We start from the raw sequence: 52,281 nt of genomic DNA on the forward strand, positions 1-52,281 counted from the left end.
ACAAATTACAAATAATAATGGTGAGTTGGAAGTTCAGGTTCGAGACATGCAGATAAATTTACAGGATGAAACTGAGAGACTTGCCAGAAATGCAAAGACAAATGTAGAGACACTGCAGCATCTACAGACTGTTGAGCAAGAATACAAAGCTGCCAAAGAATCAGTTCGACAAAAGAAAACCGAACACAAGAAAAACATACGAGAAAGAAGAAAATTCAAAGAGAAACTCTATAAAGAATTTGTCAGCCTCTCTTTCCAAATGAATTTACCTTGTTGAATCTTTTCAAATTGTAACAAATGTTAAACCGCTTTCCAACCATCAAAATATTTCGTTAATTAAAATTGTAACATTAGAATACAACTGTAACCAGGAATTTATTTAATCAATAATTAGGTACTAATGAAATAAATTAGCCTGCAAAATACTAGTTAAAATGTAAGTGTGCCACCGGGTTTATATGTAGGTTTTCGTATTATCGCAATTTGTCCTTTACACAATAGTAAACGAAGAAGTGATTGAAAATGTTAAAATTATTCTTTTTAATTTCAATATTTAATCAACCATTTCATGAAAACACGATTGAAGTTGTGCAACTGTAAATTGAAAATTAACTGCATTATCATGCATTAATACCATTTATGTATGTAAACCAATGTATTTATTTTTTACTTTGTTGAACTACTTCCCCTTAACATCCTTCTCCCACAAATGTTTGCCAGTTTAACTTAAGGTTAAAAGGAATTACAGCTGGTTTACATACGTTACTGTTATCAATTTGTAATTTCTAATTTGTAATCTAATCTAATCTAATAAATACATTATTTTTAAATATATATATTATGATTTATTTATGTATGTTAAATAAACTTAAATAGTGTATTATAAAATTAGTTATTTGAACTTGCCAGAATTGGGTTAAGGTTTATTTGTCTGTCAGCAGATGGAGCTATTTAATGTAAACAGATTAATCTTTCAATTCATTTGAATTCTGACAACTTGTTGAAATTTTACTTAAATTGTAATTTTATAATTGTTTATTCAGTTTTAGTTCATTTCAATTACTGTTTTTTCATTATATTGGTGTTTGAAATTAATAAACCAATGGATACCAATAACGTTTCCGTCAAACATACTCCAGATTGTATATCTTGTGAGTCAATAGTGAAAGAAGCTGATTTCTCTGCTGCCTCTTTCGAACTCAATGATGAAAATTGCTCAAAACAGCTAACTAGCTTTGAAATGGAAGCAACGAGATTAAACTTAGAATCTGTTACAATCGCTGATGATTTGTATATTGAAAAAGACTTGGGACCTAAAGTGAGTGAAACAATGGATGACAACAACAAAGTTTCTGTGAAATGTACTTTAGATATAGCTTGTGAACAAAAAGTTAAAGAAGCTGATATCTCTGCTTTCTCTTTTGGAGTTAATGCTGAAACTTGCTCAAAACAATTAATGAGCTGTGAAAATGAAGCGAAGCCAATAAACTTTGGATCTGTCAGTTATGTTTTCGAGTTGGAAAAAGAGCTGCGAGACGCCAAGCAAATGTATTACAACGAGCTCTGCGATTTTATGAGAACAACTCAACGTTACGCTCAAAAGGAGAAGCAAAAGTGTGAAATTAGAAAAGATATCTATGGTTCTTTTGATAAAATTATTAATGGCCTGAAATCACAAGTTGAAGTCTGCAAGGATATTATTCCCTTGGCTCAAACAATTTATGATACCTTGGTCGCGCTTAATAATAATCAAATAAAACATTATAGTGATTGTGTAATTATTTTCGCTGAGTTTGTAAACGGGTTCGTGGAAGTAAATGGTTTTGGTGGAGCTCATGGAGTAATTGATAAAGTTGAAATAAACGATCATAAATCAGCAAACGATATTGCCAAGGATTGCTTACAAACTCTGGCACTTTTGAAGGAAAGAAAGTTCAATGATCCATTTTCAGAGAAAATAGCTGCAAATTTGCGAATTGAAGATGAGACTGGCCTGCTTTTACAGCAAATTAAGGATAAAAATGCCGAGAGTAAAGTCGAGGAAGAGCGAATAGAAGTGGAAATCAATAATCGAGAGCAAAATATCAAGCAGTTAGAAATGGAAATTGAAAAGATGAAACAACAGACAATTGCTATTGAAGGAGATGAAAAGGCAAAGCTGGTTAAATTGATTTATTCAAATATGGAGAAAACAACTTCATATATTGCTATGGGTAAGAAAATTGATGAATTCAAGAAGAAACTTGGAAAGCTGCCTGCAATAGAAAAAACTCATGATGAAGTGAAAAAAAGATTGGAAACATCTGAAGAAAAGCTTGTTTATTTGAAAAACGAAATCGAAAACCTAAAATTTTTATGCAAATCAAAGAAAGCTCACATCGCAAAATATGAACGAGAAAAGGCAGTTTTAATGGTAGCAATTACGCTCATAAATTGTTGCTTATTCGTAAATGTCTTGCACCTTATATGTTATCATTCTTCGATAGTGTGACTATGGAAATTCATAAAATCTCCGATGATAATCAACAAACCAATCTAATTACCAGTTATAGGAATGATCATAACAATGTTGTATTACAGTCAGTTTATAAGAAGCGAATGGAATTTTTTTCAAAAATGCTCCATTCATTCAATATGGTTATGTATTTCGATCCGGTAAGAATTTTGTACAATCCTTCATATAAGACATTTTACTAATACATTAATTTAATTTCTGTAGGAGTTAATTGGAATTATTTCATCTCGAAGTAGCCCTACAATATTTGTTCAAGATTGCGTGCTTGCAAGAAGTGCCATGAGAATTGTAAGTAGCTAACTCTATTTATTAATCAAGCTAAATTTAGTATTTTAATCAAATATAAATATAATGTACGTTTCTTTTAGATCCCTACAGCCAGTTGTACTAAAAGAAGATACGACCTAAAAGACCAATTTATAAATTCAAGTGATGAAGCCTACGTCGTCTACGAAGTCGACGATTCTAAACAGGAAAATATTTCTCTTTCATTGGTTACGGCTGGTTCCGCTGAAACAGTCGAACATTTAGTTTATAGCAATGTTGAACCAATTACTAGTGCAACTTCCCGAGAAGATAAGAACTCTATAGAGGACTTTCCATTGGGCTCGGTTACTAATATTATTGAATTAGATAAGCAGGTTTTGATTCAGAATGAATCTATTATCAGTTTCGATGAAGAAACAAATAAAGAACCGGATCAATATTTTGTAACTGATCACGAGCCACAAACAGATGCAGGACGTTATTCCGAATTAAATTTCTATAAATATAAAATAGAAAATCTCAATGAGGTTAGTAATATTGTTATATCATTCAATCTTTATGCATATATAAGTAAACGTAAATTAATTTGATCTTTAATAGTTTATTTTTGAACAGATCATCTTTGAAATAGTTAAAGAAAAGTTTGGGTTTAGATTTGGTAACCAACAAATTGACTTCACTGAAAGTGAGAAAATCGAAGAAACTGATAATGATGAACAGATAAATCCAATTGAATTTATTGAAAAACATAAAAAGATGAATTATAATGAGAAATCACATGCGTCAGGAATCAAATTTCAAATTAACAAGGTACGTACAAGCAAGTAATGCATGTTTGAATTTGCTATAATGCGTAAATTGTTTTTTCATTTAGGAAAAATATTGCCTTTTCAAAAATAACAGCCGCTATATATATTACATTATTCATATGGAATCCGGATTTACTTTTTCTTATAAAGAAAAATTTGAATATTGCAATAGTTGGATTGATTCAATAAAACCAGATGGTGGAATCAAAACCTTGTATAGCTGTAAATTACATGAAGGAAAATGTACTTACGTATCTAAAGGCTCGCAAGAAAAAGCAAACATTGCTTCTCACATCGAAAGTCATTTTTTCATATTAGTTTGCGGTGTATGTAATGCAACCATCAAATGGCGAACTGCTTTATCTGATCATTTTAAACTTCATTAAATACTATCTTGTAAATTTATAATTACTTTTTTTGGTAGCTTAAAGTTCAGTAGTATGAGCTGTTTAAAGACAATAAACTTCTTTTTTCTCTATCAAATATCCAACAATTTATAATCCTTATATTTATAATTGATAATTATTGTGATGATTTATGATTAATAATGTATTGTTTATCTAGTATTTATGTATTAACATTGTTGGTCAATTCATTCTCAATGAGATAGTAGCAGGAAAACAAAATATCAATATTTTGCATTGAACTTTTGATATTGGTTAACCAAACATTGGGAGGTTTAATTGGCATTCAACCAATTGATGTTTTCAGAACTTTGTCAGTCGTTCAAAACAACTTTCTCAAAACAACTAACGAGCTTTGAAATTGAAGCAAAGAGATTAAACTTAGAATCTGTTATAATCTCTGATGATTTGGATATTGAAACAGGCTCAAAAGAATATAGTTTTTTTTGCTTATTTTTTCCAATCCGGCTGATTTATCTTGTACCATACATTACTTCATAAACATACGAAAAATCATACATTATTATAATACTAGCTAAATATTTACATTAATAAATAGATTCATTAATAATGTATTATTTATGTATTAACTTTGTTTGTCAATTCATTCACAATGAGATAGTAGTAAGAGACGCAAATAAGAGATGGTCTGATCTTGAACATTGTTACGAATTGGCGATGAATTCTGCTAGTATATTGAAACTAGATGCAAATAATAATAGCATATGCCTTTACAGAACAAGTTAAATATGATTTTGTTAAAATTGGCCAATTAGAATCTGCTTCATTAAATTCTTGTGTAGCATTGTCGGTGTTTGTTTAGATTCTGATGTATTAACGAAATTAACCTCAAAAATTCATGCAAAGAATTAAAAAAGAGAGATATTTCTTTGGTAGATGATTCTGATAGCTCGTTAACTGATTATTCTGGTAAGTGGCTATACAATGGTAATTTGTCTATTATCTCCAGGGGTCGATTCAACTATAAACGAAAACGTTTTTTGAATTCAATTAAAAAGACAAATAATGCTTGTGCTGGTAATGCTACTCTCATAACTAACTGTATTGCGACAATAACACAAATCGGAAAAGCATCTATTTATATGGCCTGCCCTGAAAATTGTAGAAAAAAATTGGTTCCATTAGATGATGGTTTTCATAAATGTGAAAAATGTAACAAACAATTCGTAAAAGGAGATTACAAAATTATCATAAATTTTTGTATTTCCGATGTTACTGATTCAGTTTGGGTAACAGCATTTAGTGAAGTAGCTGTAAAGCTTATCGGGATCAAAGTCGTTGATATCGAAAAGCTTGCCGATGATGACGAGAAGAAACTTGGTGAAATTTTAGATACAATGCTATTTAAGAAATTTAATTTTCGAATCAAAAGCAATCTTGATAATTATAATGAAGATAAGCTTAGATGTAATGTGTTAGCAGTTTCTACCATAAATACGATTAATTACACTAATAAGCTTTTGGAGGATATCAATAAGTTGATTACAAATTAAAACTTGATTAAAGCGCCAATTTTGAATCATTTTGTTTGTTAAATTATTACTGCTTGATTTAATTTAAATAAAGTCCCTTTACTTTGCTGATGATGTGATCTTCATTGTAATTTATTGGAAGTTGCTTCATTGTAGCACCATGGCAATTCAATTTTTCTTAACTATCTGACAAGGTATCTAACGCCTTCTTATTTAGTGATTTATTTAACAGTGGTGATTTATTTTGGATATATTTAAATCTCATCTAAGTGCTAAGTCTTTAATCATACATTTGTTTTTTCCAAGTGCTGTTTTTATTGTTTCAAGCAATTAGGATTTGCAAGTAGTTCACTACACTTGGGACTAATGGTTTGTTACTTTGTTAATTTTACTACTTAATTAATCCTATTTGAAATATATTTGTTAGCATACATTAATTACAATAGTTAAGTACAGTAATGTATACTTATGATATACATCAATATATTAGGGTGGTGGATAATCTCATGAAAAATTGTTCGAAAATGTGGTGGATGAAAGTGGTGGACAATCTTGTTGAGAAAAGTCTCTTTAAAAAGTGTGGATGTTTGATTTGGTTGATTTGTTGGATATGTTTCATTGAGTGGTGGACAATATAGCTGACGATACAGTGAAAAACGGTAAAAAAGTGTTAAAAAATCCGATCCCGTTCAATCTAATCAATAGGTGCACAAAAAATGTGCTGCCATCTGTTGTTTGCGCAGATGCTGCCATCTATCGGCATTAAAATTTATGAAAATTTGGGAGTGGGCCAATGTTGACCAAAACTATACAGCAAAGCCTTGGCGGGTTATAAGCCTATTCTCAAGATTTCAAGAAAATCTTGATTATTAAAATTGAGTTATGGCGACACACAGATTTTTGATTTCACATTATAGTCTTCGCTTCGCTCAGACAACAAACTACACTTATTAAAGCACTTGATATAAAAAGTAACAAAAGACGGTCCAAGTCAATAGGTCTAGTCGTAAAAAGGAGAACAAAAAAATCTAAAAAAATTACGCATCTATTTGATCATCTAGATGATACAGTTTACTTACCATATTGGTATTCGTAGTTGTATTTAGAGATTCAGATTTGGTTTGTAGTATATAGCTGGATATGGAGTATTTAAGATAAACATGCACAGAATGAAACTGTTGTTATATTAACTGCAGCTTTTGCAGGTTCTTTTTTATGAATCCAGAAATAACAACAAAACAGTTAATAATCTAATTGATGACAAATAGCTGATTAATTAGTTACAATTGAAGATAATAATGATTTTTGAAACATAATTTTTAAGAAGATTCGTCTATCGGTCAACTATTAAAGAAAAAAACGAAGACAATGAAAGATTTCAAGTTGACAAGAAGAAGAAGTAAGAGACATTAAAACTGTAAAAGCTGGAAATGGTTTTCGGGTCTTGATCTAGATTCGTGTTTGGTGTAGATTCAAACTGGTTTCAACCTCTCCCAGCTCAGCGCTTCATCATCATTCTTCTTTAAGTAAAATGGAAAGAAATTTTCACACAAATGAAGGTTCGAAGTGCTAATCACTCTCAATCTACCTACAGATGGATAACTTTAAATAGCTTGTTTATCTTCATTTTTTACTTATCCTCATCATCTTACACTCATTTTCTTGTTATACTTGCACTATCATCTTGATAAGACCACAACAGCTAATATTAATATCTATCTCAACTATCCAATAAGCATCATAAAAAACACTATTCAAACGATTTTATTCATAATCAATGAAAGAAATTACTAGTTACATCGATTTTTGGTTTAATTTAAGTAAATCAGAGTCAGTTTATTAAAACTAATTGAAAATCTGAAACGATCTAAGTTAACCACGATTCGGCCAGTAGATACGAGGTCTTATTGTACGAAACATTTCATCATACGAGAATGAGCAATACGAATTAAAATATTGTCCAATATTCAAATCTGCATGAATCTCCCTCTCTCGCATAAAAATGGCATCATGAAGTTCGTTGGTAAAAAAAACAATGCCGTTGAGACTTGGACGAGGCTGATCTCTTAGATAAGATTCAATATCTGAATTGGTTATTTTAGCTTGTTTATCCAAAAAACCTTTGTTACTTATATGATGGCAAAATGAAAGGCTGCATTCAGTTTCATCAATCAAATCTAGATGAACTAATCTATATTCAACATAGAGTTCATCCAGAGTAAATTGCATCTTCATTTTTGTATTGAGAGAAAAACAATCTCCATCTCTGAAGTATTTATCTTTCAAATCTTGCGTCGTAAACAACACGGAAGATTCAGTTCTGTCTTGAGCTTCAGGGTACCTGATAAATAAGAAAAAGTTACATGTAAATGCTGTACAAAATTATATATTAATTGAAATTACGAGTTGCGCATATTACAATATGCTAAGTGACCAACAACATGGACATAAGAGTTATCAGGGTAAACATTGTTTCCAGGTGGCTTGATAAATCCAAGGTCCTTAGATTTTTTTAATGATATTCCAGTGAATTCTGCCAGCTATGGAGCATAAAACGTATTGAATATTAAAGAGAGAGGCGATATTTTTATTTAAATTTAGCATTTACCTGTCTGAACATTTCTTTCTCTATATCACGAAATTCCTTTGACCAGTCTATAATAATATCTCGGTAAGCATCCGATACTTGGACTCTTATTGTCGCTAGAAAAAAAAGTTGTTCAATAAAAAAGTTTATCAAAAATTAAAACTTACTTTTATCGCAATCCTTATTATTATTCATTTTAAAAAAGTTGAGATATAAAGAAGCGAAGAGCACAAGGTATATCTAAATTGAAGTAAACAACAAAGAGAAGTGGACAAAGGTTGACCTTACTTTGGGTTACTGAAAGCTTAAACTGACCAAACCAGAAATGTTACCTTGTAAACTGGAACTTAAAGGTGTGACCAAAACAAGTATGAAAAAATTGCATTTAAAATCTTTATTTTATACTTTTAGACACTTTTTTTAGTTTTTTAGACAATTTTGGGAATTTAGCTTCGATGAAATGATTGATTATGATACTCCAGCAATTATCGGTCATGTTTTGAACACAACTGGATTTGGTGAGTATGCTTTAACTTATAAATTACCATTCAAGTTTTTAATCAACTCGATCCTAAATCAACTCTATTGTCATTTTTATAGCAAGCCTGGGATGGATTGGTCATTCTCAAGGAACTCTCATGATGTTTGGATTGCTAGCCGATCAACCACATTACTCTTTGATGGTTAAACCTTTCATCGCCATGGCCCCAGTCTGCTTTGTGGACAATATAATGTTATCATTAAGGATAGCTTCTCGTGTTCCTTTTGTCCTTTAGGGTTTACGTAGATCCGTTGGTGAATTGAATGAAAACACTCTTATCTTAAAGTTGACCGAGCAAGTTGCTTGTGGTCGATGGGAACCCAAAGTCTGTGAAACTTATTTACCCTTTAATGGGTTATAATTTGGAAGAGTTGAATTCAAGTCGAGTTGATGTTTACCGAGCTCATGGATATGCTGTTTCATCCTTTTGGAATCTGGTTCATTTTGGTCAAAATATTGTGGCTGGTGATTTCAAAAGATTTGATTATGGAACCAGTGAAAATATTAGTAGATATAATGGCCCTAGTCCACCCAAATTCCCTCTCACACAAATTAATTCAACACAAATTGCACTAATTTACTCTAAAAGTGACCAGTTAGGTGATAACAAAGATGTAGCACGTCTTATAGACACAATCAAAGGTGAGATCGATTGAAGTTAATTTCTGTCTATTAAATACACTCTTTTACTTCAATTTACAGTGCCTTTGCTGAGAGACTATTTCGTACCATTACCTTCATGGAATCATTTGGATTTTATTTACGGCAAAGATATTTACACTTATGTTCATCAAGAAACTTGAAAATTTTACAATCAACTTATTAAAGATTTAGGTTAAAATAGATATAAACCAAAATTTTAAACATTAATATGACATATAATGTATTTTAAATACATCGATTCAACAATCAATATTAAAGCAACACCAGTTACCAGGTGACAAAATAACATTCCTGTCAGTTTAATAATGATTTGTTATTTTTTATTGCATTTGAAAATTGTTTTACATGACAGAGGTACATTGAATTAAATCTGTGGCCAACAAAATTTACTGAAAATGAAACCATCTTATATCTATCTTGTTATACTATTTTTACATCGTAAGTTAATTTTTTCAAAATCACTTGTTCATTTATCAAATTTCATCAAAGGATAAATCAAAATAAGAAATTTATTTTCATTCGTTTAATTTTCTGTAAATATAACAGCCTTCGAATGAATTGTGATGATTATGAAGTGGATTTAGATTCTACTAACAATTTAGACGAGTCAGATAAATCAGACAATGATGAATTCAATGGACCGAGTAATGTTACCATTTTATGGAAAGAGTTTGGGTTCCGAATGGTGTGTGATACTGACGAATGGCGAGAACAATTTGATGCAATTAAATCACAAATGATTGAATGTCTTCAAGTTAAGGATACAAGCTGAGCCACGCTCATGACTGATCGTAAATTTCTTTTCACTGAATACAATAAATCCAATCCACATCTAAAGACTAAAATTATTGATGAAAATCCATAGTCAATGAGAAAAAATAAAATAAAATTTGGTTCAACAGTTGAGGCAACATATTTTTTACCTAACTCTTTACTCGAAAAATGATTTTACTTATCCTTCTAATTCAACAATAAACCAGCAATCAACCTAAACCAAAAATTTTTCCCCCAAAGTCAATGGTAAAAGATACGGATTCTGCATTTTTTCCCCTACCCTGTTTAAACGCTAATTTCTCAGGTACCTGAATTCCGATGAAGTTCAGACTATTTTTCGTGGATGTAGTTTAATCATGACTTTCAGGCTGGGAAAAAATTTTCTTTAGAATCCTTTTAGTTTGGCCACAATCTTTACACAAAAATTTCATGTTTTGACTTTATATATGGTATAGATTGTTTATGAAGCTGAAGACGAACAAGAATTTGATAAACATCGAAAACTTGTTGCTTTTTCTGGTAAACCATCAGAGAGTCCATATTGTTGGTAAGTTATTCCAGATAAATTATTTTGTTTAGACCAAGATTCATAACAAGATTTGGATTTCTCTTTCAATATTTTTATTTACTTGGCTGTAGGCTAGCTAAAAATTGGATTAAATGCTCGAGGTTCATGGTTGGTTTAGAATGCATTAACCCAATCCTAAATCTCTGAACGCTAATAGTCAAAACTCTTATATCAAGAAATTGACTTCAGCTTACAACTCCGATTACTTTTCAAACGATCCATATGATTGGAGAAACATGATTGCGTCTTACAACGTGCTCTGAAATGATTAAATTGCAAGCAAAAGGTAATATCTTTGAAACTTTGGGTAAGTTCACAATTTATCAATTCACTTCCAGTTTCTCAAGATTGCTCTGTTTTTTAACTTCCAGGAGCTTGGCTTTAGAGTCCCACAGGGAAATTTCAAACCATTATCCGATTCGCATCCAATTTAAGATTAAGTCGAGATTTGATTTGGCTCCTGATATCATCGTTTAGCCCAGTCTCAAGCATTTACCGGAATACATTTAAAGATTTCGCTATATTCACCTTATCCGTAGTTAGTTAAACTTTAAGCAAAAAATATTAATTTACAGAAGTTATTTATTACTATTGTTTACTTTTTTCATAAACCTTCTTTAAAACTATTTCTTTTAACTTATCCTTTGGTGGAACTGGTTTGATCATTCCTCTACGAAGCAATATCTTTATAGCTTTTACGGTACCAGCAATAGAAACAGCATATCTTGCTGGAGTGGCTAACTTATATATTACAATCGCAATTGCTAGAGTTCCCATTTTATCTGATTCCAAAGCTTTTGCTATAGTCTCAGGAACACCAAAGTCACTGAGTTTAGAAACAAAAGGTTTCACATATCCACTGATGATTATGCAGTTTATTATGACACCAGAAAAAATCAGGACATAAGAGAAAGATAAAATAAAAAGTTAGAATCTTCGAAAGATTTGATTTTTGATGTTTAAACAACTTACTTGGCAGCGATGAGGTAAAATGTACCTAACCATAGAGCTGAAGTAATGCCAACAACCGGATCTTTTTATATCTCTGTATAAGAGTTAGTTGCTTCATTTCAGCTTCAAAGGTTTCCCAATATCGGATATGCTCTGGCTCGGTTAAACCATTTTTAGGTGTTTTTTCACAATAGAATCTAATTGAGTTCCTAGATTGAAAGAGGTTTGGTTGTCTGGTCAACTTGTTGACATGAAAAAGCTTGGAATCCCGGACCAATTTAACACGATTTCCAAGACTAGGTATAAAAAGCCATCTCCGAGGTAAAGCGTGTGAGTTTCTCAGTGAACAATTTGAAAAAGAGATAACTCTTCTGGACAGGAAACCAGTCAATGGACACAGACGGGTAACTTGAGCCATTAAACATGTAAATTACCCAGAGTAAATTTGCGGTAAGGAGTATGGGTAAAAATTCTGACTTTCGAGTTAAGAGTTCGAACTTTATAAGTTTGTAAGCCCATAAAAACTGAGTCCATTAGGGACATTAAAAATTTTCTCCGATCGACAGTTTTCGAGAAAATCGAGGTCAAAGTGCAAACTTCGATTGCATTTTTTTCAATTATGGGACAAGATTTTTTCATGAAACTTATTTTTCTGAGATATCTTTCGATGACTAAACAGAAAATGTAATTATTTTGGAAAACAAAATTCTCTGTTTCTGTGCAATAGTTCACTACGATATCACTTCGATTTTCCTTTAAATGTCCGCCATTCTGTAACCATAATAGCTAGAGATCTGAAACTTATTATTTGTCGATAAAAATTGTTGGTACACAGCATCGATCGAACACTTTTTTCAATTTATCAACAGTTCTCTTGATTTTAAACATTGACCTGAAAAGTTTGAACCCCGATATCTCGAGAATAGTAGTATCCACAGTCATCATTCTTTGTTTAATCATTAGATTTTATCAAGAGCTAATAAATAGTCTGACTGAATATATAAAAAATGCGAGTTTGTTCATTTAATAATGAGTATACTTGTAGCGCATCATAAGCATAATCATTCAACTCAATATACGAAATACAAAATCTGACAACACAAGCTAGAACTTTCTTTGTATAACTTTTCATGATTCAAAAGGTTCAATTTGCTATAGTTCTCCAGAAACAGAGAATTTTGTTTTCCAAAATAATTACATTTTCTGTTTAGTCATCGAAAGATATCTCAGAAAAATAAGTTTCATGAAAAAATCTTGTCCCATAATTGAAAAAAATGCAATCGAAGTTTGCACTTTGACCTCGATTTTCTCGAAAACTGTCGATCGGAGAAAATTTTTAATGTCACTAATGGACTCAGTTTTTATGGGCCTACAAACTTATAAAGTTCGAACTCTTAACTCGAAAGTCAGAATTTTTACCCATACTCCTTTAGCTTTACAGTAAAATAAAAAAGTAGTTTTCGATAAATTTATGATTTTGAACACATGTTTACACTTAAATATCTTGTACATGTTGTTGTTATCAGATGTCGCTAGCTTCTTGTAATCTTTAAATGGTTAATGTAATTCCGCTTCCTTTATGAACAGAAATTTAAATTTAATTTTTTATGTGTCATTGGCGGCACTTTTACCGCTCCATGTTGTAAATGACTATTTAAACTCCAATTTAGGTTGGAATTTAAATAGTCATTTACAACATGGAGGTGCGAGTTAGGTTTAACAATGGAATTAGAACTTTTCTATTCCACCAAAATAACTTTGATGCTACTATTGAAAGCTTGACAACATTGACTGGCCAGCGATGCAGACAATTTGTTTGTTTAGTGGGTGAAATGAGACTTATAGTTAATCATGAGACTCTACATCAACATATTGGGCCTGCCGAAACGTACACTTTAACTGTTGAGCCGTTCTTACATTATCCGTCGCAATATTACCATTTGATACCCTACACCGCACCCCGATAAGGTAAGCTTCATTTTGAGTCAATCACACTCTTCAATAACCACCAGCATTGTTTACATTATTGTGGTTTTTCTTATTGTGATAAAATCTTTTTGTTTTGTTTTTTGATCTAGAGTCAACTCTTATCATCATGCAATTTTCGCAAATGAAAAATGGCAGAAATGTCAGGCATGGTTTTATCAAGTTTCCGACGGACTCTCCACGAGAAAATTTAACAACCTGTTTTTCACCTCCTCTATGTCTTCAGTACACAAAAGATGGATTTTTTTCTCATTTAACTTGGGATTTATTGAAGCACGTTCCTGACAATAGTGCTCCAGCACTCATCCCTCTATGTTCAATCTATGATCTCATACCGACCCTCCAGTCCTCTAGTCAAAAATTATCTGACTTTATCTCATCCGATTCTAACCGGCAGACTTTTTTAACCGATCAAGATGCTTTGGTTAAACGTCAAAGAGGCTTCAAATCATTCCATTTCATACCTATTTGGACAGAGTCTGGCCGTAAAAATATTTACCCAACGGATCTTTTGAATTGTGTTAATGTTTTCAAACCTGATGCATATCGTTTACTTGCCGATGGAGAGACGAATAAAGATACATCTAATAAAAGACTTGACAAATCTGTTCACAATACTGCCCAACTAACTCAAAAAAGTTTACTTACACAATCTATACGTTTATTATGCTTTTTTCAATCTAACTATCTAACACCTTAATAATTTTTGCATTATTAAACATCTTTTTATATCTCTGTATAAGAGTTAGTTGCTTCATTTCAGCTTCAAAGGTTTCCCAATATCGGATATGCTCTGGCTCGGTTAAACCATTTTTAGGTGTTTTTTCACAATAGAATCTAATTGAGTTCCTAGATTGAAAGAGGTTTGGTTGTCTGGTCAACTTGTTGACATGAAAAAGCTTGGAATCAAAGACCAATTTAAAGTTATTACCAAGACATAAGGTATAAAAGGACATCTCCGAGGTAAAGCGTGTGAGTTTATCAGGATTGGTGAACAATTTGAAAAAGGGATAACTCTTCTGGACCGGAAACCAGTCAATGGACACAGACGGGTAACTTGGGCCATTTAACATGTAAATTACCTAGAGTAAATTTGCGGTAATTTAGCTTAGTAATAAAATATAAATTTATGATTTTAAGCACATGTTTACATTTATTGAAATATTTTGTACACGTTGTTTTTTACTCCGTCAGTGCCAACAGGTGTCGCTAGCTTCTTGTACTTCTAATTTGTTCATAAATACATTATTTCTAAATATATATATTTATATACATTATTATTTAACGTATGTGAATATGTGATACAATAGTCTTAATGGTTTATTTATTAAGCGTTAAATACAATGTAAGATAATTAATAAGATTACTTCAAAATAGCTCCATCTACTGAGATAATAACACACATATTTACTTCTTAAGTTATTAACATCAGATGGCATTGCTGACACGCTTTATTCCCTATTAGTGTTTCCCGATATTTAAAAAAAGTATCGTTGAAAAGTATCGGTATCAATCGGAAAGGTATCGAGTATTTAATGAGTACAATTAAAGCGTGAGTTTATGCAGTGAGTCATTCTCATGGTCTCCAGAAATAATTGGAAGCTGATTTTTTCTCAATTCTGTAATACTTTGCCTAATAATTTCACCAAATTAAGAGCTTTATTTGGTATCGAGTATTTTTTTTAAAGTATCGAGTAATATCGACAAGCAAAGTATCGATACTTTTACTCAAAAAAAAGGTATCGGGGAAACACTATTCCCTATTTGTTCTTTAAACAAGGGTCTGGGGCTATCCTTGCGTTAACAAGGTATATCATCTTGTTTAATAATTGATGTGAAATTTTCGTTTACTGTTCAAATCAAATCTAAGTTGTTGGATATAATTGTGATATACATCATGTAAACTCTACCAAGTAAGAAAGATCATTCTGAACTTTGTTCAATGATTATCAAAAAGAACGGTTGTAAGTTACTGTTTATTTCATTGACTTATCATCATGTATTTCTAAACTTACCATACCATGTATATCATATGAATGCATGATTGGATGAAAAATATCGATTCACTTGGTCGTTTTGTTGCTATTAATTGCCAACATTAGTAACCATGGAATCGTAAATTTCCAAATACCAAGGAAAAGCTTCAGTATAGCAGTAAAAACGGAGATGTGAAAAAATCCGTTGATTAATTTGAATGAATAACAACAAGGTCTTTCAACCTTAGCATGAATATTGGCGCTAAGCTTAACCGAATTGATTACCTTCAAGTAGGTTTGACTTCACAAAACACTTTGAAAGCCTTAAGTCCAGGATCGTCTGACAACCATCTTACTGTTATCGCTGTGATTGGTGATCATTCGGGTTCAATTCATTGTTTCTCTCTGCGTCCAGAACCATCAACTCTAGTGAACACCATTTTCAGAACTCTGCCAAATCCAAATGGAAAGGTCAACTGCCTTCAGGTTGCAAGAGACGTTATTGGTTCGCCTAAAATTTTGATAGCTTTTGGTTCTTCCATGATTCGTGGTTACACAGGTAAAGGGAAACAATTTTTTGGTCTCCAGTTGAACAATTTAACCGAACCGATCAAACATTTTCAAATTATCTGGCCGGTTGATGTTTACATTTGCGGTTATTATATTTACAATCACTATGTTTTAACACCTGACACATGGACAGATGGTAAAAACAGCAACAGTTCAATTCAATCTAAACATTTTTACATCTCGCCAAGTAAAATTACCGGATTTATTGTCACTTTTAATTCAGTTAGTAAACGTCCAGGTAAGTGATTTTACATTTACTCTTACAATTTATTTCTATCTCATTGTTGTTTAACCTGATGTGAAACAACAACAAGAAAAATTGAAAGATTAAATTTCCTATTTGTGAAGAATCCCATTTAAAACATGATTTTGTAAAATTTTTTCTATTTTCCAGTTCCAATTATCTCATGTGAAGATAGACTGATCAGGATATTGAAGAATTCGACTTGTCAATATGAGATTGAAACTTGTGGTATTCCTTGTGTGCTTTTTTCCTTGGAAAGGTCAAGCAAGAGTTCCAAAGTCAATCTTCTTTATGGAACCATCGAAGGAAAAGTTGCCTTAATTTCTTTAGATTTTGGTTTTAATGAGGTGAATGCTGAACATAAATGGCAAATTCCCGACAAAGGCTATCGCTCTCAAGTTAATTGCATTACAATGATGGAATCAACAGGTGAGCTTTATATTGGACGGTCTGATGGTTTAATTGAGGTGTGGGTCTTCATGGAAACACTTGAATCCAATGGATCTCTACTTGTAAGCTTTTCACCAATCTTTGATAAGTAAACTTAACATATGTGTGCCCACAATAATCAAATTATTTTATTTAATACCTTATAATAGATCAATGTTGACCAAAGTCCCACCCTATTGACTGATTACAATTGTGGAGAAAGCTTAACATCCATTTGTATTTGTCGTGAAGGAACGCTCATCCTATGCTGTACCTTTACTGGATTAATTTTTGGCCTTAACCGAGATCAAATGAATTCATCAAATTATGAACAGCCACAAATTGTTTCAAATCGTGATATGGAGCACAAGATCAATTCGTTGAAAACTGAAATAGATCAGTTGGAGAAAAAATTGAATCGAAAGAGAGAATTTTACCAAAATTTAACTTCGGGTTTGATTCTTAACAAGAAACAGAAAAATAGTCCATCTTATTCAACATTACCTTATTTTACAATCAACGACTCGCTCATTTTACATGATGGTAAGACCATTACTTGTTAATACTTTTAAATCAATACTAAACTCAATATTCTTAATTTTTCAGACGCTTCATATATTTTAGCATTGGAATCGGAGGTTGCCATTGATTCAGTAATCGTTCAAAGCGATATTCCAATTGAATTGATCGACTCGGAACGCAATTCAGCAGTATACAGTTTAAACGAACAGGAATCTCCGCAAGTTTTAGCAACATTTAGATGTCAAGCAAATACAACCCGATTTGAAATCAAAATGCAATTTGTCGAAGGTAAATCAAATTTCGCTTTCAATCAATCTTTGTTCAAATGAACTAATTTCCATATAATCTCTATTTCAGGTCAAGCGGGGACTTTGCGTCTATATATATTAACTCGGATGAATCCTAAAAGCTGCCAGGTTAAGATTTATTACATTAAAGCGTTGTCCCTACACAAACGAAATTACCACCAAATTGATCAAGAATCTTTGCACTTTGTCAACAAACTTCATATTTATGGTTCATTTGGATTGATTGATTGTCTAAATTGGCTTCAACTCTGTTTACCAGAAGTACCAGAACGAATCGATCTTATCAATTCAACATCGATTGAGTATCACTATTTATCAACTCTAATGGGAACTTTTCTTGAAATTAATTTTTACAAAGGATCGCTCATTTTTCAATCCAACAATTTATCAACCATTGCTATCCTTAAAGACGCCATCACTCGTGAAGCTACAAAAAAGTCAATCTCTATTGAGGTCAATTTGCATATCAATGAGAATAGTCTGGGGCATACAATTCGTAAATTGTATCCAAAGTTGAAACAATTACTTAGTGAGAAAAGGATTGATCTAATTAAAGAAGCTGTCAAAGATTTACACGTTGTCGAACCCGAGATTGCTGAATCGCTAAGCCAGGAACTGGAATCTAACTCCAATCCAATACTCATCCATTTTAATCTGGAAAGGCTTTATGGTCTTATAACTGATCTTTTTCTTGATTATTTCAAGCTGGAAGGATTAACATCCAGGTTAACAGTTTCAAATGTTAGAGGGAAATTAGACGAACTAATCAAGCTGATAGAAAGTAACGTAAATAATGAAGACAATCAAGTGGATATTTTGGTTGAAAAACTGAATGAATTTTGGGGAATTAAAACAATGTCATGAATTAGATTTATTTGATAAAGAGTTTTGATAATTGTTGTGTTTCTCAACATGTAATTAAGTGATTCTTTATTTTATTCCGGTGTCCCGATGTTTTATCAGATTAGCTAAACTTATGGTCATAGCATGAATAGATAAGGTGTGCACTTGTTAGTTATTATTAGTTGCGTTTGCATTGTTGAGGAAAACTTGATTAAGTGAAGTTATTGACACAAACACTGTTATAATGACTGCAACCAAACTTGGACCAACTCCGAGTGTAATCACAAATTTATCTGAAAGTTGAACACCAACCGGTAAATTACTGATTCTGTTCATGAAAAGGGTAGCCTGTTGAATAGATGAAGAATCAAATTATTAAATAATACATGGAACAAATAATAGTTTTTGAACGTTAAGCTCACCTCTAAAGTTGTCATTTCATTTTTACTAATCAAGGTTAATCTGTACAATGCCAGCCAAATTCTGTGCGAATGTAAATTGAATAGACTTAAATAGTAGATAAGTATTTCAATAAAGATAATATTGAAAGTAATATCAATGACATGGTAAATTTTTAATTCCATTTCAGCAAAAATAATGTCATAAATAATGGTAATAGAAGCTGGTATTATGCATATAATCGCACTGTAAATAAAGAGATGGAATTTTTTGTTTGTTAAATTAACCATTTCATTGAGAAGTTCAAATGATTTTCGATGATTCGCAAGCCAGGCAGTTCCATGATAAATGAAAAAAGGTGACAACTTAGGCATTCCTTTATCTGAAGGTTCAAAGTTGACATCTTCAAGTTGCTTTGCAATCTCCTTGAAACCAGTTGAAACAAATATGGTGATGACTTGAATAAAACAAATCAAACAAATTTTACACAAGCAAACCTGAATGATAGTATAATTTGATATGTTGAAGATCAACATATCAGGATAAACACTGAACGTTGGATACATAACTTTGACTGTAATCCTGAAAATTAAATCGACTGCATTGAATAGTCCATAGAGGATGAATCCAAGCCAAAGGTGGAACCGTTGAGTCGAAATAAAAGTCGCCTGATTGATAAAGGGAAGGTGAAACCAAATGAGATCCATTGAATGAAGGAATGAAGGCAAATTAAGAGTTATACAAGTGTATAGTACAACCATATTTGATATGCTTTTAGCTAAACTCGTCAGCATTCGATTAGTTCTTTCCAATAAAATATTTTCACCCTGAATTACAACGACTTCTATTATGTCTTTGACTGTTTTAGCTGCACGCACAAATAATAGACCCACAGCAATGAGATTAACCAGCTGGCTCAGTTTTACACCAATTGTGTTGGTACAGAAAAAAGAGATTCCCGGAACACTGTGGATACAAATGTTGACCAATGATAATGGCTTTGAATTGGATGTGCCGGTTAATTCAGCTCGTTTCACGTTCAAGTCAATGTTGGGATTCAACCAGTTAGCTAAAGCTGGTTTTACATCCATTTTGTCTACACTTGTGGCTAGAAATGCTTTGATTTGAGAAATGTTCAACCGTTTTTTTCTTCTGGTAGTTAATCGATAAATTGTCAGTCCTGTTTCCATGGTGGACTTTATATCGACCAAGCTTTGTAGATATTCAATATTTACACAATTTTGAAAGAAAGTCAATTTATAATCAATCATTGGTTGGCATTTAATTATGAAAATGAATCTCAAATCGCATAATCAATTGAGAAATGTACAATTAACCTAAATTGTGGGGGAATAACTTTCTAGCCTTAACATAGTCCCAATGAGCTTTCAAATCATTTCAAGCCCATTCCTCACTGTGGTCTACTCGCTGAATCTGTGGATCATTTATGAATAAAATTAGTCCACATTATGCTAAGTTTACTTGGAATCTTCTCATCACGTTATCCAGTTTCCATTGACTCCGTTTTCAATGATAACGAAGATTCAACAATCTACACTCATGTACTTTATAACTTTTATTCATGATACTTAAGGCACAAATTCTCAAGGCAGTGTCTTAATGCTTTAATCTTGATTCTCAGATGGAAAAGATCATGGAATAAAAACAATGTCATGTTCTGATCAGCATTTTACGTAAATTATTATTGGAATCCAACAGACGAAATTGTAAATTAAACTCTTTTAATTGTGCCTCCATTTCAGTTGATATTAATCCAACGAAATTTGCACCTTTGATTGGTTTTCCTTTGACCACTTTAAATGTGTCTTCAACTGAATCAAATTCATACAGTTCTAATTGAACTTTACTCAAGAGAAACAGTTTAGACTGATGAAGAGTAAAGTGAAGATCAGCTGTTCTATTCCACAGGCCTGAACCAACATGTTGTGTCCATTTAGCTGATTCGAGATCGTAAATATGATACTTTGAATTGTCAAGAAACAGAATCAACTTGTTGTCATACAACACATGTTTCAACTGGTTAACAGGCTTAGATATTTGTCTACCATTAGCCACACCAGTCCAGACATTATCACACGGATCAAACTTCACTACAACAATTCTAGGAAAATTATTACTAATAGAACCAACGGCGTAAAACTGGCCTTTATAAGGAGCTACCGAATGAAAACGCGTCACTTCTTCAGGATTTGGTTTAAGTACGATTGGACGATTCCCTTTCCACAAGAAAACATTACCATTTCTGGAAAAAAAGATTTGATTAAATTAAATTTGCTCAATGATTCAACCAATAAAGTAACAAATAACTTACTCTTTAAACTCAAAATTGCGCCCAAACAGTTTACTGAAGACAGAATGATTAGTTAATCTATAAGTTTTCTTAATCCAATTAATTAAAATCAATTTATCTGAATCTATCAGACATTCGGTTGTACATTCATCAGTGCATCTGTTGAAAGTCATATTAACATCACAAACAAGTGGAAAGGAAATGTTTTCATTGAGGAAACTTCTCAATGTTAATGTTCCATCTGTTTCTTTAATTAAATAATACAAATTAGTAAGCTTTTTGAGACGAGGTCCAATGATTAAATTTACATCTTTAATTTGATCAGATGAATTATAACAAATCGACTCAAATGCTGACAAGACTATCGGCCGTGTTTCTTTGCACAGTTTAATGTAAAAGTTTTGAGCGATTGTGTTAGTGAATTGGTTTATATCGATTGAAGTCCAATGTAAGGCTGATACCAGCTTTGGTAGATGCACAAGTCTTTCATTAGCATTGATTGTGACCCATTTAATTATTGCTTCAAACACTTGCAATTCACTTTCAATGTTCAAACCAATTAGGTTTATCATGTAATAAACAGTATCAACTTCATAGCCCAAGAAACTCTTAGTTGTAATGATATCACAAAAATTTTCGCAAATGTATTGATCAATCAGTTGACGAGCTTTGAGAGTTGCAATTTGATTAATCCAATGATCAATTTCAACAACCACTTCATTTGAAAAGTGATCGAACAGAAAACTTAAACTTTCATTCGCTAAATCAGGTATATCCAAGTAATCAGAAAGGTGAAACAATCCAAGAGCATTTTCCTTGGTTACACTAATCGGTTGACAATAAGCCCAATCGATGATGAGATCAAATATTTCCGTTGGATGGTCCAGTTTAATTCGTAAACTTGTTGATTCTGCAAGTCCGGATGAAAGCATTTTATCGATTTGTGGAATGAATGAAGACAAAATAATCTTGTGAACATGATATTCTTTATCGTTGTTGACGACGATTAAATCACTAAATTTTCTGTCCTTGTAAGCTGAAGAGAGACCAGTTGATGCATTTTGTTGAATTTTAACCGTAACAGTTGTTTTATTGTCACACAAATCAACAGTTGCCATGTTTGTTTCAATTGAGTTGATTGTTGAATCGATGTTCAATCATTGAATAAGTTTAAACTTGTAAATAGGTTACTAGAGACGAGACATGTAGACATTGATCATTTTGATGCTGTAGCTGCAATAACTCTTCAAGCAATCGTTGATAATCATTAAACAATGCAAGTTGAAAAATTATGCCTTGAAGATAATGAACTGATGAAAATACAGATAATTCAGAAAATTGAATCTTCACAAGTGCTGACATCTCAATGATATTATGATTACTGTTCTTATCTATAAATATTATGAAAACCGGTAATTTTGAGCATAAGTCACTTGGTATAAACAATTATTTTCATCCGACCAGAGATGATCGACCATTTAGGTTGATATACTGTAAAATATTAATAAACAAGTTAATGCAAAAACAAAAAGTATTATTTGGCTTTTGTGTTGTCTGTGGGGAGAAAGTTTCTAGGCATTAGGTTTCGCCTTGCTAAGTCATTTCAGTGCATCATTTCTACGTCAACGGCCACTAAACTTTCTGACCATCATTTACACATTGTCGAATTCGAGACTGCTGAATGGTTAGAAACCAAATGTTAGAGGAAAATCAGACGAATGAATGAAAAGTCATAATGTTTAAATTAACTGAATCATCTTAAAGTAGGAAGTTTATTTTTCCGTATTTTATTTTTAGGTTTATAAAGTCACGACGAGCAATCCAGATCTTAAATTCTGCAAAATGTCTTAATCTTGATCCTCAGATCCAAAAAACTTTGAAATAAAAGTAATGTCATGTTCTAATGAGCATTTTTACGTAAATTATTATTGGAATCCATCAGCCGAAATAGTAAATCAAACTCTTTTAATTGTGCTTCGATTTCAGATGATATTAACCCAACGAAATTAGTACCTTTGATTGTTTTACCTTTGGCCACTCTAGCTCTTTGAATCTTAAGGTCACAGGCCTTAGGCCACTTTGACTGAATATCGAACTGATCTGTTTTGCATGAATAGAAAATTTTGCAAAATAAGTGAATTTTCTGCCAGCTATCAAAATTTCAATCAGTTGAATGAGTTTCAAAAAAAGTCTGCTTCCATAATTGAGCAAGAGGCGATAGAAGTTTCCACTTCGGACTCGATTTTCTCGAAAAATTGATTGGAAAAATTTTTGATAACACTAATAGACTCAGTTTTGTGCCCATATAAACCAACAAAGTCCCTGCTCTTAACTCGAAAGGACTAAACTATTTGCATGAACTCATTTTGCTTAATTGTGACTTTTTTGTCTTTATAGCACTAAGAGCTGTTAGAAAATAGAAAAGCCTGAGGAATGTTATCTGAAGATAAACGTGATATCACAAAAGTAAAGGTGGAAAAAGTTAAAGAAAATACACAAGCAAATACAAGTGATCGATCTATCTTTATCGTCATGTTATCACCCTTTCCATCTTCAGATAAGATTGTTTTTCTCTCTTACAATTCGCTAGAAACAAATCTTAAAACCAAACTACAAGAATATCATTGCAGTTTATTGTTTCACTTGTGAAGAGCTGTAAATCGTTTCACCTTGTAACTCAACAAAAAAGGACCCTAAAAAATGACAATCATAACATAGAATTTTACGAGTTTCTCATCAGAATCATTTTTTCGTATAATCACTTTGAATTTTTTTAGTGTTGAGCCGATCAATTTTATAATATTGCCATTTATTTAATTCAAGCCACAATGGAGGTTAAAGGAGACGCTTCATCGCTCTTACTGCGGGCTTATAAGAATGGCAAGTGGAGTGATGTAACCATCATGAACGGAGATAAAAAATATCAAGTCCATAAACTTATTTTGTCGGATGTGATCCCTTATTTTGATAGAATGTTTTCCTCCGGACTCTCAGAATCAACAAGTCAGCTGATCGAACTTGACCATCCGCCACATGTATTTGATCTTATAATCGAATGGGCTTATTGTTCAAAGATATTGATAACAAAAGAAAATGCTGTTGACCTGTTCCATCTTGCTGATTACATGAACATACCTAAATTAACAGCTTTATGTTTGGAGTTTTTGTGGAACGAATCTTCTGATTCTCCGTTTATAGATGTTGGCCACTGGATTAATCAAATTGCCACGGAAGAATTACTTAAAAGTATTGATAGATATATTTGTTCAAACTTCTGGGACATTGTTCATACGGATTCATTTCTCGATTATGATGTTGATACTGTTGCTTATATGATCAGTTTGGATGACTTGGATATTGATGAAATAAAAGTGCTCGATGCTATCATAAGATGGATAGAAAAGAGTGACGAGAGAAGGTCTCATCTTCCAAAATTGCTTAAGAAGGTTCACTGGGTTGACATCAATGGATTTCAGTTCATGAAGCGAATCGATAAATTCTCTTGGATTCTGAAGTGTGATCAGGCGCGACATGAATTCATGGCTGCAGTTGAGCTCAGTTATTTCAAATCATTGAAAACCATTCAAGTTAACGACTTTAATTTTGGTCCTCGCTCTAAACCTGAAAGCTGTCACTATGCTCTCTATAGAAAAAATGATTCATATTTAGAAATTCTTCATTTTGATAAAAAGTCTGCATCCATTTTTTCTGATTTTTCTGAGAATCTTTTTCTTTCTCCAGCTGATTTTGGTGATTCACATATAACTGAACATTGCATGGACTCTGATGTGGTTATCAGAATCGACTGGAATAATAAAACTTATCGGTTATTCAAAGATTCTGATCGTTACTGCTACTGTCTTTTATTTGGGCGCTTATTTCGATTTGACAAAAAGTGAGTATAAAAGAATTTAAACCACTACGTTTGAGGTAACCTTTATTTAATCAAATGGTTAAATTGTTTAATCTGGTGCTATTTTGAAATTGGTTAACTTAATAGTTAACTAACACTGTTAACTAAATAAGCACAGTTTGCTCTAAAGAGAGTGATTAGACCTGATAAAAAAAGTAAAAAGTAAAAATGAAAATGATAAGAAACCTAAAATGAAATAAAATGAAAATATGAAAACCCATTGAAAGCAATGGAAAATCAAGACAAAATTTTGTCTTGAAAATTGAAAAAAAGTGTTGAGATTAGATTACATAGTGGTTTAAATCAGTTAAACCACAATATCTCGAAGCTATGAGATAAAACACTCGGGCTTCGCCCTCGAGTTTATATCTCATAACTTCTCGATGCAGTGGTTTAACTATCACATAACTACTCACAGCAATAATAATTCAATTTGTAATTACACAAAAATTTTTCTAGAGACAAAAAAATTCATTTTTGGAAAGGAGAACGACTTATTGAGTTTGTACGTTTAACCGATGACAATGCACCCAGTCACGAAACGTTAACTAAATACAAAGGAGGGCTTTGTTTATCGACCATTGAAACCGCACTCAGAACAAACGCTCCAACAAGCGGTTCGAACAACCACCAATATTACGAATTCAGTCAAATTTCCAGCCAAAATCACAGTGAATACAAATCGCGATTGACAATTAAGAAATGTACTTTTCGCAAAAATAAGTTCAAGGTTGTTGCGAGTCATGAAATTGTTACAAAAGAACCCATAAAAATGCTTAAAAGTACAATCTTTCATGACTTGTTGGTAATATTTGTAGACTGTACATTGATCGTTACATATGATTTTAACAAAAACACCTTTAGAGTGTATAAAAACAGCCCAACGGAACACATGTGCTGTTTATATTTTCACTCAACTGGTTCAGAATTGTGGATTTTCTATAATGAATCGGAATCAGGCTACGATAAAACAATTATAAAAGTTTTTCGTGTCGAAGATGGGAAACTGATTCCTGTGCCCGTTTCACACAATCCGCTTGGCTTTAAGGTAACTGGTTTTAAGATGATTGGTTTAATTTCACTTGAAGCGAAACACTAATATGCATGTAAATGTTACAATGCTGACATCTCAATGGTATTATGAATTTCTATATTTATCTATTGATACTATGAAAACGGTAATTTTGAGCATAACATTGAATTTCATTTTATGTACAAAGGAATAGAACGTTGGAATAAAATTAAATTGATAGACGCACCTTTGATCAATTTTTACAATACAAAGAAATATATTTGTTACAAAATTTAATATTTAACTTCAAATGCTCAGAGAAGATTTTGATCCAGTTTTGCCAAAAACAATGCCAAGAAGAGTGTTGACTACTCATTGATCCTTTCATTTGATTTTCAAAAAATATCTTTAATGATTTTGAGCATACATTTCGTTTGATCTAAACAATAGTTTTTCATTGGGTTGGAGGTGATCGACCATTCAGGCTGACCATGAAACGCCATACTATTAATAGATAAATATAATATTATATAAAAATAGTTAATTTGAGAATTTATTGTAGATGCAGGTCGATTGGATGTAGAATGAAGTAAAAGGAGGATAGCCAAAATGTTGAATTTTCGGCCCATAATTCATATGATTTCGAACCATATATCAATCGAAAGCTTATGACGAGTAGAGTATACCTCCCTAAAAATCAGGTCGAAAATCGAATCCCCGGGGGAGTTATTCATCAACTCCCTTGGGACCCCATAAGGACCGTATTAGACCTAATTTTTTAGATAGAACTTTTTATGCTGAATTCAATGATGCTAAGTAAAATGCTCTAAACCTGCGATATTTTGAGATAACACACTTTGAAACTTTTTTTCTATGGATAAATACATTCAAAGCCGTGGCGTTTCTTTCTGACCCTCTGAGGATCAAATCAAACCTAGTACATATTGTTCACCACCCTTGGAACTATCATGAAACCCATAAAAAAATTCCTAAACCTGCGATATTTTATTTGCCATTCACTTTTTTATTTTTGTCTATGGGAAAATACATTCAAAGCCGTGGCGTTTCTTTCTGACCCTCTGAGGATCAAATCAAACCTAGTACATATTGTTCACCACCCTTGAAACTATCATGAAACCCATAAAAAATATTCCTAAACACAAAGGAGGGCTTTGTTTATCGACCATTACGACCTCACTTCAAACAATCGCTCCAACAAGCTGTTCGAACAATCACCATTACTACAAATATTACGAATACACGCAAATTTACAGCCAAAATAAAGTGGAACACAAATCGTATTTGATAGTTACGAAAAGTAATCTACCCGGAAATAGGTTCGATTTTGTTGCAAGTCATGAATTCGTTACAAAAGAACCCATAAAGATGCTGAAAAGTACAACCTTTCATAACCTGTTGTTAATATTTGTTGACTGCTCATTGATCCTTTCATACGATTTTCAGAAAAATATCTTTAAAGAGCATAACAATAACTTGAATGGTCGTAGTCTGTGCTTTTTACATTATCACCATTTCGGTCCAAGATTGTTGATTTTTAATAATGATGGACATACAAGAAGACAAGTCCTTCATGTAGATGGCGGAAAACTGTCTTGTTTGCCCTATTCCGTGGATTTATATCCAAATATTGTACTTGATTCGAATCTAATTGGTTTTGTTTCTCTTGAAGCGAAACACCAATGTGATATGCATGAAAATGAATTGCAAATACAGATAATTCAGAAGATTGAATCTTCTCAAATAGCGACATCTCAATGATATTATGAATACTGTGATTATCTATTAATATTATTAAAACCGGTAATTTTGAGTGCAAATTCATTTGATCTAAACAATAGTTTTTCATAAGGTTAGAGATGATCGACCATTCAGGTTGATACTAGAAACGCCACACTGATTAATATTAAATAAAAATGAGTATTATAATAAAATATTGTACAACAAGAGTAAGAAGCCCAATTTTATGATCATTTATCGTGCTTTAAGAGTGACCGATGGTCGGTGAGATTCAAATTTACAGATTGAATTAAATTTTTATGTAACGAAAACCGTTGTGAGAAAAGATCTGCCACTATTTTTGCATGGAATCGATGTATTTTCTTCTGGTTTCATCTAAAGATAGGTCATAGTGGACCTTTTAGGTCAAAGATTAATGTGCCGAGTGTGGGAAAAGTCATACATATAATATTTTTCGCTTTTTTCACTTACCAGGCAGTTCCATGATAAATGAGAAAAGGTGACAATTTGGGCATTCCTTTATCTGAAGGTTCAAAGTTGACATCTTCAAGTTGCTTTGTAATCTCCTTGAAACCAGTTGAAACAAATATGGTAATGACTTGAATAAAACAAATCAAACAAATTTTACACAAGCAAACCTGAATGATAGTATAATTTGATATGTTGAAGATCAACATATCAGGATAAACACTGAACGTTGGATACATAACTTTGACTGTAATCCTGAATACTAAATTGACTACATTGAATAGTCCATAGAGGATGAATCCAAGCCAAAGGTGGAACCGTTGAGTCGAAATAAAAGTCACCTGATTGATAAAGGGAAGATGAAACCAAATGAGGTCCATTGAATGAAGAAATGAAGGCAAATTAAGAGTTATACAAGTGTAAAGTACAATCATATTTGATATGCTTTTAGCTAATGCTCATTAGCATTCGATTAGTTCTTTCCAGTAAAATATTTTGACCCTGAATTACGATTTCTATTATGTCTTTGACTGTTATAGCTGCACGTACAAATAATAGACACATTGCTATAAGATTAACCAACTTGCTTAGTTTTACTCCAACGGTGTTGACACAGAAAAAAGAGATTCCCGGAACACTGTTTATACAAATATTGACCAATGATAAGGTCTTTGAATTAGATGTGCCTGTTAATTCAGCTCGTTTAACGTTCAAATCAATGTTGGGATTTAACCAGTTAGCTGATGCTGGCTTTACATCCATTTTGTCTAAATTTGTAAATAGATATGCTTGACTCGAGAAATATTCAACCGGTTTTATTTTTCTGGTAATTGATCGATAAATTGTCAATCCTGTTTCCATGGTGGACTTTATATCGACCAAGCTTTGTAGAGATTCAATATTTACACAATTTTGAAAGAAAGTCAATTTATAATCAATCATTGGTTGGCATTCAATTATCAAAATGAATATGCTTCTTTATTATTGTTCATTTGCATTATTTTCGTCTTCATCGACAGATTTAATTTTTACTATTAATAAAACCAGTCGTTACTCTCAAAATATCACCTCGAGTACTAACTTTCTATTCTTAACATGGTCTCAATGTGGATTATTTACAAATCGGCAGTTAATGAGCATTTCATCATTTCAAGCCATTCCTCACTGTGGTCTACTGGCTGAATCTGTGAATCATTTATGAGTACAATTAGTACCCATTTCACTAAGTTTACTAAGAATCTTTTCATCACGTTATCCAGTTTCCATTGACTCCGCTTTAAAAAAAAACACTGTTAATCATAACGAAGATTCAACAATACAGCCGTGAATTGAAAGTTGAATCCACTTTTTAAATCAATTGCGCAGGTAATCAGCTATTGGTTTTATTATCTAAATTAGATATTTTGGCTCAAAATGTATGGGTTAACAGTTTGTAATCAGCAATTGATTAAGTTAATCATAGATTTGATAATAAAATGCGCGAATTACTCAAAAAGTGGATTCAACTTTCGATTCATGGCTGTATACTTTATAACTTTTATTCATGGCACTTAAGGCACAAATTCTTGAAGCAGTGTCTTAATGCCTTAATCTTGATTCTCAGATGGAAAAGGTTGTGAAATAAAAGCAACGTCATGTTCTGATCAGCATTTTACGTAAATTATTATTGGAATCCAACAGACGAAATTGTGAATTAAACTCTTTTAGTTGTGTTTCCATTTCAGTTGATATTAACCCAACGAAATTAGTACCTTTGATTGGTTTTCCTTTGACCACTTTAAATGTGTCTTCAACTGAATCAAATTCATACAGTTCTGCTTGAACTTGACTCAGGAGAAACAGTTTAGACTGATGAAGAGTAAAGTGAAGATCAGCTGTTCTATTCCATAGGCCTGAGCCAACATGTTGTGTCCATTTAGCTGATTCGAGATCGTAAATATGATACTTTGAATTGTCAAGAAACAGAATCAATTTGTTGTCATACAACACATGTTTCAACTGGTTAACAGGATTAGATATTTGTCTACCATTAGCCACACCAGTCCAGACATTATCACACGGATCAAACTTCACTACAACAATTCTAGGAAAATTAGAACCAACGACGTAAAACTGGCCTTTATAAGGAGTCACCGAATGAATGTCCGTCACTTCTTCAGGGTTTGGTTTGAGTACGATTGGACGATTCCCTTTCCACAAGAAAACATTACCATTTCTGGAAAAAAGATTTGATTAAATCAAATTTGCTCAATGATTCAACTAAGAAAGTAACAAACAACTTACTCTTTAAACTCAAAATTGCGCCCAAACAATTTACTGAAAACAGAATGATTAGTTAATCTATAAGTTTTCTTAATCCAATTAATTAAAATCAATTTATCTGAATCTATCAGACTTTCGGTTGTACATTCATCAGTGCATCTGTTGAAAGTCATATTAACATCACAAACAAGTGGAAAGAAAATGTTTTCATTGAGGAAACTTCTCAATGTTAATGTTCCTTCTGCTTCTTTAGTTAAATAATACAAATTAGTAGGCTTTTTAAGACGAGGTCCAATGATTAAATTTACATCTTTAATTTGATCTGATGTATTATAACAAATCGATTCAAAAGCTGACAAGATTATTGGTCGTGTTTCTTTGCACAGTTTAATATAAAAGTTTTGAGCGATTGTGTTAGTAAATTGGTCTATATTGATTGAAGTCCAATGTAAGGCTGATACCAGCTTTGGTAGATGCACAAGTCTTTCATTAGCATTGATTGTGACCCATTTAATTATTGCTTCAAACACTTGCAATTCACTTTCAATGTTCAAACCAATTAGGTTTATCATGTAATAAACAGTATCAACTTCAAAACCCAAGAAACTCTTGGTTGCAATGATATCACAAAAGTTTTCACAAATGTATTGATCGATCAGTTGACGAGCTTTGAGAGTTGCAATTTGATTAATCCAATGATCAATTTCAACGACCACTTCATTTGAAAAGTGATCGAACAGAAAACTTAAACTTTCATTCGCTAAATCAGGTATGTCCAAGTAATCAGAAAGGTGAAACAATCCAAGAGCATTTTCCTTGGTTACACTAATCGGTTGACAATAAGCCCAGTCAATGATGAGATCAAATATTTCCGTTGGATGGTCCAGTTTAATTCGTGAACTTGTTGATTCTGCAAGTCCGGATGAAAGCATTTTATCGATTTGTGGAATGAATGAAGACAAAATAATCTTGTGAACATGATATTCTTTATCGTTATTGACGATGATTAAATCACTAAATTTTCTGTCCTTGTAAGCTGAAGAGAGACCAGTTGATGCATTTTGTTGAATTTTAACTGTAACAGTTGTTTTATTGTCACACAGATCAACAGTTTCCATATTTGTTTCAATTGAGTTGATTGTTGAATCGATGTTTAATCATTGAATAAGTTTAAACATGTAGATATTGATCATTTTGTTGCTGTAGCTGCATTAACTCTTCAAGCAATTGTTGATAAAGATTAAACAATGCAAGTTGAAAAATTAAGCTTTGAAGATACTGATGTAAATACAGATAATTCAGAAGATTGAATTGCTCAAGTGCTGACATCTCAATGATATTATGATTACTGTTCTTATCTATCTATACATCTATACAATATATAAAGTCAAAGTATCAAATTTTTGCGTCAAGATTGTGGCCAAACTGAGCGGGTTCCAAGAAAAAAAATTACACAGTCTGAAAGCCCTGATTCAACTACAACGACGAAAAATAGAAAACCTAGCCTCAGAACCTCATGACCTCTGAGAAATTCATGAAAATAGAGGATGGGGGAAAAAATGTAGAATCCGTATCCAATAACATTGAGAGAGGGGGGAAAAACTTTTTTGTTATTCAAGTTGATGGTTGATTGTTGGACCAGGATTTTATGTAAAACTTTGTCATTTGAGTGCAGAGTAAAGAGGGGAGACGGCTTTTTTCACCAGTTTTTCACCGTATTGTCCACCATATTGTCCATCACTCAATCCAACACATCTACCAAATCAACAAAATAAAAAAAATCAAACAACATCACTTTTTAAAGAAACTTTTCTCAACAAAATTGTCCATCACTTTAGAGTGGCTTTTTCCAACACTTTTTTCCGCCACATTTTCAAACAAATTTTTATAAGATTATCTACCACCCAGAACTCAGATTCTTGAGAAAATTATTTTCATTTTTATTTTTTTTAATTAACCATGTTGACCACTTTTACACCATCTAGCACATCCACTATTAATCACCAAAGTGGTCAAAAATTTGGTGGATTTGGGTGGTGGATTATCTTATATAAAAATTGTTTGAAAATGCGTATGAAAAAAGCCACTCTCAAAGTGATGGACAATTTAGTGGACAATTTCGTTGAGAAAAGTTTCTTTAAAAAGTGATGTTGTTTGATTTAGTTGATTTGGTAGATGTGTTGGATTGGGCGGCGGACAATACCGTGAAAAGACGGTTAGCATGGGTGGTTAAAAGAAATTTACGATCAGTCATGATCGTGCCTCAGCTTGTTAATATAATGAAAATCGGTAATTCTGAGCATAAGTCACTTGATATAAACAATAGTTTTCATCCGATCAGTGATGATCAACTATTTAGGTTGATATACTGTATAATAAACAAGTTAATGCAAAAACAAAAAGTATTATTTGGCCTTTGTGTTAACGGTGGGGAGAAAGTTTCTAGGCATTTCTTTTCTGACCGCCATGTAAGTATAAAGCCAGACTAGATTAATATGCTGTCAAAATGTTTTATTAGGAAATTAGTATTGTACAGGGCATTTCAGCTATTTTTAAACAATATTAAACGTCTGTTACTTGGCCTGTGATTGACATAGACTCGATAATTTTTATATGTAAATTTCGCGGGGAAAATAGCTGAAATGCCTTACAGATCTAGGTTGAACAGGATGAAAATTGAAGTAAAATTATTAATCTGATACTATTTTTCATGACTACCTTTGCCTAACAATGTTAATTTCAGAAAATTTCTCATTATCTCTGGCTTAAGAGGCTAGATATTTTGATAACTGGTAGTTTATCCCAAAAATTAGATGAATAGTAGACGGACACAAAAATTCGTGAAGATTAAAGATTTACACATTGTCGCATTCGAGATTGCTCAATCGTTTAACCAAATTTTAGTGGGAAATTAGACGAACGCATGAAGTCATAATGTTTAAATTAACTGCTTCATCTTAAAGTAGGAAGTTTATTTTTCCGTATTTTATTTTTAGGTTTATAAAGTCACTATGAGCAATCCAGATCCTAAATTCTGCAAAATATTTTAATTTTGATCCTCAGATCCTAAAAAACTTGAAATAAAAGCAATGTCATGCTCTGATTAGCATTTACGTAAATTATTATTAGAATCAAACAGACGAAATTGTAAATTAAACTCTCTTAACTGTGCTTCCATTATAGTTGATATCAACCCAACGAAATTTGCACCTTTGATTGGTTTACCTTTGACCACTCTAGCTCTTTTAATCTTGATGCCACAGGCCTTAGGTCACTCTGCCTGAATATAGAACTGATCTGTTTTGCATCAATAGAAAAATTTGCAAAATAAGTGAATTTTCTGCCAGCTAACGAAATTTGAATCAGTTAAATGAGTTCAAAAAAGTCTGCTTCCATAATTGAGCAAAAGGCGATAGAAGTTTCCACTTCGGACTCAATTTTCAAAAATTGATTGAAAACATTTTTGATAGAACTGATAGACTCAGTCTGGTGCCCATACAAACCCACAAAGTTCTGCTCTCAACTCAAAAGGACCAAACTATTTGAATGATCCATTTTGATTAATTGTGGTTTTTTTTTGTCTTGCTAGCACTAAAAGCTGTTAGAAAATAGAAAATGTTATCTGAAGATAAACGTGATATCACAAAAGGCAAGGTGGAAAAGTTAAACAAAATAGAAGTGATCGATCTATCTTTATTGTCATGTTATCACCCTTTCCATCTTCAGATAAGGTTTTTCTCTCGTAACAAACCTTAAAACCAGCAAGGTAAACTACAAGAGTATCATTTCAGTTTATTGTTTAACTTGTGAAGTGCTGTAAATCATTTCATGAGTTTCTCATCAGAATCATTTTTTCGTAGTATTTTTACTGTGAATTTTTCAGTGTTGAGCCAATCAATTTTATATTATTGCCCCTTATTTCATTCATGCCACAATGGAGGTTATGGGAGACGCTTCATCGCTCTTAATGCGTGCTTATAAGAATGGCAAGTGGAGTGATGTAACTGTCATGAACGGAGATAAGAAGTATCAAGTCCATAAACATATTTTGTCGACTTCAATTCCTTATTTCGATAAAATGTTTTCCTCTGGGCTCACAGAAGCATCGAGTCAAGTGATCAACCTTGACCATCCGCCGAATGCATTTGATCTTATTATCGAATGGGCTTAATGTTCAAAAATAAAGATAACAAAAGAAAATGCTGTTGACTTATTTCATCTTGCTGATTACATGAATATACCTGAATTAACAACTCTATGTTTGAATTTCTTATGGAACAACTTCTCTGATTCTCCGTTTATAGATGTTGGCCACTGGATAAATCAAAATACAAGTTTTCGATGCTGTCATAAGATGGATAGAAAAGAGTGAAAGGTCTCATCTTCCAAAATTACTCAAAAAGATTCACTGGGTTGACATCAATGGTTTTCAGTTCATGAAGAGAATCGATAAATTATCTTGGATTTTGAAGTGTGATCAGGCGCGACATGAATTTATGGCTGCAGTTGAGCTCAGTTATTTCAAATCATTGAAAACTATTCAATTTGACGACTTTAATTTTGGATCTCGCTCTAAATCTAAGAGCTGTCACTATGCTCTCTATAAAAAAAATGATTCATCTATAGAATTTCATCATCTTGGTAAAAAGTATGAACCCATAAATTTTTCAGAAAATCGTTCTCTTCCTCCAGCTAATTTTGGTGATTCCCATATAACTGAACATTGTATGGACTCTGATGTGGTTATCAGAATCGACTGGAAGAATAAAACTTATCGGTTATTCAAAGATTCTGATTATTGTTACATTCTTTTGTTTGGGCGTTTATTTCAATTCAACAAAAAGTGAGTACAGTCGAGTACCTAAAATTGTCAGTCTAATGTTTAAGGCACAGAATATGAAAAAACTGATTCCCAATAAAATTTTAATAAAAAATTCTTGATTAACGCTACTTTTTCAGTATTTTCTTACTCAGAGCGTCGTTTTTAGTCAAAATTAACAAAGAAAATCGAAAATTTAAATTTAATTCGATTATTTTATTTTTTTAATTAAATCCGAAGGTTATTTCATTGATACGAGATGGGGAGACCATCGAAGTGACAATATTAGGTACTGACAATTTTAGGTACTCCACTGTATAAGATAATACAAGGTGATTGATAATTGACTCCGGATTTTTGCGCCCAAATATTTTTCGAACTAAGCAGAGTAAACAGACTTGTGATATATCAATAGAATCGTCTTTGACTAGAGAACATATTAAAATAAAAAAGAGAACTTTCACGTAACTTTAACTCTCAAAAACGAACGAAAACTGCATTTTTTTCTATTTTGGTTTTTCGAATTTTTAACAGGTTTTTAATTTGATTTTTTCTGGCTTTTTAGGGTTAAACGAATCTTTAATGGTTTGCGAAAAATATCGGGCACTTTTTATCCCAATCAATTATCTAGCAAAAATTTTTCCCTATTCTTGAATTTTCATCCCCTTTCTATCCCATTGAAAATTGACCAAAAATTGCCTCAAAATTACAGCTTAAATTACGCCAATTTTGTGCATTTTGTGAGATTGGTAGTTCAGCCTGGAATTTTTGACTATGAAAATATACATAACTTTTAAGTTTGTTGGATAAATTGAGGTTCGCGCTCAAATGTGTGGATGGCAACCCGGTTGCCATCATTTACTGTTGCTAGAGAAATAGCTGTTGTATTTCCTTTCTAAAGTATTTCCTTATTTTGTAATATCCTTTCTAAATTGTATAAATACTTGGTACTAATTGTGATTTAACTAAGCCTTTACGAGAACCTTTGGTTAAGTATTAAATAGTGTAATTGACTAATCAAGTGTGTCAAAAGTGCTTCATCAGGTTTCTGAGAAACCTCATCGTGTAAAGAGTATTCCGGGAATACTCAGTGTTCCAACTAGGTTGGAGATTCTATTGTGAATCATCGTTATAATAGTCATTGGACTATTCGTGTAATTGTGTTATTGTAATAACTACATTGGTTCAAGTGCTGAACTTATATTCAACCGAGTTGAATTGTGAGTAAATTGACTCAACCGGGTTGAGTCAGGAATCGAGATTCTATAGCTATAAAGCTGAGGCTTTGGAAAGATAGCTTAGACATTGTGTTTCAGGCTTGGAGCCATTAGTTATACAACATTTGGTGGAGATGATGTTCGATTTTGGTTTTTCTTTTGTGAATAGCGAGTTATCCTGTTAATTTGTTGGTGTCTTTATTTAAGTGAGGGGGAAATTGGTGAATTGGTAATTCGGAATTACCCAACGTAATTAGAATTCCGAGAATTCTTTCTTGGTGGATCCCAATGGCGGGCGACGAAAACCCAAAGAAACCCCTAACTCTCCAGGAATCATTGAATTTCCTGATCGAAAAGTTTATGCAACATACTGAAGATTATAAAAATTTCAAAGAACAAGTCGCGGCTACAGCTGATAAACAGTCTAAAGATTTAAAAGAAATTCGAACGACCTTGGGAGATCATGCAACCTTAATTCATCGAATCAGAGTAAAAGAAGCTGGCTTAACTCCTGAACAACCGACAGTAGCAGATTTAATGGATAATACAGTCAATCTAACAAACTCAACAGTGGGAGAATCCGATTCTCGTAAGTCAAGAATTCAATTTCATTCTTTTATTGAGAATCTACCTAACCCTGAAAGTGAGAGAGTAAGACCCGCTATTATCAAGCCTGCACCTTTGCCTCCGTTCAATGGAGAACACGAAAAAGCTAGAAGCTGGTTAAGAGCTTATGAAGAAGCTGCTGCTTTAAATTATTGGACTGAAGCTGAATTAGTTAGAGGAGTTGGTACGTGCATGAAAGGTCCTGCTTCGACTTGGTATTGGCATTCGTATGGCCCCAAATATTTTGAGAAAGGTTTCACATGGGCGACCTTCAAAGAGCAATTTCTGAAAACTTATCATAAAGCTGGAGATAGACATTTGGCGTTCTTGAGAATGATGAACCGGGTTCAACAAAAGGATGAAAGATTATCTTTGTATTACTTTCAAATGTTATCATTGTGTATGGACTATGATCCTGATATGTCACAAGATGAGATCATCGATAGTGTACTAAGAGGGTTAGAACCTGGTATGAAAAACATTATTGCAACTGGCTTGCGCGGTAATCGGACATTGGAAGCTCTCGAAGAAATCATTGATATTAATGATACGGTCAATGAGAAACTGAACCCTGAGCTAGTCTCATTTACCAAAGCCAAGAAAACTGAGAAGTTTGATTCAAAATCAAACCAGAAATCGCCAACGCAGTCTGAAAAGAAATCTCCTGAAGAGAAACGTAAGCCATTTTTCAGAAGACGTGATCCAACAAATGTAACCTGTTATAATTGTATGAAGACTGGTCATTACCAGCGAAATTGTCCTGATACCTACGATGCTGCAAGAGCAAGGGCAAATGCATCGCAATTGAAAGGACAAAGGAACGCTGTCGTGAATACAGCGAACGTTGAGAATGTTCAGAGAACATCCGATACTCCGGGAGTATCAAGTGATGATGTTCCGGGAACATCAGGTATTCCGAGAATACCAAGTACGGATTCTGAGAATCCAGAAGAAGAAGTTGATGTATTGAGGACTTTTAAGGATGATTGGGAAACGATTTCTCGAGAGATAACCATTCATTCTAATGATGTGAATAGTCCTCCGATAACTTTACATAACTTCATTGGAGAAGTGTCCTTGCCGACCTTACTTATTGAGATTAAGGATAAAAAGACAAATGCATTAATTGATACCGGAGCGAGAGTATCATTAATGAGCGATGAATTCAGAATTCAGTGTGGATTGGAGTTAAAGCCATGGAGTTTTGGTATGGTGACAATGGCAGACACAAGGTCATGCATGCCGCATGGTTACACTGAATGTAAAATGTTTATTGATAAACATATTATTCCAATTCGATTTATTGTTTTGAAGAGATTAACGATGGACGTTTTATTAGGCGCTGATTTTTGCAACCGCCATCACATAACACTAATGTTTGGAGATAAGAAAGTTATCAATTTGTGTAAACCACATTCTGATGTGATAAAAACAAGGAGACGAATTAACAGCGAATTTGTATTCGATCCAGCCTCAAATAGAGTTGTGCATAAAAGTAAATTGAGAGACGAGAACATTCCGAATGCAGAGATGAATGAACTCTCAATCGCAACTGTTGATTTGAGCAAATTTGAAGATGTATTCAGCAAAGAGTCGAATGATGTTGGATGCATCCCGGATGCAGTACATTCAATTGATACTGGAGATCATCCACCGATTTATCAAAAGTATTATCCAATTGCTATGGCTGAAAGAGTTGCAGTTGATAAACTTTTGACCGATATGTTAAAAGATGGGATTGCCATACCCAGTGAAAGTTCTTGGGCAAGTCCTATCGTTTTGGTTGGTAAAAAGAATGGTCAAACAAGATTTTGTGTTGACTACCGTAAATTAAATGAGATTACGGCGTTAGATCCCTATCCTATTCCGAAAGTTGAAGACGCTTTGGATTCGTTGGAGGGATGTGTTTTGTTTTCATCATTGGATGTTGCAGCAATGTATTGGCACATCAAGATGAACCCCCTGGACCAATGTAAAACGGCATTTGTGGTCCCGCAAGGCTTGTTTGAATTCACTAGAATGCCTTTTGGATTGAAAAACGCACCTGCGACAGCCGTCCGGACGATGAACCGAGTTCTCGCGGGGCTGAATTATATTTCCTGTTATATCTACTTTGATGATATTCTGATATTTGGTAAGTCAGAAGAAGAACATGATTCTAATTTGGTTAAAGTATTGGAACGACTGAGAAAGTTTAACGTTAAATTGAGAAAAGAGAAATGCTCGTTCAATTGTGAAAGCATAGATTATCTTGGATATCATGTTGGGAAAAATGGTATTTCCCCGAGTCAAGCAAACATTGAAACTGTTCTCAGGTTCCCGGAACCTTGTTCGTGCAAAGATATAAGGAAATTCCTTGGTTTGTGCAGTTATTTTCGAAGGTTTATTCCGAAATATAGTGAAATAGCAAGACCATTGATGTTAATGCTGAGAAAGAACGCGAAGTTTGTATGGAGTAATAAAGAGAGAGAAGTCTATGAGAGACTCAAGAAAATTATTACCTGCAAACCTGTTCTCGCATGTTTTCAAAATGATGGAAAAATTGAGATACACACTGATGCATGCGATTATGGCATTGGTGCCGTGATGTATCAAAGTCAGCCTAATGGAGAGCTGAAACCCGTTTGTTATATTTCCCGAACGCTGAATCCAGCAGAGAAAAATTATGGCGTAACTGAAAAGGAGTGCTTAGCTATTGTTTGGGCTTTGCAAAAGCTTCGCCATTATTTATTTGGGAGAATATTTTTGGTTGTCACTGATCATTGTGGACTTTGCTGGTTCACATCGTCAAAGAGATTGACACCTAGATTGATGAGATGGGCAATCAAATTGCAAGAATTCAACTTCGTTGTGAAATACAAAAGTGGAAAATTGCATGGTGATGCAGATTGTATTTCTCGTTTTCCTTTGAGAGTTAACGAAGAAGAGGAAGAAGAGATAAATCTTCCCGGAAGATTGAATTCAAATGAAAAGCTTAAGATTTGCTATATTGAACCAGTTGAGAGATTCAAAGATCTTCAAAAGAAAGATGAATATTGCTTGAAGATCCGGGATCTTCTGTGTTCAACCGAGTTGAGCAAAAGAGCTAAAAGCAGATTGAATAAAAAGTTTGTTGTTTTACATCAAACTTTGTTTTTCAAGAGAGGGAAGGAATTGGTTCCTGTTATCCCGAAAGAAATGAGAGTTTCTTTAGTAAAAGATGCTCATGAAGAAGGACATCTTGGAATGAACAAATGTCTCGAAAAATTGAAGTGTAGAGCATACTGGCCTGGTATGGCTCAAGATCTGTGCGATTGTATTAGGAGTTGTGCAAAGTGCCAAAAGAGAAAACCTTACCCAACGACAAGTCAAGGTTTAATGGTACCGATAAAAGTTCCTAAAAATGCATTTTCTGATTTGAGTTTGGACATATTGGAATTGCCGAGATCAAAGAATGAATTCAAATATTGCATTGTAATCAACGATAGACTAACAAAGTTTGCAGTAGCATCTGCAGTTAGTTCAACTGAAAGTGAAAAAGTTATCAATGCATTGTATGATGATTGGATTCTACGATTCGGAGTTCCCGGAACTCTTTTGACGGATAGAGGGACAAATCTGATGTCTGAGGAATTTACTAATTTCTTGAAAAGTTTTGGCATCAAGCATTTGCCGACCTCGGCATATCATCCTCAAAGTGATGGACAGACAGAAAGATTCAACTCTTATCTTGGAACAAGTTTGTGCATTTATTGTGGTAATAATCCTAATGAGTGGGATAAGTTTTTGCAAGAAGTCGTTTTTGCGTATAATGTAACACCGCACAGAGTTACAAAGTTTTCGCCATTCTATTTAGCACATGGCGTGGAAGCCCGGCTTCCTTGGGAATCGAGAAGCGGATTGCCTATCGAGTGGAATAAAGTTCAGACTCGAGAAGAAGCGCTGAGCAAAGCTAGGCAAATGGCTCAAGAAAATATTTCTAAGTCTCAAGGAAAGTCTAAAGAGTTGTACGACAAGTCGCACAAGGAAACCGAGTTTCCTCTGCATTCGTTGGTGCTGTTGAAACAACCTTTATTGGTAAAGGGCAAGAGCAAGAAATTTATGGACAGATTTCGAGGTCCATACAAAATTGTTAAACGAATTAACCCGGTTAATTACGAGTTGATTAACCTGAAAGGGCCGGTAAAGAAAGAGATTGTGCATGTCTCGAGATTGAGACCATTTCATGGTGAAAATATGGCTCATTCCGGGAATGAGAAAAATCATGCAGATGAAGAAAATGATGAAATTATGGAATTAATGGGTTTAAATTAATTGCAAAAGCCCCATTAATTCATTTTTGTAAATAGAAATCAATTTTTGATATATTGTTTAGCCAATCGATTAATTGGTCAAGGGTGTCTTGGTAACCCTTGTATTGTTTCCCTCGTTACAAGGAAATGGAAGTAATGCGAAAAGTTCTCTTGTAGAAGTAACTTCATTCTTTTAAGTCTTCCATTTTAATTGGGTTTTATATTGGTTTTTTGGTGATTTCTTTTATTTTTGTTAATTGTTAGTGTTTCCGAAACACTCAACTCATCGTGTTCCGAGAACACATTTTATTGTATTCCGAGAATACATTGTCTCTGAGAAGACTTGTGATTGAGATCTTGAACCGAGTTCAAGCAAAGTCCTGACTCTTGTATTCCGAGAATACACTTTTTGGTGTTAATATTTTTGTGTTATTTGGTGATTCCTTGAACCGGGTTCAAGCATCTTTGGTAAAAGAATGGATTCTGATGACGATGTGCAATACATCCCAAATCCCTACGTAGCTAGTGGATCGAGAGGACCTCAAGATGAAGTCATCTTTGAATCGCAGTTCTTTGATGCGAATGGACAACCACGACCGGTGGGAACAATAATTGGTGCATATTCGATGATAGGACCTGGAGGTGTAGCTGTCCCGATTGGTACTCCTGTGACTGAAGCCGCTTCAGTTCAACAACCAGAGGAAGTGAATCCGTATGCTGTCGATCAGAGTCAATTGGTCAACTCAGCTGAATCTGATGAATATTGTTGTCGGATTTGTTTTCAGCTTTGTGTGGAACCTGTGATACATGGAACATCGCCGCAACCCGGTTGCCCTGGACTGTTCTGCAGAAAATGTATCGAAGAATATATTCGAGCATCTCGTGATCCTGATGCGGCATATCGCCCTATCTGTCCTTATCGATGTAATGAAGAAGAACTGATGTCTGCTCCTGGAGCCATAGTTCCATTGCCTTTGGAAGCGTCTGCTGGTAAGAAGAGCCAGGCTCTTATGGATAATCTTTTTGTTAAGTGTAAATTTCCAGCTTGTGGTATGATTGTTCGTTATGGTGATTACAAGAACCACATCGATGGCTGTGATTTATGCGAGTTGTGTGAAGTTCCTAAGCGGAATCACAATTGTAAAGAATTCATAAAAGAATTGAAAGCCAAGGCTACCGAATCTTCCCGAAATTTGCAAAGTAAAGTGGAGGACCAAGGCGTCAAGATAATAGATTTGATGATGGCTAATGACGCTTTACAAGTGGAACTGGAAAGATTGAGAAACGTGAACCGGGTTCACGGTATGATGAACAACCTTCGTGTTCAAAACGAGTATCGAACTGCACCTACGATAATTGTAAGACATGGCAATAGAAGTGAAAGATTTCCTCACTTGGATCCACTGATGAGAGCTTCAGATCTTCGATCTCGGATCGAACGAGCATTTAGGACTGAAGTTGGGTCAATTATCAGAGTGGATTACACAGTGCTTGATGGTAGGAGAAATTTGAGACAACATCAAGTTGGAAACCGACCAAGTTTTTGGATTGCCTTGCCGCAAGGACAACGCTTGGAAAACGGTCAAACTGTGGAGATTTCTCTTGGATCGAACGGACCCGTAATTTGATCTGAGAAAGGGGGAATGTTGGATAAATTGAGGTTCGCGCTCAAATGTGTGGATGGCAACCCGGTTGCCATCATTTACTGTTGCTAGAGAAATAGCTGTTGTATTTCCTTTCTAAAGTATTTCCTTATTTTGTAATATCCTTTCTAAATTGTATAAATACTTGGTACTAATTGTGATTTAACTAAGCCTTTACGAGAACCTTTGGTTAAGTATTAAATAGTGTAATTGACTAATCAAGTGTGTCAAAAGTGCTTCATCAGGTTTCTGAGAAACCTCATCGTGTAAAGAGTATTCCGGGAATACTCAGTGTTCCAACTAGGTTGGAGATTCTATTGTGAATCATCGTTATAATAGTCATTGGACTATTCGTGTAATTGTGTTATTGTAATAACTACATTGGTTCAAGTGCTGAACTTATATTCAACCGAGTTGAATTGTGAGTAAATTGACTCAACCGGGTTGAGTCAGGAATCGAGATTCTATAGCTATAAAGCTGAGGCTTTGGAAAGATAGCTTAGACATTGTGTTTCAGGCTTGGAGCCATTAGTTATACAACAAGTTGGACTTTAAGCTTTCTAATGATACCAAAAATAAAAATATTGGCCCAGTAATTGCGAATTTATTATCGTTCAAACGTCCGGAGTACATTATCAATCACCCGGTATAACTTCTCAAGGCTATCTGCACAGCAATAATATTAATAATTCAATTTGTAATTACACAAAAATTTGTCTAGAGACAGAAGAATTCATTTTTGGAAAGGAAAACGACTTATTGAGTTTGTACGTTTGACCGATGACGATACACCCAGTCACGAAACGTTAACTAAATACAAAGGAGGGCTTTGTTTATCGGCTATTAAAACCTCACTTAGAACTAACGCTCAAACATGCGGTTCGAACAACCGCCAATATTACGAATTCAATCGAATTTCCAACCAAAATTACAGGGAATACAAATCGCAATCGACAATTAAGAAATGCACTTGCAATGCTCGCAAAATAGGTTCGATTTTGTTGCGAGACATGAAATCGTTACAAAAGAACCCATAAAAATGCTAAAAAGTACAATTTTACATGACTGGCTCGTTATATTTGTGGACTGCTCTCTGATCCTTTCATACGATTTCCAGAAAAATATCTTTAAAGAGCATAACAATGTCTTGAATGGTCGTAGTCTGTGCTTTTTTCATTATCGCCATTTCGGTCCAAGATTTTTGATTTTTGATAATGATAGAAACCAAAGTAAACAAGGTTTTGAGATTGATGATGAAGAACTATCTCGTTTCAGTTGCTGTCACCAATATCCGAATATTATTTACAAATCGAATCTGATTGGTTTCATTTAAACACCACGCTAATGAAAATGAATTGGATCTAAATACACGGATAGAATACATGAATCATCTAGGAGATGATTATTTATTTCAAGGTGTTGACACCTCAATGATATTAAGGTAGTGCAACTAAAAATTGGCACATAAATTGTTTTGCTAATTATTCAACAATCAGATTAGTTAGAGAATTATTTTTTTTTAATATTCATTAATTAAGTCCTAATAGTATACCATAACTAGCTTTTGTTGCTATATTCATTCTATTTCATGAAAAAAATCAAAGAAAGCGATCTTTGTCAAATTTTTCAAGTTTTGATATTTAACATTATTTTCTATGGGATTTTTTTCCAACTAGCTGTTTGGTCTTCAATTTTTGTTTCATTTTGTTCTCTTGATGGTTCACTTAATGAAGACATAGTTGACCCATGTTTGACCGATTGACTGCAAGTTTCATATTTAGCTTGTGTTAGGTTGTTGGCTCGATACCTGAAAAAATCGTGCCTCTATGTCTAGACATTCTGTCTAAAATTTCATTTGAACTATTACATATGAATGTGTCAATTTTTGGTTGCACTACCTTATGAATACTGTCTTTATCTATTAATGTTAAGAAAATCGGTAATTTGTAGCATAAGTCACTTGTCATAAAGTTTTCATCCAACCAGAGATGATCGACCATTTAGGTTGATATAATGTAAGATCAAAACACAAAATAAAGTATTTGGCTTTTTGTTTAAGTATTAGGGGTATCAGAAAGTTCTGTCGTATTTTTTACTAGTGACTTTTACTTCGCTTTTGAATAAGTTGTACTTATTCAATTCAGTCAATAATTTTAGGGATATAAGAACAATAGTATAAGTGCATGCAGGCCATTTTTTGACTAGATCGGAGTTGATTAACTATAATTAATTTGCTTATCATTATGTACTGATTTTAGAAGAAATTTAAAGGAGTCAGGACTTCTTAATAGTTTCGATGAAAAAATCAAAATTGGAATCGAAAATTAACATCAATCGAAAGCTTAAGGTCCATATTATTACTGAGCAAAATTTTAATATTTTAATCATTACCATTATTTAATTATTCAAATTGACAGTTCAAAAAAACTCTTTTTTTAACGATTTTCTATGGGATTTTTCAATAGGATTTTCATAAAAATTGCAAAAAAAGTTAAAAAAATCCTTTCTATGGAAATTCAGTGTTAAACAAATTTTTAATCTTAATGGTTTAATTAAATAATGGTGATAGTTAGAAAATTTAAATTTTGCAGGGTAATTATATGGGCCTTAAGCTTTCGATTGATGTTAATTTTCGATTTTGCTGATGATTTTTTCATCGAAATTATTTAAAGTCCTGAATCCTTTAAATTTCTTCTAAAATCAGTACATAATGATTAGCAAATTAATTATTGTTAATCAACTCCGATCGATTCAAAAAATGGCCTGCATACACTAATAATATTGTTCTTATATCCCTGAAATTATTGACTAAATTGAATAATCAGAACTAATTTAAAAATGAAACTAAATCATTAGTGAAAAATACGACAGAACTTTTTGATACCCCTAATACAAAGGCACACTAGATTAATATGCTTTTAATGCAAAATGCTGTAAAATGTTAATTGCAAAACGTAAACTTTAATTGTGTGGTAGGTTGAATCAAGGTTGATTGGGATGAAAATATAAGTTAAATTTGTACAATCAAAGTAAGAACCCGTAAGTTTAGACGAGACTTACGTCTGATTAGACTTGCAACTAATGATTAGAATTGATTCAAACTCAGATTTCAGGCTTTAAAGCTGTGTCTTAACCATTCAAATTCCCTAAATTTGATGTTCAATAATCAACTGATTTTCGTTATTATTAATTGATGATAATGGTTTTTATTTGTTTAAGTTAAACAGTCGTGAGTTCAATTAATAAAGACTTTCTATGGAAATTGAGACACTTAAATGAATTTTGAAGAAACAACATTCATTTGATACAAGAAAATAAACAAAAATGAGGATCGGATGATGATTGTTATTTCCTGAGTTTATTTGTAAGCCAAATAGTAATCTATCGTTGATTATTAAACTTTATACAGCTAATTATACAGCTTCAGCAAAACTTTATTTTTCTTTTCATGAAATTTGAGTAATGCTTTAGTCAAAAATCTCTTAAGCAATTAAGAAAAGTACAATTAACATGAACTGATGAGAAAATAACTTTCTAGTCTCGACATAACCCGTTGCTTATTACACTCCAGTATCTTCTAAGTCGCCATCAACCACTTAAATCTATCAAATTATGACATACGCATTGATAACATGGGTCGATGTAATTTTGATAATGAATTAAATTTTGTAAAAGCTCAACAAGATGAGAGCATGAAATAATGAAAAATTTCGTCAATTTCTAACTCAACTCTTTTCCGTAATATTTTACTCTGTGAATTTTTTATATTGTTGAGCCGTTTGCTTTTACATTATCCTCGCCTACAGTGACTTCATGCCACAATGGATGTTCAAGAAGACGCTTCATCGCTTTTACTGCGTGCTTATAAGAATGGCAAGTGGAGCGATATAACCATTATGAACGGAGATAAGAAGTATCGACTCCATAAACATATTTTGTCGGATGTGATTCCTTATTTTTCTAAAATGTTTTCTTCCGGACTCTCAGAATCAACAAGTCAAGTAATCCAACTTGACCATCCGCCGAATGTGTTCGATCTTATTATCGAATGGGCTTATTGTTCAAAAATAAAGATAACAAAAGAGAATGCTGTTGACTTGTTCCATCTAGCTGATTACATGAATATACCTAAATTAACAACTGTTTGTTTGAATTTCTTATGGAACAACTTCTCTGATTATCCGTTCATAGATGTTGGTCACTGGATAAATCAAATTGCTACGGAAGAAGTGCACAATGTTATTGATGAATATATTCGTTCAAACTTCTTGGACATTGTGAATACAGATTCGTTTCTTGATTACGATGCTGATACTGTTGCTCATATGATCAGTTTGCATGACTTGAATATTGATAATGAGATTGAAGTTTTTGATGCTATCATAACATGGATACAAAAGAGTGTTGAAAGAAGGTCTCATCTTGCAAAATTGCTCAAGAAGATTCACTTGTCTGATATCAATGGAGTTCAGTTCATGAACAGAATCGATAAGTTACCTTGGATTGAGACGTGTGACCAGTTTCGCCCCGTTATCATGGCTGCTTTAGAGCTCAGTTTTTTCAAATCATTGAAGCAGATATAAGTTAAAGACGTAAATTTCAAGCATCGTTTTTTATCTGCTCGTTTTCACTATGCTATCTATAGAAATACTGATTCATCCATAATAGCTCATAATTTCAATGGAAAATATGGCAACATTATTTTTTCTGAAAATCGTTCTCTTCCAACAGCTAATTTTGGTGATTCATATATAAGTGAACATAATATGGATTCTGATGTGGTTATTAGAATTGATTGGAAAAATAAAACTTATCGTTTGTTCAAAAGTTCCGATGGTTACTGCTACACTCTTTTGTTTGAGCGTTTATTTCAATTCAATAGAAAGTAAGTATTAAATTATGTAACCATCCAAAACTAGCTTCACAGTTATGATAATCTAACTTGTAATTGCATTAAAATTTCTCTAGTGACAGAAAAGTTAATTTTTGGAAAGGAGAACGACTTATTGAATTCGGACGTTTATCCGGTGACAATACTTCTAGTCAATCGACCTTCACTGTAACCAAGCATAAAGGAGGCATTTGTTTATCGAGCATCAATCCAATCCAAACAATTCGCTTACCAATCCTTGATAGCTCAAGCGTATTAGTCATTCAGCATCGCGACCCAAATCACAGGCAATACAAATTGACAATTACGAAATGTACTCCGCCCGGAAATAAGTTCGATGTTGTTGCAAGTCATGAAATTGTTTCAAAAGAATCTATAAAAAAGCTGAAAAGTACAACCTTTGATGACTTGTTAGTAATATTTGTTGATAATTTACTGATCCTTTCATACGATTTTCAAAAAAATATCTTTAAAGAACATAAAATCAGTGATTCCAATGGCAATAGCCCGTGCTTCCTGCATTTTCACTCTGTTGGTCCAAGATTGTTGATTTTCAATAATGGACATGGACCCCCAAATAGACAAGGTTTTAAACTTGATGATGGAGAACTGTCTCGTTGGCCCGATTCCAGTGAATTATATTCCAATATTGTATCCAATTCGAATCTAATTGGTTTTATTACACTTGATGCGGAACACAATGCTAAGTTGCATGATTAATAGTTTAAGTCGAATATATTTATAAGATTTAAGTTAAAATTAAATTGATAAATGCATTTTTGATCAATTTTTACATTAAAAAGAAATATTTTACAAAGAATTTATTTGTTACAAATATCTAACTTATATTTAATAATATATATATTTAACTTCAAATGCTCCGAGAAGACTTTGATCCAGTTTTGCCAAAAACAATGCCAATCATCTTTCCGATCATTGCTGGACTCGTTTTCCTTCTCATTGGTGTTAATGTTTTCAATAAAGCAGAAGGCTTTGCTTCACGAATCAAACTTTGAAATGCCAAGGAAACACCAATGTAACTCTCTGCTGCTGATACTTCATAAAACAGACACTGCCATAGAAGAGACAACTCTTGACCATCGTCACAATAGCACTAATAAACTCAGTCCCTACTCTTAACTTTGTGAGAATATTCTAGATCATTATGTAATCATTGCCCAATTCACTCGGAAACAATCAACCTATTGTTTCCCCCATTTGTATTGTCTTGCATTATACTGATTGGCTAGTGACAATTTGTGTATCCGTAGATACGTTACAACCTACTTGTATAAGACATTACTGAGTTATACTAACCGTGTCACTTGTATGTAGTAAGACCGAGAGTCTAGGGGTGTATATCATCATTACTGTAAATACTTCTTATTAATAAATCTCTTAACTTGTAAACTCGAGTCACTCCGTTCTCGTGTTTAACTTAGTCTACTCTGGTGCCTTGCACAACACTGAGCAACCTCTATTCCACCCTCACAAACTTTAAAGGACTAAACTATTTGCATAAACTCATTTTGATTGATTGTGGTTAAAAATGTCGTATTGTTGCTTTTTTTATCTTTTTAGCACAAACCGCTGAGTTTTATTTCTAGCAAATATTAGGAGAGCGAAAAATTTTATCTGAAGATAAACATGAAACTAAAAAAGTGGAAAAGGTTAAAAAAATACAGGAACAAATACGAGTCATCGATTCCAAACATCATGTTATCACCATTTTCATCTTCAGATAAGATTGTTTTTTCTCTCTTACTATTTGCTAAAAATACACATTAACACCATTTAGGTAAACTACAGGAATATCATTGCAGTTTATTGTTTAACTTGTGAAGTGCTAGAAATCGTTTTACCCTGTAGCTCAACCAGAAAAGACCATAAAAAATGAAATTACTAACATAGTATTTCACGAGTTTCTCTTTTTTTGTAGTATTTTTACCGTGCATTTTTCATACTGAAGCCGTTCAATTTTAAATCATTCATATTCAGTTAATTCATATCACAATGGATACTGAAGGTGCTTCATCGCTTTTAATTAGTGCTTATAAAGATGGCAAGTGGAGTGATGTAACCATCATGAACGGAGATAAGAAGTATCGACTCCATAAACATATTTTGTCGACTGCAATTCCTTATTTCGATAAAATGTTTTCCTCTGGACTTTCAGAATCAACAAGTGAAGTTATCAAACTTGACCATCCGCCGATTGCATTTGATCTTATCATTAAATGGGCTTATGGTTCAAAAATATTGATGGCAAAAGAAAATGCTGCTGACTTGTTCAATCTATCGGATTACATGAACATAACTCAATTAACGAGTGAATGTTTAAATTTTTTATGGAACAACTTTGATGATTCTCCATTTATTGACATAGATCATTGGCTTGATAAAATTCACACTGAAGAAGCTCGAAAAGTCCTTGATAGATATATTCGTTCAAACTTCTGTGACATTGTTCATTCAGATCCATTTCTTGATTATGATGTTGGAACTGTCACTCATATGATTAGTTTGGATGACTTGAATATTGATGATGAAATACAAGTTTTTGATGCTATCATAACATGGATACAAAAGAGTGTCGAAAGGAGAAACCACCTTTCAAAATTGCTCAAGAAGGTTCACTGGGTTGAGATAAATGGAGTTCAGTTCATTAACAGAATCGATAAACTGTCTTGGATTATGAAGTGTGATCAGGCACGCCATGATATCATGGCTGCATTTGAGCTCAGCTATTACAAATCATTGAAAACAATTGGAGTTAACGATGTTAATTTTGGGCCTCGCTATAGATCTGAAAGCTTCAACTATGCTGTCTATAGAAACAATGATTCATCTATAAAAGTTGGTGGTTTCACGCATAAAAACATTATTTTTTCAGAAAACCTGCATCTTCCAGCAGCTGAATTCGGTGATTTACATATCAGTGAACATTGCTTGGACTCTGATGTCGTTATCAGAATCGATTGGAGAAATAAAACTTATCGATTATTCAAAGGTTCTCATAGTTATATCCTTCTGTTTGGGCGCTTATTTCAATTCAACAGAAAGTGAGTATTACATAATGCTTAAAGCTATCTTTACAGTAATAATAATTTTTGATAATTTCTCTAGAGATCGAAAAATTCATTTTCGGAAAGGAGACCGACTTATTGAGTTTGCACATTTAACCGAGGACAATACATCTAGTCATGAAACGCTAACAAAACACAAAGGAGGGCTTTGTTTATCGACCATTACGACCTCACTTCAAACAATCGCTCCAACAAGCTGTTCGAACAATCACCATTACTACAAATATTACGAATACACGCAAATTTACAGCCAAAATAAAGTGGAACACAAATCGTATTTGATAGTTACGAAAAGTAATCTACCCGGAAATAGGTTCGATTTTGTTGCAAGTCATGAATTCGTTACAAAAGAACCCATAAAGATGCTGAAAAGTACAACCTTTCATGACCTGTTGTTAATATTTGTTGACTGCTCATTGATCCTTTCATACGATTTTCAGAAAAATATCTTTAAAGAGCATAACAATAACTTGAATGGTCGTAGTCTGTGCTTTTTACATTATCACCATTTCGGTCCAAGATTGTTGATTTTTAATAATGATGGACATATAAGAAGACAAGTCCTTCATGTAATAGATGGCGGAAAACTGTCTTGTTTGCCCTATTCCGTGGATTTATATCCAAATATTGTACTTGATTCGAATCTAATTGGTTTTGTTTCTCTTGAAGCGAAACACCAATGTGATATGCATGAAAATGAATTGCAAATACAGATAATTCAGAAGATTGAATCTTCTCAAATAGCGACATCTCAATGATATTATGAATACTGTGATTATCTATTAATATTATTAAAACCGGTAATTTTGAGTGCAAATTCATTTGATCTAAACAATAGTTTTTCATAAGGTTAGAGATGATCGACCATTCAGGTTGATACTAGAAACGCCACACTGATTAATATTAAATAAAAATGAGTATTATAATAAAATATTGTACAACAAGAGTAAGAAACCCAATTTCATGATCATTTATCTTGCTTTAAGAGTCACCGATGGTTGGTCAGACTCAAATTCATAGATTGAATTAACTTTTTATGTAACGAAAACCGTTGTGAGAAAACATCTGTCACTATTTTTGCATGGAATCGATGTATTTTCTTCTGGTTTCATCTAAAGATAGGTCATAGTGGACAAAGATCAAAGATTACGCATTACATTACGTACCGTATTACA

The 52,281-nt window shown here is 33.1% G+C and overlaps 11 protein-coding genes across 16 annotated transcripts; 7 read left to right on the top strand and 4 right to left on the bottom strand.

Moving 5' to 3' along the window:
• Positions 1–800: 800 nt before the first annotated feature.
• Positions 801–4,074, top strand: LOC107367858 (uncharacterized). Of its 2 annotated transcripts, XM_025162034.2 has the most exons (5): positions 2,487–2,655; positions 2,720–2,803; positions 2,884–3,309; positions 3,383–3,592; positions 3,657–4,074. In XM_025162034.2, exons 1-5 carry the CDS (start codon positions 2,494–2,496, stop codon positions 3,975–3,977), a joined length of 1,203 nt encoding a protein of 400 aa, XP_025017802.2. In that variant the 5' UTR covers positions 2,487–2,493; the 3' UTR covers positions 3,978–4,074. The 2 variants fall into 2 exon arrangements, 1 of the variants encoding a protein (XP_025017802.2); XR_016199312.1 differs by lacking the exons at positions 3,383–3,592; positions 3,657–4,074 and having other exon boundaries at positions 801–2,655; positions 2,884–2,939.
• Positions 4,075–7,234: 3,160 nt separating this feature from the next.
• LOC149093815 (uncharacterized) lies at positions 7,235–8,615 on the bottom strand. Of its 2 annotated transcripts, none has more exons than XM_089268411.1 (4): positions 8,243–8,615; positions 8,097–8,191; positions 7,908–8,028; positions 7,235–7,829 (listed from the first exon to the last, which is right to left on the bottom strand). In XM_089268411.1, the coding sequence occupies exons 1-4, from the start codon at positions 8,268–8,270 to the stop codon at positions 7,771–7,773; spliced, it is 303 nt and encodes a 100-aa protein (XP_089124537.1). In that variant the 5' UTR covers positions 8,271–8,615; the 3' UTR covers positions 7,235–7,770. The 2 variants fall into 2 exon arrangements, with proteins under 2 accessions (XP_089124537.1, XP_089124536.1); XM_089268410.1 differs by having other exon boundaries at positions 7,892–8,028; positions 8,243–8,613.
• LOC149093816 (gastric triacylglycerol lipase-like) lies at positions 8,401–9,570 on the top strand. The gene is made up of 5 exons (XM_089267006.1): positions 8,401–8,430; positions 8,500–8,593; positions 8,676–8,848; positions 8,916–9,258; positions 9,319–9,570. Exons 1-5 carry the CDS (start codon positions 8,401–8,403, stop codon positions 9,417–9,419), a joined length of 741 nt encoding a protein of 246 aa, XP_089123132.1. The 3' UTR covers positions 9,420–9,570.
• Positions 9,571–9,576: 6 nt separating this feature from the next.
• On the top strand, positions 9,577–10,828 carry LOC149093817 (uncharacterized). Its single transcript, XM_089268412.1, has 4 exons — positions 9,577–9,717; positions 9,826–10,042; positions 10,509–10,600; positions 10,693–10,828. Exons 2-4 carry the CDS (start codon positions 9,833–9,835, stop codon positions 10,766–10,768), a joined length of 378 nt encoding a protein of 125 aa, XP_089124538.1. The 5' UTR covers positions 9,577–9,717; positions 9,826–9,832; the 3' UTR covers positions 10,769–10,828.
• A 2,352-nt stretch (positions 10,829–13,180) lies between these two features.
• LOC149093818 (queuine tRNA-ribosyltransferase accessory subunit 2-like) lies at positions 13,181–14,300 on the top strand. Its single transcript, XM_089267959.1, has 2 exons — positions 13,181–13,540; positions 13,651–14,300. Exon 2 carries the CDS (start codon positions 13,668–13,670, stop codon positions 14,256–14,258), a length of 591 nt encoding a protein of 196 aa, XP_089124085.1. The 5' UTR covers positions 13,181–13,540; positions 13,651–13,667; the 3' UTR covers positions 14,259–14,300.
• Positions 14,301–15,379: 1,079 nt separating this feature from the next.
• On the top strand, positions 15,380–18,529 carry LOC107367848 (BBSome complex member BBS7-like). Its single transcript, XM_015935597.3, has 5 exons — positions 15,380–16,342; positions 16,499–16,860; positions 16,948–17,320; positions 17,384–17,587; positions 17,657–18,529. Exons 1-5 carry the CDS (start codon positions 15,784–15,786, stop codon positions 18,469–18,471), a joined length of 2,313 nt encoding a protein of 770 aa, XP_015791083.1. The 5' UTR covers positions 15,380–15,783; the 3' UTR covers positions 18,472–18,529.
• On the bottom strand, positions 18,455–20,120 carry LOC149093819 (uncharacterized). The gene is made up of 2 exons (XM_089267958.1): positions 18,873–20,120; positions 18,455–18,798 (listed from the first exon to the last, which is right to left on the bottom strand). Exons 1-2 carry the CDS (start codon positions 20,118–20,120, stop codon positions 18,619–18,621), a joined length of 1,428 nt encoding a protein of 475 aa, XP_089124084.1. The 3' UTR covers positions 18,455–18,618.
• A 318-nt stretch (positions 20,121–20,438) lies between these two features.
• LOC107367852 (uncharacterized) lies at positions 20,439–22,467 on the bottom strand. The gene is made up of 2 exons (XM_015935602.3): positions 21,182–22,467; positions 20,439–21,112 (listed from the first exon to the last, which is right to left on the bottom strand). Exons 1-2 carry the CDS (start codon positions 22,276–22,278, stop codon positions 20,521–20,523), a joined length of 1,689 nt encoding a protein of 562 aa, XP_015791088.1. The 5' UTR covers positions 22,279–22,467; the 3' UTR covers positions 20,439–20,520.
• A 1,272-nt stretch (positions 22,468–23,739) lies between these two features.
• LOC107367851 (uncharacterized) lies at positions 23,740–26,418 on the top strand. Its single transcript, XM_015935601.3, has 2 exons — positions 23,740–25,055; positions 25,533–26,418. Exons 1-2 carry the CDS (start codon positions 23,989–23,991, stop codon positions 26,170–26,172), a joined length of 1,707 nt encoding a protein of 568 aa, XP_015791087.1. The 5' UTR covers positions 23,740–23,988; the 3' UTR covers positions 26,173–26,418.
• Positions 26,419–29,267: 2,849 nt separating this feature from the next.
• Positions 29,268–31,881, bottom strand: LOC107367854 (kelch-like protein 3). 3 transcript variants are annotated; one of them, XR_001570003.3, is made up of 3 exons: positions 30,595–31,876; positions 29,839–30,526; positions 29,268–29,585 (listed from the first exon to the last, which is right to left on the bottom strand). XR_001570003.3 is itself a non-coding variant. In XM_025162041.2 (3 exons), the coding sequence occupies exons 1-3, from the start codon at positions 31,689–31,691 to the stop codon at positions 29,563–29,565; spliced, it is 1,584 nt and encodes a 527-aa protein (XP_025017809.1). In that variant the 5' UTR covers positions 31,692–31,881; the 3' UTR covers positions 29,268–29,562. The 3 variants fall into 3 exon arrangements, 2 of the variants coding, with proteins under 2 accessions (XP_025017809.1, XP_015791090.1); XM_025162041.2 differs by having other exon boundaries at positions 30,063–30,526; positions 30,595–31,881; XM_015935604.3 differs by lacking the exon at positions 29,268–29,585 and having other exon boundaries at positions 29,824–30,526; positions 30,595–31,875.
• A 10,078-nt stretch (positions 31,882–41,959) lies between these two features.
• LOC107367849 (uncharacterized) lies at positions 41,960–52,052 on the top strand. Of its 2 annotated transcripts, XM_089267960.1 has the most exons (3): positions 41,960–48,014; positions 48,098–51,082; positions 51,147–51,383. In XM_089267960.1, the coding sequence occupies exon 1, from the start codon at positions 41,963–41,965 to the stop codon at positions 43,112–43,114; it is 1,152 nt and encodes a 383-aa protein (XP_089124086.1). In that variant the 5' UTR covers positions 41,960–41,962; the 3' UTR covers positions 43,115–48,014; positions 48,098–51,082; positions 51,147–51,383. The 2 variants fall into 2 exon arrangements, with proteins under 2 accessions (XP_089124086.1, XP_015791084.1); XM_015935598.3 differs by lacking the exon at positions 41,960–48,014 and having other exon boundaries at positions 49,629–51,082; positions 51,147–52,052.
• Positions 52,053–52,281: the final 229 nt, after the last annotated feature.

Source organism: Tetranychus urticae, chromosome 2 (assembly GCF_039701765.1).
Source record: "Tetranychus urticae isolate SD_2017Ah chromosome 2, NJAU_TeUrti_SD_1.0, whole genome shotgun sequence".
Taxonomy (NCBI): Eukaryota; Metazoa; Arthropoda; class Arachnida; order Trombidiformes; family Tetranychidae; genus Tetranychus; species Tetranychus urticae.

Excerpts from the sequence above, each read along its gene's own strand:
- LOC107367858 (XM_025162034.2), top strand. The coding sequence starts at position 2,494 with ATGGAAATTCATAAAATCTCCGATGATAATCAACAAACCAATCTAATT. Across the intron at positions 2,656-2,719 it reads TGGTTATGTATTTCGATCCG|GAGTTAATTGGAATTATTTC; the intron begins GTAAGAATTTTG and ends TAATTTCTGTAG. Across the intron at positions 2,804-2,883 it reads CAAGAAGTGCCATGAGAATT|ATCCCTACAGCCAGTTGTAC; the intron begins GTAAGTAGCTAA and ends CGTTTCTTTTAG.
- LOC149093815 (XM_089268410.1), bottom strand. The coding sequence starts at position 8,270 with ATGAATAATAATAAGGATTGCGATAAAA. Across the intron at positions 8,029-8,096 it reads AGAAAGAAATGTTCAGACAG|CTGGCAGAATTCACTGGAAT; the intron begins GTAAATGCTAAA and ends TATGCTCCATAG. Across the intron at positions 7,830-7,891 it reads TATTGTAATATGCGCAACTC|GTACCCTGAAGCTCAAGACA; the intron begins GTAATTTCAATT and ends CTTATTTATCAG.
- LOC149093816 (XM_089267006.1), top strand. The coding sequence starts at position 8,401 with ATGTTACCTTGTAAACTGGAACTTAAAGGT. Across the intron at positions 8,849-8,915 it reads CTCGTGTTCCTTTTGTCCTT|TTGCTTGTGGTCGATGGGAA; the intron begins TAGGGTTTACGT and ends TGACCGAGCAAG. Across the intron at positions 9,259-9,318 it reads TCTTATAGACACAATCAAAG|TGCCTTTGCTGAGAGACTAT; the intron begins GTGAGATCGATT and ends TTCAATTTACAG.
- LOC149093817 (XM_089268412.1), top strand. The coding sequence starts at position 9,833 with ATGAATTGTGATGATTATGAAGTGGATTTAGATTCTACTAACAATTTA. Across the intron at positions 10,043-10,508 it reads AATGTCTTCAAGTTAAGGAT|ATTGTTTATGAAGCTGAAGA; the intron begins ACAAGCTGAGCC and ends TATATGGTATAG. Across the intron at positions 10,601-10,692 it reads TCAGAGAGTCCATATTGTTG|GCTAGCTAAAAATTGGATTA; the intron begins GTAAGTTATTCC and ends ACTTGGCTGTAG.
- LOC149093818 (XM_089267959.1), top strand. The coding sequence starts at position 13,668 with ATGCAATTTTCGCAAATGAAAAATGGCAGAAATGTCAGGCATGGTTTT.
- LOC107367848 (XM_015935597.3), top strand. The coding sequence starts at position 15,784 with ATGAATATTGGCGCTAAGCTTAACCGAATTGATTACCTTCAAGTAGGT. Across the intron at positions 16,343-16,498 it reads TTCAGTTAGTAAACGTCCAG|TTCCAATTATCTCATGTGAA; the intron begins GTAAGTGATTTT and ends TCTATTTTCCAG. Across the intron at positions 17,321-17,383 it reads CTCGCTCATTTTACATGATG|ACGCTTCATATATTTTAGCA; the intron begins GTAAGACCATTA and ends TTAATTTTTCAG.
- LOC149093819 (XM_089267958.1), bottom strand. The coding sequence starts at position 20,120 with ATGATTGATTATAAATTGACTTTCTTTCAAAATTGTGTAAATATTGAA. Across the intron at positions 18,799-18,872 it reads ATGAAATGACAACTTTAGAG|GCTACCCTTTTCATGAACAG; the intron begins GTGAGCTTAACG and ends TCTATTCAACAG.
- LOC107367852 (XM_015935602.3), bottom strand. The coding sequence starts at position 22,278 with ATGGCAACTGTTGATTTGTGTGACAATAAAACAACTGTTACGGTTAAA. Across the intron at positions 21,113-21,181 it reads CGCAATTTTGAGTTTAAAGA|AAATGGTAATGTTTTCTTGT; the intron begins GTAAGTTATTTG and ends CTTTTTTTCCAG.
- LOC107367851 (XM_015935601.3), top strand. The coding sequence starts at position 23,989 with ATGGAGGTTAAAGGAGACGCTTCATCGCTCTTACTGCGGGCTTATAAG. Across the intron at positions 25,056-25,532 it reads TTATTTCGATTTGACAAAAA|AGACAAAAAAATTCATTTTT; the intron begins GTGAGTATAAAA and ends AAATTTTTCTAG.
- LOC107367854 (XM_015935604.3), bottom strand. The coding sequence starts at position 31,691 with ATGGAAACTGTTGATCTGTGTGACAATAAAACAACTGTTACAGTTAAA. Across the intron at positions 30,527-30,594 it reads CGCAATTTTGAGTTTAAAGA|AAATGGTAATGTTTTCTTGT; the intron begins GTAAGTTGTTTG and ends TCTTTTTTCCAG.
- LOC107367849 (XM_015935598.3), top strand. The coding sequence starts at position 50,034 with ATGGATACTGAAGGTGCTTCATCGCTTTTAATTAGTGCTTATAAAGAT. Across the intron at positions 51,083-51,146 it reads TTATTTCAATTCAACAGAAA|AGATCGAAAAATTCATTTTC; the intron begins GTGAGTATTACA and ends TAATTTCTCTAG.